The sequence below is a fragment of the Trachypithecus francoisi genome, unplaced genomic scaffold (genome assembly GCF_009764315.1).
Source record: "Trachypithecus francoisi isolate TF-2019V2 unplaced genomic scaffold, Tfra_2.0 Lachesis_group12, whole genome shotgun sequence".
NCBI lineage: Eukaryota > Metazoa > Chordata > Mammalia > Primates > Cercopithecidae > Trachypithecus > Trachypithecus francoisi.
In genome coordinates, this window is record NW_022681457.1 from 40,648,713 (window position 1) to 40,720,801 (window position 72,089).

Here is a 72,089-nt window from a genome sequence, read left to right on the forward strand (position 1 = left end):
TCTTTACAATAACCTTGTGTGTGTCCATGTTTAAGCCTTAGCTTGACCAGTGAAATTCAGGCTCAACAATATTGAGGGTTTTGTCTAATGTCACACTCCTAGTGGTAGAGATCAAGTAATTTCAAGTTTTTAGGTTAATTCCACCATATTTTGTTAATGACCTTTTCACATGCAAATTTTCAAATGAAAAGGTATGCTCCTTATTCATTGTATTTATCACAATGCTTAGCCTAAAACCTTATAAATAATTATGTATTCTATATATTTTACAACAAAGTAGTATATAAAAGCCATCTGCTTTACAGCAACAATATCCATTTGTTGACTAATCATGAAAATTCTAATTGGACACTACTGCTCTTAAAATAAAGTGAAGAAGTGACACTTACTGGATTGTCTGCCTTTATTCTTAATTTTTTCCTTCAGTTTGCAGTTATGTACAACTACAATCTTGCCATCCAAATGGACTAAACGGATAAAACAATGTCTACAGGAAAGATACACATGTGGCAATCATTAGGATCATGTGGAAATTATTTAAGATTTTGAGCTCAGGTAAGAGGCACATATGTTATTTATTGCACGTGATTTGTTTTACTCCTGCCTTTTAGACACAACTTGGTGTTGCTAGCAAATACGGTGACTAATCTAAAATGTGAAAATTCTGTGGTGGAATCTGGGTTTTAACCATGACACAATGATCTGGTACTTTAAATGCTTCACACACAACATAAAATCACGCAAACTACACTAACAAAATCCAACTTACAGAAGTATAACAGAAATCCCTTTCTAATGGCAGCCAGTGAAGGTTGGCATGATCTTTTTAATGTTTAAAATAAGTAATGGTTTACATTACTGAACTGTAAAACTATACTGCTGACTCTTAATGACTTTCTTGACTGTTAAAAGATTTTCCTCACATTCTCCAAATGCCTGAAATTATAGAAAAAGAAACGTCTAAAATACTAAGATTATATTATAAACTACACCTGGAGAAAATGTTTTCAGTAGTCCTAAAACCACTATGTTATGCAAATGAAACAATTTTATTTAAAAAAAAAATCTCAGGCCGGGCACAGTGGCTTGGGCCTGTAATCCCAGCACTTTGAGAGGCCAAGGTGGGCAGATCAGAAGGTCAAGAGATTGAGACAATCCTGGCCAACATGGTGAAATCCCATCTCTACTAAAAATGCAAAAATTAGCTAGGCATGGTGGTGCACACCTGTAGTCCCACTACTTGGGAAGCTGAGGCAGGAGAATTGCTTGAACCCAGGATGCAGAGGTTACAGTGAGCCAAGATCGCACCACTACATGCCAGCAACCTGGGGAAAAACAAACAAAAAAACAAACAAACAAAATCTTATGAAGAGAACTTATTTCATGAACCAAAGTATCTAAATGGAGATATAAAAATGCTGTAATTTTTTAAAGTTTCTCTATTAAATAAAAGATTTTTTTCCAAATTACTTTTCTTATACAGTTGTGAAATTATTATTTGTAGGTATTGCTTTTCAGTCCTATCGTGGATATTTCTTTTCCATGAAACAACAATGTAATAACATTACTCTTGCCTGAAGTATTAACAGCTCAAAAGTAATTTTTCTGCTTTAATTTTTTTCTGCTAGTTTTTGGGATGTCATTGCTCTTCCATTCTTGGTAAGTGTCATGTTTGATTGAACGCATTTTCATAAACTCTTTTAGCCTTTGTTAAGTGTGCATCTTTATTTTAGAGGATAAATTACACCAAAAAGGTTTAATACACATTTTAAATCCAGGGCACTCTTAAGAGAAATACTTTGATGCCAAGATAGTAACGTTCTGATTGAAAATTGATACTTATGTTATTTACTGAGTAAGTACTCAAGAACATTTTCTTTCATAAGATAATGTAAAAAGAAAAGGAAACCACATTAGCAAAAGTGCGGCTGAATTTTAAAGCCACCCTGTACAGTGTGAATCAAGTTACTAATTGCCTAATATGATGTACAGTCTGATATGAGAAATGCTGGAAATCTCAACCATAAAACTGATGTCATTAAACCATTATAAGCAGAACACTGTGCATCTTTGTCCTATTAACATACATAATTAGAGTCCCTTTGTTCATTTCATGGCAATTATAATAATTTTTCAATTGCACCAGCCAGATCACTTGCATTCCTTTACATTCTGTAGTATCAGTTCACTAGATGTGTTAATAAAGAATAGTTAAATATGAGGTGACAAGAGGATCAACAAATGCAACAAATGACTGTATTTTGCTATCGTTTGGGGAAAACTGTTCCAGGTATAAGAAAGAACTAGGCCAGATGGTGAAGTGTTTTATCAGAGTTTAAATTACATTGAGGTAGTTTGATATATAAAACATTTCTGCTAAAATGTTAGAAACAAAAATCACAACAAAATCACATCTAACCTCAGAAATATTTGCCTGTCCTAGGGTTGAATATTGTTCCAAATGTATCGCTTTCTGCTGTGATAATTTTGGGAAAGAGATAGGGGTTTACATGTAATCATTTCACTTTGAATTAGATTGATAGCTTGTTCCATCAGGATTGGCAGCAGCAGCAGAATTTGCCAGTATTATATTCTAAGATTTAAAAAATGACTCTAGAGAGATTATGAGGCAGATACAAAATTATACATCTTAGAGTGAATGACTCCTCTGCTGAATTTTTACTGGAAATATCTTTTTGACTGATATGCTCTTAGGTCCATCTGACTTTCATCTAATAACTCTATTAATTGTTTATGTGAATTTTTTTCATCTAATAAGCAGATAGAAATTCAATTTTGAGAAAATCTCACCCACCTCAAAATCCTTACCTCTTCCTCCAATTATATTTTACTGGATTGAACTTCAAAGAAGAGTCTTGGATGCATCATAGTGAATATGTATAATATCAAGAAAATGGATTTAATTTGGCAGAACAAGTAAAAAGTAAACATGGAGATTTTCAAATTGCTAAAATTTGCCTGGTATTGATTGATTTATTTTTTATGGTTAAACAGTACTCCATTGTGCACATAAATAACACATTTTCCATATTCATTCTTGTGTTGATGGACACTTGGATTGCCTCAAAATCTTAGCTATTATAAACAATGCTGCAACAAACATAGGAATGCAGATATCTTTTTGATATACTAATTTTCTTTCTTTTGGGTATATACCCACAGGGAGATTGCTGTATCATATGGTAGCTCAGTTTTTAGTTTTCTGAGCAACCTCCAAACTGTTCTCCTCAGTGGTTGTACTAAAAATTTACATTCCCACCAACAGTGTACAAGGGTTCCCTTTTCTCCACATCCTTGCCAACATTTGTTGTCTGTCTTTCGGATATAAACCATTTTAGCTGGGGTGAGATGTTATCTCATTTTAGCTTTCATTTGCATTGTTCTGATGATTAATGATGTTGAGCGCATTTTCATATGCCTGCTTGCCATTTATATGCTGTCTTTTCAGAAATATCTAGTCAAAGTTAGCTCTTGGATGAAATGTTTTGTAAATATTTATTAGCTCCATTTGTTCTATAGTACAGATGAAGTTGAACTTTTCTTTGTTGATTTTCTGTACAGAAGATCTGTCCAATGCTGAAAGTGGGCATGTTGAAGTCTCCAGTTACTATTGTATTGGGGCCTATCTCTCTCTTTAGCTCTAATAATATTTCCTTTATATATCTGGGTGCTCTAATATATATATCTGGGTGTATCTACATTTAAAATTGTTATATCCTCTTGCTGAATTGACCTCTTTATAATTATAAATATAGAATGACCTTCTTTGTCTCTTATAGTTTTTGTCTTAAAATCTATTTTGTCTGATATAAGTACAGCTTTTTTGTTTGTTTGTTTCCATTGGTATGGAATATCTTTTTCCATCCCTTTATTTTCAGTCTATGTGTGTCTTTATAGGTGCAGTGGGTTTCTTGTAGGCAAAAAATCCATGGGTCTTGTTTTTTCATCCACTCAGCCAGTCTATGTCTTTTCATTGGAGAGTTTCGTCCATGTACATTCACTGTTGTTATTGAGAGGAAAACACTCCTGTTATTTTGTTATTTGTTTCTGGTTGTCTTATAGTCTTTTCTTCATTCTTTGCTTTCTTTCTTTCATTTCTTTGCATTCTTTCATTCTCCCTTTCTTCCTATCACCTGAAGGTGATTTTCTCTGGTTTTATGATTTAGTTTCTTGCTTTTTGTTTTTTGTATATCCATTGCATGTTTTTTTGTTTTGATGGTATCGTGAGGCTTGCAAATACTATTTTATAACTCATCATTTTAATCTGATAGCAACTTAACACTATTTGCATAAACAAACAAATCAGCAAAAATAAAACTAATAAAAACTCTATGCTTTACCTTCATCCCCCTGCTTTTTAACTTTTTGTTGTTTCTACTTATGTGTTATTGTACTGACTATGTCTTGAATAGTTGTTGTAGTTATTATTTTGATTGGTTTATCATTTAGTCTTTCTACTTAAGAGTAGTTTACATATCAGAGTTACAGTGTTATAATATTCTGTGTTTCTCTGTGGACTTATGCTTACTAGTGAGTTTTATATCTTCAGGTGATTATTTATTGCTCATCAATGTCCTTTTCTTTCTTGTAGAACAGGTCTAGTGTTAATGAAATCTCTCAGCTTTTGTTTGCCTGGGAAAGTCTTTATTTCTCTTTCATGTTTGAAGGAAATTTTTGTCAGATATACTACTCTAGGGTAAAACCTTTTTCCTTCAGCACTTTAAATATGTCATGCCACTCTGTCCTGGCCTATAACAATTTCTGCTGGTTCTTTTTTTTTTTTTTTCCATGCTACAGTGAACACCCGGAGATACATTTTATTTTTGACTTACAATGCCATAGGTTAGTTTTATTTATGTTTGGGCTACATATAATTAGAATCATACATTATGTATTCTTTCAGGTATGGCTTTCTTCTTTATTTTTTTAAAAATTATTTCTTTATTTTATTTTTTATTTTCTGTTCCAGGATGTGCAGGTTTGCTACATAGGTAACCATGTGCCATGGTGGTTTGCTGTACCTACTGAGGTTCTTTTTTTAATTATTTAAATATCTTTGTTGAATTTATCTCATAGAATTCTTAATTTCTTCTCTGTGTTATTCTGAATTCATTTGAGTTTCCCCAACACATCTCTTTTGAATTCCTTGCTGAATGGTCACATATCTCTGTTTCTCCAGGACTGGTCCCTGATGCCTTATTTAGTTCATGTGGTGAGGTCTTATTTTCCTGGATGATGTTGATGCTAGTAGATATTCTTCAGTGGCTGGGGATTAAAGAGTTAGGTATTGAGAAAAGAGGCAAGATGTCCAATTAAAGGCAGTTATTTTGTGGCACTCATGGAGAGAAACAAAAGGGACGAGTGAATATAACACCTTTAACTGAAATATTCAGGTACTTGTGTTGGGAATAATGAGGAAAACAACTCGACTCGTAGAGAATGAAGAAACGCAGGGCAGGGTGATGGCACACCTGGGAGCAACACGAAGCCAAGAGAACCCCCACCCCTAGACAAGGGAAGCAGTGAGTGAATGTGCGATCCTGGGAAACCACACTACTCTCATGGATCTTTGCAACTCTTGGATTGGGAGATCCCCTCATAAGCCCACGCCACCAGGAACTTGGGTCCAACACACAGAGCTGTGTGAGACCCAGGAACTTTACATACTCTGGCCCCAAGATCCCTAACAGAGGTGACTAAAACTCAGGCAAGGTGGGAGGTCTATACATATCCTTGGGAAGGGGGCTGAATCCAAGGGGCTGAGAAGTGTCTGTCTGTAGGCCCCAATTCCATGGCATCTCACAAGATAAGACCTGCTGGCTTGGAATGCCAGCAGAGCCTACCTGAGATGGGATGGGGCCCCTGGGGTGAGGGGCAGCCTTGTCAGCTTGGCTGTTTGGTTGACTCAGCCATTCCAGCCTATGGGCTTTGGAGAGTCCAAACAGTCTAGATGAGGAAGGGTCCTCTAAGCACAGCACAGTTGCTTTGCCAGACTATAGCTAGACTGCTTCACTGAGCTGGATCTCAATTCACTCCTCCTCACTGGGTGGGACCTCCCAGCTGGGGCCTCCAGCTACCTCCACCCACATGTATTCTATGGACAGAACTCTGATCTCTCTCTGGGATGGACTGCCCAGGGAGAGGGGTGAGCTGCCATCTTGGCTGTTTGGATGACTCAGCCATTCCAGCTTGTGGTCCTTGGAGAGTCCAGGCTGACCAGGGCAGAGGTAGTTCACTAGCATGGCACAGCTATTTTGTCAAGGTGTGGCCAGACTGCTTCTATAAATGGGACCCAGATTCATTCCTCCTCACTGGGTGAATCCTTCAAGCTGGGGCCTCAGGCCACTACTGCCCATGTTCTATGGCCAACAGAGTTCTAATTTCTTCCTGGGATGAAGTCCCTGGGGAGGAGAGCAGGCCACCACCTTTACTGTTTGAGCATCTCAGCTGGTCCCACCTTTGGGCCTCGGAGAACCCAAGCCAATTGGGGGCTGAAGGGATCTCCAACACAACAGAGCCTTTCTACCAAAATGCAACCCGACTGCCTCTTTAAGCAAGTCCCTGATCCTGTTCCCCTTGATTGAGTGAGACCTCCCAACCGAGATCTCCAGCTACCTCCTACAGGCACATTCAGGTGGGCAAGAGGTCAGTACCCCCTGGGACAGAGCTCCCAGAGGAAGGGGTAGCCTGCCATCTTTGCTTTTTTGCAGCCTTCACTGATGATATCTCCAGATACTGGAGAAACCAAGGCAACTAGGTACTGGAGTGCACCCCCAGCAAAATACAGCAGCCCTACAGAAGAGTGGCTAGACTGTTAAAAGAAAAACAAACAAACAACAAAACACACACACACACACACACACCCCATCCAAAGATCAGCACCCTCAATGATTGAAGGTAGATAAACGCACAAATATGAGAAAGAATCACCGCAAAAATGCTGAAAACTAAAACAGCCAGAGTGCTCCCTTGCTCTAAGTAACTGCAACACATCTCCAGCAAGGGTTCAGAATTGGGCTCAGGCTGAGATGGCTGAAATGACAGAAGTAAGCTTCAGAATGTGGATAAAAATGAAATTTGCTGAGCTAAAAAAAGTACATTGTAACCCAATGCAAAGAAGCTAAAAATAATGATAAAACAATGTAGGAACTGACAGCCAAAATAGCCAGTATGGAGAGGAACATAACCAGTCTGATAGAGCTGAAAAACATACTACAAGAACTTCACAATGCAATCACAAGTATTAATAGCAGAATAGAGTAAGTGAAGGAAAGACTCTCAGAGCTTGAAGACTGTCTCTCTGAAAGAAGAGAGTCAGACAAGAATAGAAAAACAAAGAATAAAAAGGAAGAAACAAAGTCTCTGAGAAATATGGGATTACATAAAAAGACCAGCTCTACAACTGATTGGGGTACCTGAAAGAGATGGAGAGAATGAAACCTATATAGAAAATGTGTTTCAGGATGTCTTTCAGAATAACTTCCCCAATCTTGCTAGACAGGCCAAGATTCAAATTCAGGAAATGCAGAGAACCGCAGAAAGATACTCCATGAGAAGATCATCCTGAAGACAAATAATTATCAGATTCTCCAAGGTCAAAATGAAAGAAAAACAATGTTAAGGGCAGTCAGAGAGAAAGGCCAGGTCACCTATAAAATGAAGCCAATCAGACTAACAGTGGATCTCTCAGTAGAAACCCAACAAGCCAGAAGAGATTGGGAGCTAATATTCAACATTCTTAAATATAAGAATTTCCAACCCAGAATTTCATATTTGGCTAAACTAAGCCTCATAAGCGAAGGTGAACTAAGATCATTTTCAAACAAGTAAATGCTGAGGAAACTAGACTTGCTTTGCAAGAGCTCTTAAAGGACACACTAAATATGGAAAGAAAAAACTGTTACCAGCCACTATAAAAACACACTGAAGTAAACAGACCATTGACACTATGAAGCAACCACATAAAACAAGTCCGTAAAATAATCAGCTAGCATCATGACTACAGGATTAAATCCACACATAACATACTACCTTAAATGTAAATGGGCTAAATGCCCCAATTAAAAGACATAGAAGGGAAGCTGGATAAAGAACCAAGACCCATCAGTACGCTGTCTTCAAGATACCCATTTAGCATGCAAAGACACACATAGGCTGAAAATAAAGGGATGAAGAAAAGTTTACCAAGCAAATGGAAAACAGAAAAATGTGGAGATTGCAATCTTAGTTTCTGACAAAACAGACTTTAAATCAGCAAAGATTGAAAAAGACAAAGAAGGGCATTACGTAATGGTAAATAGTTCAATTCAAAAAGAAGAGCTAACTGTCCTAAATATCTGTGCACCCAACACAGTCACTCTCACGTTCAGAGAGCAAGTTCTCAGAGACCTTCAAAGAGACTTAGACTCACACACAATAATAATGGGAAACTTTAACACCCCACCGCTAATATTATACAGATCTCTGAGACAGAAAATTAACAGATATTCAGGAGCTGAACTCAGCTTTGGATCAAGTGGACTTGATAGATATCTACAGAGCCTTCCACCCCAAAACAACAGAATATAAGTTCTTCTCATTACCATCCAGCACTTGCTGTAAAATTGATCACATAATTGGAAGTAAAACATTTCTCAGCAAATGCAAATTTACTGAAATAATAAGAAACATTCCCTTGGACCACAGTGCAATCAATTTAGAACTCAAGATTAAGAAATTAACTCAAAACCATACAACTACATGGAAATTAAATAAGCTTCTCCTGAATTACTTTTGGGTAAACAAGGAAATTAAGGCAGAAATAAAGAGATTCTTCAAAACTAATGAGAACAAAAATACAATGTACTAGAATCCTAGGATACAGTTAACACAGTGGTAAGAGAGAAATTTATAGCACTAAATGCCCACATCAAAAAGTTAATAAAATTTCAAGTTAACAAAATAACATCCCAAATAATAGAACTAGAGAACCAAGAGCAAAGAAACCCCAAAGCTAGCAGAAGACAAGGAATAACCAAGATCACAGCTAAACTGAAGGAGATAGAGACACTAAAAACCCTTTAAAAAAGTCGAGAAATCAAGGACCTGGTTTTTTGAAGAAAACAATAAAATAGATCACTAGCCAGACTAATAAAAAAGGAAATAGAGAATACTCAAATCAACAGACTCAGAAATGATAGGGGGGATATTACCACTGACCCCATAGAAATACAAACAACCACCAGAGAATACTATAAACACCTCTATGTAAATAAGCTAGAAACTCTAAAAGAAATAGATAAATTCCTAGACACATATACCCTCCCAAAGACTGAATCAGGAAGAAATTGAATCCCTGAATAGACCAGTAATGAGTTCTGAAATTGAGGTAGTAATAAATAGGCAAAAAAAAAAAAAAAAAAAAGGCAAAAAAAAAAAAAATTGCAGAACCAGACAGATAAACATCTGAATTCTACCAGAGGTACAAAGAAGAGCTGGTATCATTTCTACTGAAACTATTCCAAACAATTGAAAAAGAGGGACTCATCTCTAACTCATTCTCAGCATCACCTTAATACCAAAACCTGGCAGAGATACAACAAAAAAAAGATAAAAGAAACTTTAGGCCAATATTCTTGATGAACATTGATGCAAAAATCCTCAACCAAATCCTGGGAAACCAAATCCAGCAGCCCATCAAAAAGCTTCTCCACCTACAAGTAGGCTTCACTCCTGGAATGCAAGACTGGTTCAACATACATATAGAAGTCAATAAATGTGATTCATCACATTAATAGAACTAAAGACAAAAACCACATAATTATCTCAATAGATGCAGAGAAAACCTTCAATAAAATTCAGCATCCCTTCATGTTAAAAATTCTCAATATACTGGGTGTTAAAGGAATATATCTTAAAATGATAAGAGCTATATATGACAAAGCCACATCCAATATCATACTGAATGGGCAAAAGCTAGAAGCATTCCCCTTGAAAACCGACAGAAGACAAAGTTGCCCTCTCACCAATCCTATTCAATATAGTATTGGAAGTTCTGCCACGGATAATCAGGCAAAAGAAATAAATAAACAGTTCTCAAATAACAAGAGAGGAGGTCAAACTATTCCTGTTTCCAGAAGACAAGATTCTGTATCTAGAAAATCCCATTGTCTGAGCCCAAAAAGTCCCAGGATACAAAATCAATGTGCAAAAATCACTAGCATTTCTATACATCAGCAACAGGCAAGCCAAGGGTCAAATCACACATGAACTCCCATTCACAACTGAAACAACAAGAATAAAATTCCTAGGGATACAGCTAACAAGGGAAGTGAAGGACCTCCTCAAGGAGAATGCAAACCACTGCTCAAAGAAATCAGAAATGATACAAAAAAATGGAAAAACATTCCATGCTCATGGATACGAAGAATCAATATCATGAAAATGGCCATACTGCCCCAAGCAATTTATAGATTCAATGATATTCCTATTAAACTACCACTGGCACTCTTCACAGATTTAGGAAAAAACTATTTTAAAATTCGTATAGAACCAAAAAAGAGGCCTAATACCCAAGACAATTATAAGCAAAAAGAACAAAGCTGGAGGCATTACACTAGCTGACTTCAAACTATACTTCAGGGCTACAGTAACTAAAACAGTGTGACACTGGTATAAGAATAGACACATAAACCAATGGAACAGATTAGAGAACCCAGAAATAAGACTGCACACCAACAACCATCTGATGTTTGACACACCTGACAGAAATAAGCAGTGGGGAAAAGATTTCCTATTTAATAAATGGTGCTGAGAGAACCGGCCAGCCATATGCAGAAAATTGAAACTGAACCCCTTTCTTATACCATATATTACACAAAAATCAACTCAAGATGGATTAAAGACTTAAATGTAAAACCCAAAAGCACAAAAATCCTAGAAAAAAACCTAGGGACATAGGTATGGGCAAAAGTTACATGACAAAGACACCAAAAGCAATTGCAACAAAAGCAAAAATTGATAAATGGGATCTAATTAAAGAGCTTCTGCACAGCAAAATAAACTATCAGAGTAAGTAGACAACCTACAGAATGGGAGAAAACATTTGCAATCTATCCATCTGACAAAGGTCTAATATCCAGCATCTATAAGGAAATTAAATTTCTAAGAAAAAAATAACATTAAAAATGTAAGAAAAGGACATGAACAGATCTGCTTCTCAAAAGGAGTGAAGACATCACTCCCGTGGCTGCCCCAGCTTGTGTCTCAGAATGTCATGTGACCCCTAAGTACACTGTCTCTGGGCCTAGTTCAGCATTAGGACTCACCTAAGTCTTGCAGTCCTCATGGCCTAGACTGCCTTTCAAGTTTACTTGGAGACAGAGCATTGTAGCCCTTTATGGTGAAGTTTGTGAGCACTCAAGTTCGGGCCTCTGGGATTCGTGATTCCCTTCTGGCTAGGGCTGATTTAAATGCTCCCTCTGTGGGCAGGTGTCAGTTGAGTTTGGTCTGGTTTTCCTTTCTGCTCTAACAGAACAGCACTGAAGTCAGTGCCTCACAATTGCTGTGTTCTCCCTACCCTAGCACCCAGTGAGGCTCTCTGCACTTTGCTGCCACTTCTGGGGGTTGGGGAGAGGTGGCATCAGTGATTCAGGACTGTTTTTTCTATCTCTTCTGTGCCTCTTTCAGTGATATGCAGTTAAAACTAAGTACTTTGAGTGTTCATCTGATGTTTATTTTTTATGAAAGTGTTTTTTGTTGTTGTTGTTGTTTTTCTATGTAGATAGTTGTTAACTTTGTGTCCTTGCAGGCGGATCAATTGGTGAAGCTTTCTATCCCACCATCTTGATCCCTGCCTGGTATTGACTTACATCAAAATGTTTTTCTTTACATTTGTTTCTACCTCAGACACCTCAATGTTTCTTAGAGTGCCCAGTAAGCATTCTCTCCTCCTCAACACCACCACTGGGGTTTAACATTATCAATGTTATTCCAGTATTTATTGGTACAGAAGCAAATTAATCTGATAATATATTTATACTGAGTTATAAAGGACTGGATATGTTATACTTGCCAAAATTGTAATTAAATAACAGATTTTCAAAAGACCTGGGGAGAAGACTAATTAAAAGGAGAAAAAGATTACTAACAGTGGAGGAATTCTGTGGACCTTGGGAGCCAAATAGCAGTCACTTAATTCCATTATGCAGTCAGCATTACTCTGCTTATGCATAAAACTTGTGTTGATATACCCTCTCTTTAAAAAAGTTTGATAAGTATATATAGTTATTGGTATTTTCAGTAATAACGCATAAACTTGAGTTTAAAGGTAATTATTGCATTGTCACATCATTATTTCTTCTGAATCTTTACAAATTAGTTTCCAGAATAATAAACTTTTTCTTTTCATGTATATTCTTTTCTCTCCTATAATCCAAATGCAAATTTCTTTCTTTCTATTTATAAGCTGTAGTTAATTTCCCTCACTCCTATCCTCCGTGTACTCCCATGGAATAAAGCCGGTTTTGAGTTATTTTATTTTAACATTCTTTTATTTCATGTACATTTCTGGGTCTTTGATTTCTCCTTTGAACTGGTTGTGACATCTTACCAGTTTAACTTATTCTACTAATGAGTTAAATACACTTTTGACATGTATGCATTTGGTATTTGTATAATGGACATGCAGCATGTTTGTTTTTTTTTTTTTTGTTTGTTGTTGTTTTTTGAGACACAGTGTTACTCTGAACCCAGGCTGGGGTGCAGTGGCATAACCTCATCTCACTGCAACCTCTGCTTCCCAGGCTCCAGTGATCCTCCCACCTTAGCCTCCAGAGTAGCTGGGATTACAGGTGTACCCAATGATGCCCAGCTAATTTTTGAGTATTTGTAGAGAGGGGGTCTTGCTATGTTTCCCAGGCTGGTGTCGAACTCCTGAGCTCAAGCCATCTGCCCGCCTCGACCTCCCTAAGTGCTGGGATTACAGGTGTGAGCAACTGTGCCTGGCCAGACATGCAGGTCTTTTAAGATTTGTCACTTAACATTGCAAAAGCACACAAAGCATCTTCTTGTGTAAGAAATAGTAACAGTCTCATATTGGTTGGGTCACATTACAAAAGCAGGTATAAATTGAAGTAAATTATAGTAAATTACATTACTTGTAATAGATCTCTCTTCATATTTCTTGTTTTGTACTTCATAAGGTGAGTATTCCCTGGTTTTAAGAATAAAAACTAAATACTAAACTAAGAAGGAGTTTTTTTTTAATTACCATGATATCTGATGATGTAATGTGTTCTCACTGTATCTTATATTTTTGTATGAAGAAATAAGATATTCAATTTAATTCAAATAAACTGAATTCAACTCAAATCAACATTCCTCTGCCGGTGTTCTATAGGTGTTGCAAAGATGCTTTAAATGAAAAAAAAATAAAATTATTCTTTTCATCCACATTAGGTATGTTTTGTGTAGTTTTTAGAGATTTTTATGAAAAATTATTTCATAATTGCAAGGTACTTTTCAGATTTGTATATAAGCAATAACCAGTAACCAATTATTAGCATTTCTCCTGCGCAGTGTCTTCTTATAAAAAAGAGAATAGTTTTTTTGCCTCTGGTCTTACTCAGACATAGGTATTTTTCAGCTATTTATGCCAGTCCCTTAGCCTTCATTAGCACCAAATTGTTATTCACAATGAAGAGAAAATATCTACCAATGGAAAACATATTGACATAGTAAAATGATCCATTCTAGCTATTAAATTCTGGAAGATAAGACTAAATATACAGGTATCTAATTTGAGGAGATATTTTCTTTTTTTTTTTTTGAGACGGAGTCTCGCTCTGCCACCCAGGCTGGAGTGCAGTGGCCGGATCTCAGCTCACTGCAAGCTCCGCCTCCCGGGTTTACGCCATTCTCCTGCCTCAGCCTCCCGAGTAGCTGGGACTACAGGCGCCCGCCTCGTCGCCCGGCTAGTTTTTTGTATTTTTAAGTAGAGATGGGGTTTCACCGTGTTAGCCAGGATGGTGAGGAGATATTTTCATGCTCAGTTGCAACTGTTTGAAAATCTTTTAAGGAAGTACTTATATTTGTAATTACCTTGAGTGAATATAAACAAACAAATACTTTCAAAAGACTTACGCCATTAGACAATTTCTGATGACTTTTTTTTTTTTTTTTTTTAATGAAAAGTGTACGGTTTTGCATATCTCATGCTCTGGCACCTTGAAATGGAAGGCATCAAATATTAGTCACCTCTAGCTGCTATAATGAAATACCACATGAATTTTTTGTAAATAATAGAAATTTATTTTCTTGTCGTTCCAGAGGCTGGTTACAGGAGTAAGTTCTTCAGTGGTGTTTTGTGAGATTTTGGTGCAACCATTACCCGAGCAGTATCCACTGCACCATATTTGTGGTCTTTTATCCCTAGCCCCCTCCCACCTTTCCCCCCAAGTCCCCAAAGTCCATTGTATCTTTTTTTTTTTGGAGGCAGAGTCTCACTCTGTCGCCAGGCTGGAGTGCAGTAGCGCGATCTCTGCTCATTGCAACCTCTATCTCCCAGGTTCAAGCGATTATCCTGCCTCAGCCTCCCGAGTAGCTGGGACTATAGGCGTGCGCCACCATGCCCAGATAATTTTTGTATTTTTAGTGGGGGCGGGGCATCACCATGTTGGCCAGGATGGTCTCGATCTCTAGACCTTGTGATCTGCCCGCCTCTGTCTCTCAAAGTGTTGGGATTACAGGCATGAGCCACCGCGCCCGGCCCATTGTATCTTTCTTATGCCTTTGTGTCCTCATAGCTTAGCTCCCATGTATCAGTGAGAATATACGATGTTTGGTTTTCCATTCCAGAGTTACTTCACTTAGAATAATAGTCTCCGATTTCATCCAGGTCACTGCAAATGCTGTTAATTCATTCCTTTTATGGCTGAGTAGTATTCCATCGTATATCTATACCATAGTTTCTTTATCCACTCGTTGATTGATAGGCATTTGGGTTGGAACACTTCTCCACTGCTGGTGGGAATGTAAATTAGTGCAGCCACTACGGAAAACAGTGTAGAGATTTGTTAAAGAACTAAAAGTAAAACTACCATTTGATCCTGCAATCCCACTACTGGGTATCTACCAAGAAGAAAAGAAGTCATTATTTGAAAAAGATACTTGCACACGCATATTTATAGCAGCGCAATTCACAACTGTAATTGTATTTCTTTAAGTGTGTCTTTTTCAATATCTCTCATGTTTCTGGTATAGATGCTGTACATGTTAATCTTGTTCCTGAGGTCTGATTTTATTTTTGTTATCAAAGTGGGAATCAAATAGTTTTGTAGTACATATAAATTAAAGAGAAAGTTCACATAAGTATATTTGCCAATCATCTCAAAATGCTATATTCTCCCTCGCGGTTTTGAAAATAATTCAGGGTTTTCTCTTCCTCATTACTTTCCCACCAATTGACAGTATTAACTTCTTAGTCATTTTCCTGATCTTTGAAATTACTCCTTTGAGGTCTTCTAAAAAGTTTTATGGGCTCTGCTGCTTTTTGGTGGCCTCATTGTATCATTTATTCTATTATTAGGACAACTTACAAAATAAAGCACATAAATTGACCCATATACATATCCTATCATTGGGGAGTTTCTATGCAAATGTTATTTATTGGGAGCTATTACTAAGAACTGTAAGAAAAATAGTTGGTATTGATGCAGCTAGTATGGTTCCTGTAATTATCATACTCAGCCACATAAATCATAGCTATATGTAGCCAAAGATCCATGAACAAAACTTTCAGTAACATCATTATAATTCAAAAGGCACATTTTTGAAGCCAGACAGACTTGAATTTAAATCCTAGCTTTACCACATATGAATTTAACTTTGTGGAAGGTTAACCTATCTACACTCCTGTTTCTTCATTGGTAGCTGATAAAACTAAGGATCATGTATATAATCACTCAGTAGAGTTGCCTAAGAAACTGTTAGAATTCCATAAATTGTTAGTATTAATGAGTTTTTGTTGCACATATGTTAGGCTAGGCTACTCCTTGACCTTCATAGAGGTAAGGATTGTGACACAAATTCTAAACTCTAGATAGGCATGACTTTGTAACAAGTATTAAAATAGTAAATATTTTACTTTTATAAGATAAATGTAAACCTTTTAAAAGTTTCATTACGTTTGTATTTATGAAATACCATCCTATATCAACGATAGAGAGAAGATTGCAAGATGGCAATGGTGGCAGCAGAGGCTCCAGTTAGGAGGCTACTAGTCCAAATACACTGTGATGAAAACTTGCAAAAGGTACTGATGGAATAATGTAGATAAATTTTAGAAGTATTTACAAAATAATTTTATTTATAATTTTTAATCTATTATTTTAATTTTAATCTATAATTTATAATCTATTATTTATAAAATTATTTTATAAATAATAGAGGTATTTATAAAATAATTAAATAACTAAATAATATTCAGTCATAGGTGATAGGGTAATAGAGTATAGATTCAAAGATAACTCTGAAGTTTTTCACTAAAGCAACATTTGGCTGTGCTATCATTTACTAAGAAAGAAAACAATAGAGTAAAATCAGGTTTGAGGATGAAGTGAATTTAGTCCTTTTTGATTGATACATAATTGATATATAATAAAACCTACAAGTGTTAAGAGTTCGGTTTGATGTGCTTGATTATTTTAGGTACTGGTGTTATCACAAGACAACAGATAGAACATTGTCAATAAATTTTTTCATGTCTCTTTCCAGTCAGTTTCAAGCCTTCTTTCCAGGCAATAATTTTCTCACTTTGCCATTCTAGTAGTGTGAAAATATAGCCCTTTTTTCTATTTGTTTTAATTTGTATTTCCCTGATCACAAATGATGTTGAGTATCTTTTCATATGCTATTTTCCATTTGAATATCTTATTTTGGGAATTGTCTATCGAAATAATTTATCTATTTAAACTTGAATTAATCATCTTATTGTTTGCTGTAAGAGTATTTATACATTCTAGATATAAATGTTTTGTCATATCTATTTCTTGTGATTATTTTTTCCAGTCTGTGGTTTATCTATTTTTAAAATGGAATCTTCGCATGAGCAGACATTCTTCAGTTAATCAATTGTGCTTATTTTAACATCTGTGGTTTTTATCTGTTCTGATAAAAGAAACTTGCCTGTTCTAAGGCTATGAAGACATTATAGTATGATTTTTTTGGAAGTTTTCTGATTCTGGGTTTTTAATTTAGGCCTATACTATGGTTTGAATGTGTTTCCCAAAGTTTGTGTGCTGAAAACTTAATCCGCAATGCAACGGTGTTCACATGTGGACCTTTAAGAAATGATTGGGTCATGAAGGCAGAGATGAATTAATGCTGTTATCATGGGAGTGAATTCCTGATAAAAGGATAAGTTTGGCTCCCTCCCCCAGCCTCTGCTTCTCTTGCATGCGTGCACATGCCAGTGCTCTCTTGCCCTTTCACCTTCTGCCATGAGATGATGCAACAATGGGAAGAAGGCTCTCACAAGATGTGAGCCCCTCGACCTTGGACTTCCCAGCCTCCAGAATGATAAGAAATATATTTATGTACTTTACAAATTGCTCAATGTCAGGTATTCCATAATAGCAGCACAAAAAGAACTGATAGCCTATAATTTACTTTTAACTTACTGTTTTGTATAGTGTGAAACAGGACTTTAGTTTTATATTTTTCTTATGAATATTTTTAGTTGTTTCATCAACATCAGTCAAAAAGAAAAAGAAAACACCATTTCTTACCCAATTTACTTAGCAATGGACTAGAAATGTGTATCTATTTCTGGAATCTCTTTTCTGCCCATTGATTGCTTTGTCCATCTTATGCCAGTATCACACTGTCACAATTATTGTAGCTGTATTGTAAGTTTTGAAATCAATTTGTCTAACTCTAACTCTGTTCAATTTTTTTAAAGATGATTTTCGATATTCTAGGTCTTTGCTTTTCCATATGAACTTTATAATCTTTTTACCAATTTCTACTAGAAACCTACTTGAATTTTGTGAAAGATCATATTGAATCCATAAGACAATTTTGAAATTAACACCTAAAAATATTGAGCTTTCCAACTTATAATCATGGCAAATCTGTATCTTTATTTAAGTCTTAAGTAATTTCTTTAGGCAATGTTATTTATTTTTTTAATATAAAGATTATATACATATTTTGTTGGGTTTAACTGTAATATTTAATTTTAATTTTTATTGTGACTTTCAGTTGTGTTGGTTATTAATGTAGATATAAGTACAATTTATTTTTATATGTTTATCTTGAATTCTGTGATCTTCATCAATTTACTTGTTAATTTTAGTTTTGTAGACTCTACATACTCTACATACACAATTTTATTATCTTCAAATAAATACATTTTTGCTTATTTTCTGCTATATATCTTTCTACTTATTTTTAAATACTTTGAACTTTTATTTCATTGGCTGGACATTCAGTACAATGCTGAATAGAAACAGTGAATGTAAATATTCTGGTCTTGTTTTCTATCTTAGAGGAAAGAGCTTACTATTTCATGATTAAGTGTAATGTTAACATTAGAATTTTCATAAATTCTCCTTAGCTGATTAGAAGAGTTTACTCCTATTCTTAGTTTGATGAATTCTTGCTGTTTGTTAATAATGAATGGGTGTTGAATTCTGCCAAGTGCCTTTTCTGCCTTTCTTGAGATAGTCGAATGTCTTTCTTTTTTATTGTGTCAATGTATTTTGGGGGATCTGAGTTTAAGTGAGGTCATGGAATGGGATCCTAATCTGATAGGACTGAAGTACTTATGAGAAAGGGATTTTAGAGCACTTTCTCTCTTCATGAGTACACGCAGAGAAAAGGCCATGTGAAAACACGGCAAACAGGTACCTTTCGCTGGTTGAGGAGAGAGGCCTCCCTTCTGGCACCTTGATCTTGGACTTCTAACCTCCACATCTACAACAAGATGAGTTAGTCTATGATATTTTATGGCAGCCTGAGCAGACTAATACAAGCAGCAATAGTGTGAAAGCTGCAATGGGGATCCTATTCTACCTCTCATTCCTAAAGTGCATAAAATCTGAGAAAATTATTTCATTCATTAATTCATCAGCAAATATATATTATAAATCTACTATACCAAGGGCTAGGCCAGGATATATGTTGGTGGAACAAATCATACATAGATCCTGTTCTCATGGCTATAGTGAGCTATATGGACATCAAACCAATGACATCAGCTATAAATTCATAATTACATATTATGTTGAATCCAACGAAGGGAAAGATCAGGATATTAGGAGGAAAATTACTGAGTGGCTCTGTGCGTAGAAGGGGCTGTGCAGTGGGAAGTGAAGAGTACACGGAGGGATGAGGAAAAGCCTCCAAGAGAAAGGAGCATTTCAAATAGGGCTTGAAAATGAGTGGTAATTTAAGAAAGGTTCAGGGGATGAGCATTTTAAGCCGAGGAAGGAGTCTGAGAATGGAGTGAACTTTGTTACATTGAAGAAACTGAGCAAGGACCCAAATGTGGGTAGTGCAGTGAATAAGAGTAGAAAGAGCTGTGAGATGATGCTGGAGAGAAAGTAGGACCCATAGTGGGCAAGGCTGGGTAGCCATACTTAGAGTATGATGTGCTCATACAGTGGGGAGACACTGAAGGATCTAAAGCAGGAAACTGCCTGTCTGATACAGGAATTAAGAAATTCTTTTACTCTGTGAAATAAAGAATAATGTGCAATTATGCAAAAGAAAGCATACAATTATAGGAATGAGAAGAGAGAGACAGAAAAAAATGACTAGAACAGCTCACAAGTTGGCAGAAATTAAGAATAAAAAATCCATGTCTTGTTCAACAAGAACGCTTACAACACTTGTCTTCCCCATCTCCCACCTAAAACATGGCTGGAGAGAAACACTACGTAGTGATTAATATTTATATTCATGATTATAACCTCAAATAAGCCTGTAGAGCTTCCTGAAAACCCTAATCCATTTCCCTAGACCATTAATTTTTTTTCATTCTCCTGGATCAGATATTAAACTATGGCCCATGAGCCAAATCTAGATCTCTGCTGTTTTTAAAAGTAAAATTGTACTGAAATGCAGCCATGTTCGTTTGTTTATTTATTATCTATAGCTGCTTTTATACTATAACACAGAAGTCGAGTAGCTATGACAGAGACTACATCATTGACAATGCCTAAAATATTTAATATCTGGTCTTTGCCATAAGCTTGTAGATATCTGTCTTAGATGGCTATTACATATATCCTCTGTGTGTGAAACTGCAAGTCTCACTAGTCTCCATATTCTCATCTGATGACCTTGCTTTTTATTTCAAATGAAAGTAGATGAGAACATAGAAAAAATTTCACCTTATCCTAACACTAAGTATATTACCTTCTTAGATGTCTGCTGATATATTCTTTACCTCCTCACTTACAGAAGCAAAGATATTGCTTCAGTAATCTGTCTCTCAAAATTTTATTTTATATTGTATCATTTCTAAATTCCTAAAATACGTTTCTCCTCTTTTATCCAAAATCTCCCTTCAGCCACTACCCAATTTCCCCCTTTTCTGCTGCTTTTTGAACTTTGTCATTCTTGATAAGAATTTCTCAAAAGAGTTATATTTTCTCACTGTCTCCCTTTCTGCTTCTTCCATTCTGTCATAAAACACTCTAGTAAGAGTATTCTTGTCAAGGCCAGTAAATATTTCCTTGCCACTCAGTTCACTGGTCAATTCTCACTTACCTTTTAAGAAGTATTTGACAATTCACCATTCCCTTTCCCTTAAAGCACTTTCTTTACTTAGCAACTCAGAACCTTCTTGATTCTCAGAACCTTCTCTTACTTCACAGTCTTCTGATTTTCTGTGTCCCTTGACATTTTTTCTTTTTACTTCTGGTCTTGTAACATTGTTGTCCCAAGACTTAGTCCTCTCACCTCTGCTCTCTTTATCCACAATCTCCTTATCTTATCCAGTCTCTTGACATGAAATAATATCTGTGTTGATGATTCTCATATTTACTTCCTTGAATTCCATATTCTTATTTCTCTATTAGACTGTCTAACGCTGCAAATTAAATTTTTCCCCAAACAAATTTTGGATATCCCCCTAAAATGTAACATTCCTCATTTTAGTGACTGGACCATCAATTATTATAATTTGCTTAGGTCAAAAGCTCTGAAGGTTTTCTTGTTTGCTTGTTTTATTTTTTGATTTGGGAATTTTTGTTTTTTTTTTATGTCTGAAACTCAATCCATCAGAAAATCCTGCCAAATTTCTCCAATATTTATCTTGTATCCAATCACTTCCTAATAAATCTGCTTCTATCATTTTATTTGAGCTAAATTATTTTTTATCTGGATTTTTATAATATCCTTCTTTGTGGTCTCTCTGCTACCAACCTTGTCTCTCTATCCTCTGTTCTCTATACAACTATCAAAGTTATGGCATTTAAATACTCAAAACTCTACAGTGGCTCCATGGGACACCCATGTAGAAACCAAACCCTTACCTTGTGTAATACATTCATAACAAGAAACAAATGGCACATTCAAATTAGCAATTTTTGGAAAGTTTAATCAAGAGTCTATTTAAAAAGATATGGGCAAGGAAAAAGGGAAATTTCAGGGGGTAGTGGGGATAATGCAGGACCATGGTATTAATGACAGCAGAAGCCAAAACCATCCCCAAACCCTAAGGGGTGAGAGGAGGAAACTATTATTGGAACCCAGAGAAAGAGAAGTCCACTTGTTAGGAGCTGTGATCTTTAGTGGGAGGCAAAGCCAGCCTGTGGGAAACATGCAGAGAGAGTGCTGGGAGGTTACACACCTCATCTTCACTCTCCTACCTCTCTCTAATCTCTTGTCTATTCTTATTGTTCAAACCCAATCAAACCCAGCCTGTCGATGTGTTCCATGAATGAGCACAGATCAAGGTCTAGAAGAGTGGGGCATATATCTGGAAAAACAAATGGAAGACATCCAGTTCACAGTGCACTATGTAGCCATACAGGATTTGCTGTACTCCTTCAGCTGTTATACCCACCCATCTCCTTGCTCACACCCACCTGCTTACTTTTCCCATTTAAAAAGCACACTTCTACTTTGGACTCTTTGCTTTTCCTCCTTCCTCTCTCTGGCACTCTTTTTCCTTCAATTATCTGTTTTAAGGTCATTTTGTTAGATAAATTTTCCTAACTTGTATAAAAACACAACTTATTCACTCTATTGCCCTACTGAGATTGTTTTATAGCAGTTTACTTCACAACATGGCATATACTTATTTGTTCTTTACCCTCCTCACCCCAACCCGCTGAAATGTAGTCATCTTGAAGAAATGACTACATCTGATTTGTTCATTGTTGAATCCCTGGAAGCAGAAAAGTACTTGATATAAGGTAAATAAAATCAATTGTTATTATTCATGATAGTTATTTTCTATAAAATTCCTTGAACAGTGAATTAGTGAATACTAAGCCACTGTTCCTATGAGAAATGCAGTACTATGTTCCCAACAGTCTGTGGTCACAATATTTTTGCCCATCAATCAACACATAGTCTTGTTTTATCTATGTTTCTGTTTAAAGACACTTTATGTGTTTCTGACAAATAATTAATTATAGGCAGTATTTTTTCAAAGTAATAAAACATCAAACAAGAAGAGTATAAAATTTTCCTGACACTGAGTAACATGACTATAAATTCCTTTGGCTTTCAGTCTTACAACAATGCTGTCCACTCTATCATTTTCAATAGTTGTCATCTTATGTCATCATCCACAATTTAGCAGATTTTTCGTCTTTTCCATAGGCTCATCATACACATTAGAACTTTCCAGAGCAACTTCATGTATGTATTGGCAAATTTCCTTGTCCTTTTCTGAGATGTGATATATTGTTGATTTGCTAACATAGAATTCATGGCCAACAGCTCTACAAGTCATGCGTGAATGACGCTTATATATCACATGTATTTCTGCTTTAAGGCACATCACAGCCCTCTAGTGCTTAGGAGCACTAAACAGCACTTCAACATTATGCTTGGGGACCATCTAAACAATAAAATTATCACCAAAAAGCACAAAATTGCAAAAAAAAAAAAAACCATGATAGTAAATAGGCTCAAAAAAAGACATCTATTTACACTATGAGAGCTGAAACAAGAAGGCAGAGTATTGTCTTGTTCAGTCAACTTCAGCTGGGAATGTGTACATCAAATCTTTTGTATATCCATTAGTGATCACAAAAATGCCCTAAGTATTGATTTTGAAGGTAAAAATACATTTTAGTGAGTAGGTAAATGCACTAACATAGGACATACAAATAACCAGGATTGACTGTACCAAAAATATTTATTAAATTAAAGAATATTTAGTAAGTGTATACTCTGCTCTTAAGATGTTCCCCTAAGTCTTTTAATGGGCAAATTCAAATAGAGTAGTTCTTGGCTTCTAATCAAGAAAACTGTAAATTCTAAGTGGAAAATTCTGAGTCATTTTCTGTATTCCTTAGCAAGTCTCAGTGAGATCAATCCCCAGTTAGATGAAGCAGGACTACTTTGGTTACATATCCTTATTTTGCCTTTTATTCTTCTTCATTTCACTCTCCTTCTCCCTCAGGGAAGGGAACTACAGGGAAACTGGAGCAAAAGATTAAAAATCAAAAGGAAAAATAGATAATAGATACATAACTATAGATTATCCAGATATTGGCATTATCAGACATAGATTTCAAAATAATGATAATTAATATGTTCAAGAAAAACAGAAAGATTAATAATTTCACCAGAAAACAAAAATCTATTAAAAATAGATGTCTTTGAAAAGAAAATACAATAATTGATTTTAACTCTTTAATAGATCAAATTAACCCTATGTTAGACTGAGGTAAAGTAATACCAATAGAAAATAAATAGATTGAAAAACGGAAAGAAAAAATAGAAAATTAAGAAATGAGAAGAGATAGATGGGACATTGGGAAAATACTTAATTTACATATAATTGGAATCCTAGAAGGATGGGCAGAGAAAACTTGAAGAAAATCAAACACAGATTCAATATGCTTTATGAGCTCTGAGCAAGATAAATTTTTTGAAAATCACATGTAAGCACATGATAGGTAAATTGTTTAATACCAGGGACCGATAGAAAATCTTAAAAAGTAGGCTAAGAAAGGGAGTGATAATAAGAGTTTAAGCTGGCACTTAAACAGAAACAATATAATCTAGAAGTCGATTAAATGGCATTTACAAAATTCAGAATGAAAATAAAAATAGATGTCCATTTAAACAATTCTAAATCTAGTGAAAATAGCCTTCCAAAATAAGATGTATTAGAAAGTAAATGATAATTTATTATTCCTGCCCAATCACACATACATACATTTATGTATGCAAGCACCAACATATACACACACGAGAGAGATATATCATCATGCAAGTGGAAAATTATCCTAGAAGATGTAAGCACAAAGATTCAAGAAATTAAAAGCACTAGAAACACTTTGGGAGGCCTAGGCAGGCGGATCATGAGGTCAGGAGATCAATACCATCCTGCCCAACAGGGTGAAACCCAGCCTCTACTAAAATACAAAAAATTAGCCAGGCACGATGGCACGCGCCTGTAGTCCCAGCTATTCAGGAGTCTGAGGCAGGAGAATCGCTTGAATCTGGGAGGCGGAAGTTGCAGTGAGTCGAGATTGCGTCACTGCACTCCAGCCCGGGCGACAGAGTGAGACTCCGTCTCAAAAGAAAAAAAAAAAAAAAGACACTACAAAAGTAATTTGTCTTTAAATTTAAACAAATATTGACTATTTAAAACAACAATAATAAAATCTGCTGTAGATTAATATAATCAGAATATAAATTCATGATAATAACACAGAAGGTAGGAGGAAGCAAATGGGTTAAAAAATCTGTAAGGTCCTCTATTGTCTCGGAAGTGAAAAAGGTACTAATTTATGGTGAACTAAAAAAGTTTTATGATGTATGTTTTAATTACAACATTAAGCACTAAACATTAATTTATTATTAAAAGTAACTTTGTAAAGATAAAAATAGAATAAACATATTAAGTAACTTCCAATAAGGCAAAAATGAAGAAACAAGGGGGAAAATAAAAGAGAATGCAGATTCCATATGAAGACAACTTTTTAAAATACATTTTAAAATGTGTTCCTTTTATCCAGCAACTTTATTAACAAAAATAGACTCATTATGTATGCAAATATGTCTTTTGATCCACAGACTTACACACAACCACAAATACACATATAAAAACACAAAAGCATACACTCTCAAAGCTATGTTATCCTTACTTTGCTAGCTAAGAAAACAAAATAAAAAACAGGAGGAAACCTAAATGTTAATCAGCAGGAAATCTGACTTTGAGTTCATGTTCAGAGTTAGTGCTTTGTGATGGGGAAAACAATAAAAACAATAGTACTTGCTATGTAGAGCTGTCATGGAGGATGAATGAATAAAGGTAGGTAAAGCATTTAGTACAATGCTTGACACAAAGAAAGGACTTTTTTTTTTTTTTTTTTTTGAGAAAGAGTCTCACTCTGTTGCCCAGGCTGGAGTTCAGTGGCGGGATCTCAGCTCACTGTAACCTCCGCCTCCTGGGTTCAAGCGATTCTCCTGCCTCAGCCTCCCGAGTAGCTGGGACTATAGGCATGCTCCACCACACCCAGCTAATTTTTGTATTTTTGATAGAGATGGGGTTTACCATGTTGGCCAGGAAGGTCTCGATTTCTTGACCTTGTGATCCACCCACCTCAGCCTCCCAAAGTGCTAGGATTACAGGCATGAGCCACTGCCCCCAGTAGAAAGAACATTTTAATAATAATAATAATCAAAGGAATGGAACACAGTACAACTATGAATGCTGAGATGAAATCTCTCTAAGAAATGTTAGTAGGTATATGAAAAAGCAAGGAACAGAACAATGCATAAGTGTGAGCCACTTCATAGAATTTGTTAAAGAATATAACTGCATATATATGTGAATACATGGATAGAAAGATGTATGTATATATGCAATAAGAGGTAAAACTTCTTTCACTTTTCATTTTGCGTCTTTAAGAATTTTTAATTCACTGTATTAGAGATTTATTTTACTTTCTAGAAGCCATAAATTCCAATTGTATCTTAAATATAAGTGAATATGAATTTAATATTAATTTAATTTTTAAAAGCCTAATTATATAAGTGATACTGTGTAAATTAACATAGGTGTAGAGAGTTCTGAAATGACACATGTAAACATCTTAAAATATTTTTTAAAAACTTAATGTGACAGAAATTTCTAGACTATGGAATTATAAGCAGCAGAATAAATTATCATATACATTTGTGAGAAAATTGGTGGATACTCTAAGTAGCTGACGGTGGAATTTCAGCAGAAAGATTGATGGGAAAATAATCTAATTTACGTGTATTGTGGCTACGACTAATATTTACATTCAGAATACTGAAAAATAACATCTATTCAGCATTATCTCATCTCAATCTATCACTTAACCACAATTCATGCTGCTGTCATGAAGTAGTAGATTTAGTAACTAATATTTTTAAGGGGAATATTGTCAGGAAAAAGATACTTTTAGAAAATGATTTTAAAAATTAGAGGTTTTGATAATGGTACAATGGTATTGACATGATTTTCGTTGAGAATCCCAGGTGAATATCCACCATATTGTTGCAAATCTGAACCTTTTTGGCCCCAATAAGTGAAAAGACTTGAAATGGTCTTTGAGGTTCTAATTGACTAGTTTGATTAGGAGTTCACTGAACAATTTATTATGGTGATGCAAGAGAATAAGAAAGAAAAACAATCTAAACAAAGAACATTAACCTCAGAGGGAGTTTCTAAAGACTTTATCCTGGTCTGAGCCACGACCTACTTCATCAGCCATATGGCTGATATAGACATATTGAACCACTCAACTCCGGACATTTTCCTTCAAATATTTTTTGAAGGAGCTATCCTTGTAGATATATATCTATATAAAAATATAGGTTCAGATATAGATATAAAATATATTCTTTCAAAAAGCACTGTGACTCTGCAATCTTCCATATTTCCAAAAGTTAAGTAATTCTGCTTTTACAATGAAGAGATTGAAGGGGCTCTGTTCATATACTTGTCCACAGTACAGAATTTAGAGTGAAGACATAGTCTTATAAATGATGGGAAATGCCAATGTTAGCATGCAATAAGGTTGTGTTTTTATTTTTATTTTTGCTGAATATATAGGTAGTATAAACCCTTGAAATGCATAAACAGAAAACTACATGAATTATGTTAAATATCAAGCAACACTGAACTCTTTGCTCTTGTATTTGTTTCTGCTTATGAAATAAGTTGATTAAATAATCTAAAGCTGTATGGCTTTGGTACAATTGAATTGATCTCGGGATAAACTGCTGTGCATTCAAAATTATGCTCTATTGTCTCCCTGAGCACAAAGCAGAAGAAATCCCTCAAGCCCAAGGTTGGCTTGAGCTGAGAATTGTCTGGCTACAGTGTGAAATGGAATTTAGGCTTCTGCATTAAAAAAAAAAAAAAAGTCTTAATTACATTCTGCATAAGTGAGTAAAACATGATGTTACTTAGTTATTGGTCCAAAGTTTGAAAACGTTATCAAAGAAGGTAATTCCAGCTTTCAAATTGGATATATTTTCTTACCCTAATAAAACTGGGTTTCAGATCTGTGCCAATGATTTCTACTTTACTTTTCGTTTACATCCCAGCTCTTCCAAGTAGTGTTGTGGAAATACACTAGAAATGTACTTTCATATTTAGAATCATAAATCACCCTTTCTGGAGTTAGATTCTGAAAAATAAAATACAACTCCAGAATTACAAGCATGTTCAGTTCTACTTAATGAAATGTGATAAATATTAATAGCCTAAAATAATGGATGTGCTTTTGTTTCCCTGAAGAACGCATGCAAATGTGAAAGCCATGCTTACACTGAACTGCCTACATACTTTACCTTCTGTGTTAAATTAAATCATGAAAACATTATATATCATACATACTAATATAATAAGATCCAATAATTTATTGAGATAGAAATAGTACCTACTCTAATAAAATCATAGAGTCCATGAACATCCTGGAAAGTAGAAAATATTGCAATTAAATGAGATTAAAAAGAATCATTTATTTTCTCCACTGTATTATAGTATTATTCATTTTTTGTATTACATCTATTTTGTCAATTTTGACTGATATTCTTCATTTTAAAAAGCACATCAAAATAGTTTTTTATTTCATTATTATTAATACACTGAAGAATTTCCTAAAGATCTATTAGATTTTCATATGAGATGCTGAAACTTTTATGTTTATAAATATTCCAAAAACCAATAGTCTGTCTAATGTGTTATCCATCATGCACTCTTCAGAAAACTGTTCAAAACAAATTTAGTGTTACTCACAAACTCAAGGGGCAAAAAGAGAAGAGCTAAAATATAACACCTTATTTTAATACAATGCTTATTGTGAATAATCTAAGTTCATTTTAGAAATAAATATTTAGCCAAATCTTTTGGAACTAAACTGTAATAAATATACATGTATTTAGAGTCAATATAGATCCATAATTAGAGGGAGGGCAGATACTGCTTTGCTTTCATCAAAGTATTTGCTCCATTTTTCTGAATATTAAATTTATCTATAATATTTGCATTTTTAAACAAATTTCTAGTCACGGTCATATGATATTATAATTATTAGTATATTTAGAGAGCTCAAAAATAAGAAAATCATATTCTTATTTCAGTAGTCATTTTTATGCAAATATAGATTGTTTAGTAATCTAACAAATGATTACAAAATCTAGATGTCATTGAATTAACAACAAAATTTGTTTATGTGATTTTTCAGCCTACAAACACATTTGATTCTCAGAGAACACTGAGGGTGAATTAGGTAATAAACACAACAGCACATGTTAACTATGTGCTCTCAGCCAGGTGGTGTGGCCAGAAATCATACGCTTTTTCTCATTCATTACTCTCAAGAACACAGTGACACAGACATTACTATTATCCTCAATATACAGGTGTAGAAACTGAGGCACATAAACAATTAAGAAACAAGATTAAGTTTACACAGTTAGTAATGATGAAGCAATAAAAATGGAAGGTATGATTACTGTCTCCACTTGAAAGATAAAACTAAAGTGCAAAAGGCAAGTTGCTTGGGGAAATTCTCCCTACTGCAAGTAGGCAGTAGGTCAGAAACAAGAATCTAGGTATCTTATTCCAAGTCTTACACTTTTTCTATCACTCTACACAGTTTGGGCTTAAACTAAATGCTATGTTCTGAATTATTTTGTAAATTACATTTAAATTGCATAGGAAATTGCAACTCATATTGACATAAATTAAGATATGAATCTCTGTTATTCATTCTCTATTATTTACATGAAAATTTATAGTGGCCATAAATCAGACTTTTTATCCTCCAGTGAATCAAAACTACCATTTATGGAGTATTTAACTTCTAAAGGCTTTGCTTATATTATCTCATTCAATGATGATTAAAAACTCTATGAAGAAGATACAATTACCTCATTTTACATTAAAAAATGTAATCACAAATTTTAAAAAAGTAAAGGTCAAATGACCAATAAGTTTTAGAGGCATAATTGAAATACACAATTTTTCTAATTGAAAAGCAACTTAACTACCTAACAACTATTCTATGAAGGCTCTAAAGTATACCAAAAAACCACAGGATGTAAAATAACTTTAAATCAAAAGTAACAACTTTTAATTTTTAAAAATCTTAGGTCCAGGGTTATATGTACAGGTTTGTTACATAGGTATATTGTATAATCCTAGGGTTTGGGCTCCTATGGAACCCACCACCCAAATAGTGAACACAGTACCCAAGGTAGTTTTACAGCCCTTGTCCCTCTCTCTCCTTCACTTCTCTTGGAGTCCCAGGTGTCTGTCATTTTCATCTTTATGTGTTCATGTGTATCTGTTGTTGAGTTGAAACCAAAATCCAGCAAGGGCACACCAAAAAAAAAAAAAAAAAAAGAAAACCTATGAACCAATATACCTGATGAACACAGATGTGAAAATCCTCAACAAAATACTAGCAAACTAAATCCAGCACCACATCCAAAAGATAATTCAATAGTATCAAGTGGGCTGTATTCCTCACATGCAAGGGTGGTTCAACATATGCAAATCGGTAAATTTAATTGACTACATAAACAGAATTTGAAACTAAGACCATATAATTATCTCAATAGATACAGAAAAAGCATTAGATAAAATCCAGCATCGCTTCATGATGAAAATCTTCAATAAACTAGGCGTAGAAGAAACATACCTCAAAATAATGAGAGCTATCTATGACAAAAGCATAGTCAACATCACAATGAATGGGCAAAAATTGGAAGCATTCCCCGTAAGAACTGCAAAGAAACAGAGATGTCCACTCTCACCACTCCTATTCAATATAGTACTGGAAGTCCTAGCCAAAGCAATCAGGTAAGAGAAGAAATAAAAGGCATCTAAATAGGAAAAGAGGAGGTCAAATTATGTTTACTGGCCATATGATTCTATACCTAGAAAACTCTAATGATTCCTCCAAATGACTCGTAGATCTGATAAACAGCTTCAGTAAAGTTTCATGATACAAAATCAATGTACAAAAATCAGTACCATTTCTATACACCAATAATGTTAACTGAACAAATCAAGAATGCAATCCAACTTACAACAGCCAAATACACAAAATAAAGTACCTAGGAATACATTTAACCAAAAAGGTGAAAGATATCTACAAGAAAAATTACAAAATGCTAGTGAAAGAAATAACAGAAGACATAAATAAGTGGAAAAACAATCACTGTTTGTGGATTGGAAGGATCAATATTGTTAAAATGACCATAGTCCTCAAAGCAATCTACATATCAATGGTATTCCTGCAAAATCACCATAATCTTTAACAGAATTAGGAAAGAGAATTCTAAAATTCATATAGAACCAAAAAGGGCCTGAATAATGAAGCAATCCTAAGCAGAAAGAACAAAGCCAGAGGCACCGCATTATCTAACTTGAAACTATTCTACAAAGATACAGCAACCAAAACTTCATGATATTGGTGCAAAAGCAGATACATAGATCAATGGAACTGAATAGAGAACTCAGAAATAAACTGACACACCTGCCGCTAACTGACCTTCCAAAAAGCTGACAAAAATAAGCACTAGCGAAAAGATATCCTATTTGATAAATGGTGCTAGGAAAGCTGGCTAGCCATATGTAGGGAATGACATTGGACTCTTACTTCTCACCATATGCAAAATTAACTCAAGACGGATTAAAGACTTAAATGTAAGACCTTAAACTATTAAAACCCTAGAAGAAAACTTAGGAAAAATTCTTCTGGACATTGCCCTCCCAAGTATGGGAGAAAATATTTGCAATCTATGCCTCCAACAAAGGACTAAGATCCAGAATCTGTAGAGAACTTAAAGAAATAAACAAGAAAAACAACCCATTAAAAAGTGGGCAAAGGGCATGAACAGACACTTTCAAAAGAAAACATACAAGAGGCCTACAAACACATGAAAAAGTGCTCGACATCACTGATCACAGAGAAATGCAAATTAAAATCCCAATGAGATACCATCTCAGACCAGTCAGAGTGGCTATTAGTAAAAAGTCAAAAAATAGCAGATGTTGGTAGGATGTGGAGAAAATGGAACACATATACTGTTGGTTGGAATGTAAATTAGTTAAGCTCCTATGGAAAATAGTATGGAGATTTCTCAAGGAACTAAATATAGAACTACTATTCAATCTAGCAGTCCTACTACTGGGTGTCTACCAAAAGGAAAAGAAATCATTTTATCAAAAAGACACCTGAACTCATACTTATCATAGCACTGTACATGATAGAAAAGTCATGAAATCAACCTAAGTGCTCATTAACAGTAGATTGGGTAAAGGAATTGTTCTACATACACCCGATGGAATATTGTACAGCTATGAAAAGGAATAAAAGCATGTCCTTTGCACCAACGTGGATGTAGCAGGAGGCTGTTATCCTCTTAGTTTTTAAAATTATTTGCTTTTAAAATGTGTAATAGCCAATAACATCTAAGAAATGTTGGCAATTTTAATTTTGAAACTAGTGTAGGTTGTGTTTTGTTCATTTTTATGAAAGACAAATGAATTTTCAAACACAAACTTGCCCTAAGAAGTCTTAGCTCATTTACGTTCCATTTGTCTTCGTCACTCAATTCAAGCTCCCATATTCCAGTTGTCAAAGGATTGACACATGGGCCATTGAGTTTCCCACACTTATGATTGACCATTTTGGAGGTCCTTGATTAGAAAGAAATGAGAAATGCATTTTTAGTTTAGGTTCATATTTCTATATGCTTTTTTTTTGTATTTATAAAACTACATTTAAAATAAATGAGGTAAAGTTTTTAATATAATAAAAATGTTACTAAGAAAATCAGAAGAAAAAATTGTTATCCTTCTAGCCAATGATATCACTGGACTCCCAAGATCTTCCCACAGGAAGAAGAGATTGTGTAAACCAGATGTGTTATTTTCAAGGATGATAGCAGCGTAAGCAACCTTATTGAATGAGTGAAAGTATTAACATTATCTTCCAGTCCCAGTGCTAAATATTAATCTTATCATAAGCTTATGTAAGAGGTACTCTGTAAAGCTTTATTTTACAGAAGTTAATGAAGCCATGAATGTTCACTAACTTGCCTAAAATCACATAGCCAGTAAGAAGCAGAGTATGAGAAGTAACAGAAAATGTGTATAAGCGTTACCTTATCCATAAGATTGTGTTTAAAAACACTACAGTGTAAATATTCACAGGTGGCTATAAGAGTGAAGATTTACACAGATTTTACTCTAAGCTTCAGACAAGAGAGCATGCTAAACTCTCAGTTAGTATGTCGAATAACTTTTTAATGCAATTTTTTTTCAACAGGTACTGAGAGTTACCTACCAGCATTATTCTCATTAAGCCCTTATTTTCCATTTCTTTAAGTTTGAAACTCCATTTTTTCCACTAAATAATTGATATATTACACAAACATACAAAGTATGAATTAAGCTAAATTAACCTTGTTTATTGCCTCCTATCTTCCTGAGACCTAGTAAGGAAGAAACTGGAGGATTCTCAGATAAAAAAGGGAGTTAAATGTTATAGCTGCTCATCACTCCAGGCAGGGTTTAGTGAAGAGTGGGTAAGGTCACTGCAACAACTGAGGAGTCCTTAAAAAAAAAAACTGGACCCAGCATTTTCTAATCAGAAGATCAGAACCTCCATCAGTTCATCTCATCAGCTGCCACGGCGACAGCCAGGGCACATTTGAAGGACTCAGGGACACACGCGCTCATCCTGCTGTCTTCTGCAGTCCTGGAGATGGTTCTTGGGTCTCTCATTTTATAGGCCAGCTATGTGTACACCAAAAAGTGACTGAGGCAGGTCTCAATCAAGATTTACTTAGTAAATCAAGGTTTATTAAATTGAACAAGTCTAGGTTTATTTATCCAAGGTTGAGGACATGCCCTGGAAATAAAGATAAAAGTCACAGCAACATCTATGACCTGTGTTTTTTCCAAAGGTGGTTTCGGGAACTTCAGTGTTAAAAGGATAAGAGAATGCAGGGGAGAAAAAAAAGGAAGGGAGAGAGGGAGACAGTGAGGCAGATGACTACATTCTGGTGAGGCTCTGATTAACTTCAGAAAATCTACATTTTACATACAATAAAGTAAGTGTGTGAAAAGTGGGAATAGAGAAAATGAGACTACAACACAGGGTTGTGAAATTACAACTATATATTTGGGAACAAAAAGAACAGATTTTGTGTGACTCAGTTCCCAAGGTTAACTGTCCTTTTGTCATAGTGAGTTTGGTTCCTGAGTTCAATTTTCTTTGACACTGAAGGCATGTGGCCAGGTGACAGCACTTGTACTGCTTAATTCTTGAAGAATGACCAAGTGGAAGTAAACCATCATCATTTGAAAATATCTCACCTGAAAGCCAATTGCACTTTTATTTTATTTATTTATGTATTTATTTTTCAGACAGAGTCTTGCTTGTCGCACACGCTGGAGTGCAGTGACCAATCTTGGCTCACTGCTACCTCCGCTTCACAATTGTCATGCCTCAGCCTCCCTAGTGCTGGGGCCACAGGTGTGTGCCTGGCTAATTTTTGTATTTTTAATAGAGATGGGTTTTGCCATGTTGGCCGGGCTGGTCTCAAACTCCTGGCCTCAAGTGATTTGCCTGCTTTGGCCTCCCAAAGTTTTGGGATTACAGGCATGAGCCACCGTGCCTGGCCTGCCCTTTTATCTCAAACATAGCAGTGGTACCTAAATGGAAATTCTTGTGAGACAGTAATTTTATATAATCCAGCTTAATAGCTAGGGTCTATTGTTGGAGACCATTTTGTGATCAAAAAGAGAAAGTATCATATCAAAGTGATGCTTTGTTGATTCTATACTCAACACATTTTTTATTTGCCACCTCAGATTTTCTTGGATTCACCAGTCTAGTGTTCCATCTTGCTGTAAAAAGTTCAACTTGGCAAAGCCTCACTTCAGTTTTTGCTGAGTGCCTCTCACCTGTCCTGTGGCTTTCCTGTTGACACCAAGGCATGAGGCGCTACAAAACTTTACTGGGTTTCCACATATGAGCAATTTTATGAGAATGTAATGATCTTGATTCTTCCTAGAGAAAAGTGGGTACAAGTTTCACAAGTCACAGAGTTCTCTTCAATGTAGAAGTTAACCACACTCTGAAAAAACTTAAGGCAAAAGGGTTACTAAAACGTACTAAAACGTAAAAGGGTTACTAAACGTACAAGCCCCACTGTTGCCACTGACCTTGAGGCTGTAATTATAGTCTCAATCTCTCCTCTCCCTTTCATTCTAGATTTTCCACTCTTTCAGCCAAGCAAGTCTTGCACACCTGCGTAATAGGATAATACAGACACCTTTTACCCAGAGGTAAAAGGAAAAGTCTCTTATTTACATTGCCCTTGTTGGACCATGGTTTCTGCAGTTGCCCATTAGTCATTATTATTGGGGATAAAAGCACAAAGAATTCCATGGTTTCCAGATATGCACACCCTACTCATTGTATAGCAGCAGCCCAAACTTTTGATTACTTGAACTAGTATTTATTTTTCTGCCCACTTGACTATGTACATGAAGAGCTCAAAGTGGCCAAATTCTGATACGTGTGCAATTATATCTCACTATTGTTTTAATTTGCATTTTCTTAATGAGTAATAATATTGAATATTATTATTATTGTTATTATTTTTGAGACAGAGTCTTACTCTTGTACCCCAGGCTGGAGTACATCTCGGCTCACTGCAACCTCTGCCTCCTGGACTCAAGCGATTCTCCTGCCTCAGCCTCCCAAGTAGCTGGGATTACAGGCACCCACCACCATACCTGGCTAATTTTTTTGAATTTTTTTATAGAGATGGGGTTTCACCATGTTGGCCAGGCTGGTCACAAACTCCTGACCTCAGGTGATCCACCCGCCTCGGCCTCCCAAAGTGCTGGGATTACAAGAGTGAGCCAGGGTACCCGACCAATATTGAATATTATTTAATGCTTAATATCATGTGTTTATTTGCTATCTATATGTCCTATTTGATTAAATGCTTGTTATGCTTTTTGTACATTTTCTAATTAAATTGTTCTTCTTTTCCTTTCAGTATGACCCAAGTATTAGTGAATGTCTTGTGATCTTTCCTGTAATATAGCAAGAGGGGCAGTCTCAAAAAGAACTGGCATAACACTGTTTTTCTTCCACTTCCCTAACATGTGGGAGGCTCTCTGTTTAGTAGGAGGCTTCCACAAAGAAATTTCTAATTCACTTCCTTGATTGTATATAGGATTTCCCACCTCACCCCTACCCCCACAACTTATGGTACAGGTGAAGGATATAGAACCATGACTTACTGCATCCCAGAGATGGTTTCTCCACAGCAGAGCAATGCCTTAATTGTGCTATCACCTGGCCCCTCAAGTTCTTTGTCATCCTACAGGATTAGGGTCATAGGGAGCTGAAACCATGCTGATCTTGCTTTTGCTTTACTTTGTGTAAGTAGTAAACTGTCTAAATTCATTAGATTCATTGTCTTTTACTAACTGAATCTATAGAAACATGGCAAGCCAATCCAGGAGCTACCACCATGCTGCTACTCACAAATGCTTGATCACTTGACAGTATTCATTAACCTTTTACTCAAATACCATTTCACTTACCTATACTCACATTTGCTTATGTCCTTGCCAATAACTTTGCTTCTGCAAATCTCTGTTCTACACTGAAACTAGAATGACTTTTCTAAAATGAAAATCTGATATTGCCTCCACACTTAACATCTTTCAGATGAAGATAGTAAACATTTTCATTTTACCACAGTTTGCACTGACTTCCACGATTTGACTTTTGACCACCTCTGACACCTCTGTTTGTTTTTGATTTTTTTAGATGGAGCCTTGCTCTGTTGCCCAGGCTGGAGTGCAATGGCATGATTTCAGCTCACTGCAACCTCCACCTTCCAGGTTCAAGTGATTCTCCTGCCTCAGCCTGGGCAGCTGGGATTACAGCTGAGTAGCTGGGATTACAGGCATGCGTCACCACACTTGGCTAATTTTTGTGTTTTTACTTGACACAGGATTTCGCCATGTTGACCAGGCTGATCTTGAACTCCTAACCTTAGGTGATCTGCCTGCCTCAGTCTCCCAAAGTGCTAGGATTACAGGTGTGAGGCACTGCGCCCTGCCAGCACCTCATTTCTTGACACTCTCCATCTTATACTGTAAGTTCTAGTGGAATTAAATATACTCTTCGTTTTTGAGGCAAGATGCAAATGCCAAGTTTTAGATATTGAAAATGTTTAATCCTTAACAATCCTGAGTACAAAATATGGCAGCAAGATATGAGGCTGTGTAAGAAAGCAAAGCAATGTTGGATTCATTTAGAATACTGTGGTTTTGCCTTAATGCTCTTTGATTTAAGGAGCTGAGTGTGTATCTCTAAAATATACCCCGCAACCCATGATTTGCATGCACAAATACCACATTTACCTATAGAATGAGTGACAGAAGACTCTAAGTCCAGAGCCACATCCTAGTCCCTTTTTCTTATGTTTCCAGGAAAACAGTGACTTGTTAATTTCTTCATATATATACTTTATATATATATTTATGTACATAAGAAAATATAATTTCATGTATATATAAAACCTCAGGGGTAAGTAAAACCTGGAGCTGGTTCTGAAACATTTTCAACTGAGCAGTATATGTGGACATGGCTGTAGGATTAATTAGGGTCTGTTTCATCTAACCATTTGCTGCAGTGTTTGAAAAGCCAGCAAATGACTCATGTTGGCATGTGTCAGCATAACACACTAGACTGCAAAATTGGTATCTTTTTCATCTTTGACATTATATACTCTGCCCTTCTTACTTTCTTCAAATTCTGAGAAACTAAGCGAGCCTTTGTAAACATTTTCCAAATATTTGTTTTCAATATAAGATGTCTAAAGACAAAAACAAAAATGGGATTTTCAATGAATTTTCCCCTCAAATAAAATGTTCCTTGTTGGAAACATTATAGAATAATGTTCCATAAAAGTACAAACCATCTTGAAGAGACATGTTTCAAGGTTAAGATGTTATTTTAACATTTGTGAGTGAAAATATGATACTCCTCCTTAGTGATAAGGAAAGCTGACACTTGTGAATCACCCATTTTAATACATTAATGTGCATCTGACGCTTGGCAACATTGGCAGAAAAAATACGAATGAACAGAGCATAAATGTGTAAGAATGAAAGCGGGATGCTTTGAATTGGAAAATCCCCTAGATATTAAATGAAAATGCATTTTAATTGTCACTTTAGAAATACTGCTTTCACACGGATGTTATTTCTCGCAAACATATTCTCTTCAGGTAACAGAGTCGCGTTAATGGCTGTTGAAATTCAGCAGATATTCCTGGTACTTCTCTGACTCCATTCATGATACTGAATTATGGCTTAGTGATACCACTTTCATGTGTTGTTTAGGAACAAAGATGGGATTAGGGAAATTGCTCCCAAGCCACCACAGTAAATTTTCACCAAAATGATCAAGCAGGCAACTATGGTAAATGACATTACCTTTTACTTTGACATCTGAATACAATATCATTAGAATGAAAATGACTTCATGTCATATTCCCAAATATATGTTCCATTTTAGAATCCTTTGTTGCTAGCTGTATTTCCTAATATTCATGTATTCTGTGTCTCTGTACTATTATTTAGAAAGAATCAACACTTTTTAAAAAGTATAGATTCAGGTGGTACATGTGCAGGTTTGTTACACGAGTGTATTGCATAATAAAAATCAGCACTTTTAACATGGTCTCTTTTTCTTTTAATATTTGGTGACATTAGTACACAGTCAGAAACATTTTCCTGAAGTGGCTAGTATTTAGATTGTCACAGTATAGGGATAAAGGTGACATACAATTTTAATGTCTACAACTAATTCTGTGTATTCTCTGCAGATTCCATATATTTTTCCAAATCCTCCAAAACCCTCCTCAACATAAATTGCAGCTAAATTTTTAAGTGAGGGCTTACACTTTAAAGAAATAATTACGTGACCATGATGCAGCCCAGTCCAATTTAGTATAAATTGTAGCACTGATTACATGCATGTATTTTACTCACTTATCATTTGAGAAAATATTTTTGGAAAAGTGTGTTGGTAACCATCATGTCAGAACCCAAACTGTAACAGTAATCATCTGGCTTGGGGTTTGTGTTTTAACATAAATGCCTTGTCTACAGTGAATGTTTCTGATTGCAATCTGCCATGAGGTTCATCAGCTATTCTCTTGGCTGCTTCTCTCGGAGTATCCTGGTAAACCATTACACTTCAGTTTCATAGTAAAGGTAATTTTGTCTTGTGGGGAAGTTTTTAATGTCAAAAGGCCAAAATATAGCCTAGAATAAAATTAATCATATTCATATTCTACAGAATTTTCTCTTGTAACATAACAATATTGTGCAATTCCTTTGCTATTATGAAAATATGAGACTATAGGAGTCTTTCTCTCCCAGGCATTTTGCATTAAGATTTTGACATGAGAAAGTAGGAGATTGGGATGCTAGCTCTGACTTTGTCATCTTGTAATGATGTTATCTTGTTTAAATCATATTAATGCTTACAGACTTTAGTTTTTCCATATATAATATGAAAGTAGTTGGACAAGATCACCAATAAGATTTATTTAGTCCTCAAACATTCTAATATAGAGAAGTTGCTTATGTAGAAGATTTTTTAAAAGTTAAACCACAAAATTTGGTATTGCTTATCTTGTGATTTGAAAGTAAGGTCATTAAAATTTTTGTTGGTCTGTTGAAATCAGGGCTACTTCCTTAAAATTTAATTACAGTAATCTATACACTGTGTTTCAATCAAACAAATGATAAAACATTACTTCTATGGAAGTACATTTTGAAGAGAAATACTTTTTTTTCTGATAGATTTAATATAGCGCAAAATTTACCTTTTTGGATGGTATCTGTATATTATTTTTCTACCTAGAATTGACATTTTGTAGAACACAATAACACTGGGGAATGGTGACAATGCCTAAGTCAGCAGTTGAATATGTCAATAGATTTCACATGTATAGAATGTGATGCCTATTTTTTAAATCTCCATGTCACTGTGACACATGATCAGGATGATACTGGGTCAGAAGAGAGATAAGCATTTTAACACCCAAAGGACTCTTGGTCCTACATCAATTCTCTTTTGATTTAGCAACACAAATAGGGACTTGATTTTACTCTAGAAAATGTAAAACTACCTAAAATTTTAAAGTAAAATGACTTTAGAGAGATATTATTAAATCTGATAATTACAAAATAACAATCACTGATTAATTTATATACTTTGAAGTATTCTTTGGCTCATGTAACATAGAGTTTATCTAGTTATTGTTTGATTTTGTTTACTTTTTATTTCAAGTATTATCCAGTGGAGTAATGATTCAATGACACCAACTCTCTATATGTCAGAGTAATCAGCTTCTGTCTTTATCCATGTTGAGTTAGTCAGGCAGAATTTCTCTTTGGATCTATAGGAGATTATGTCCACTTATGTCTGATCTTACAAAAGGAGCATTCTTGGCCAGGTGCGGCGACTCACGCCTGTAATCCCAGCACTTTGGGAGGTCAAGGTGGGTGGATCACAAGGTCATGAGATCGAGACCATCCTGGTTAACATGGTGAAACCCCGTCTCCACCAAAAATACAAAAAATTAGCAAGGCGTGGTGGTGGACACCTGTAGTCCCAGCTACTTGGGAGGCTGAGGGAGGAGAATGGCGTGAACCCCAGAGGCGGAGCTTGCAGTGAGCTGAGATTGCACCACTGCACTCCAGCCTGGGTGACAGAGCAAGACTCCATCTCAAAAAAAAAAAAAAAAAAGAAAGAAAGAAAAAAGGAGCATTCTTAACCACAAAAGAAACTTATGTAATCCTCTAACACAGAGTTCTGCTCATTTATTGACAGATTTTCTACACATTAGCTTATCTCAATAATGAGTCTAGAAGTTTTTCAGAGAAAGATAGTAAAGAAGGAGAATATTAATTTGTTATCCATGATTATTTATTATTGGTGATTTAGTAGAAAGAATTTCCAACTTACCACAACTTAAATCAAGATAACTAGTTTACTTGCCATAGCAAGTAAACTATATAGCTGAAATTATATATATGTATATATGTGTGTATACATATATGCAATAACTAGTAAATAATATTTATAGTGAATATTAATCATTTAAAGATAGGAAATAATTTTCTAGTTACTGAACCTCAGAAGAAATAATGTTTAAAAAGATCCAAACTTATGTCTTTTGAAATAAGATTATACTAGGATAACACCTTATCAAATCACATGCATCTTAATTCTAAATGAGCATATGGGATTGAAGGTAGAATCGAGAAAAAAAGCAGGGGTTGCAATCCTAGTCTCTGATAAAACAGACTTTTGACTGGGCGTGGTGGCTCATGCCTGTAATCCCAGCACTTTGGGTGGCCTAGGCGGGCAGATCACAAGGTCAGAAGATGGAGACCATCCTGGCTAATATGGTGAAACTCCGTCTCTACTAAAAATACAACAAATTAGCTGGGCATGGTGGCGGGCGCCTGTAGTCCCAGCTACTCGAGAGGTTGAGGCAGCAGAATGGCATGAACCCCGGAGGCAGAGCTTATAGTGAGCAGATATGGCACTACTGCACTCCAGCCAGGGCGACAGAGCGAGACTCTGTCTCAAAACAAACAAACAAACAAACAAACAAACAAAATATCAGACTTTTAACTAACAAAGATAAAAAAGACAAAGAAGGGCATTACATAATGGTAAAGGGATCAATGCAACAAGAAGAGCTAACTATCTTAAATATATATGCACCCAATACAGGAGTACCCAGATTCATAAAGCAAGTTCTTAGAGAAGTACAAAAGGACTTAGACTCCCCACAATAATAGTGGGAGACTTTAACACCCCACTGTCAATATTAGACAGATCAATGAGACAGAAAATTAACAAGGATATCCAGGACTTGAACTCAGCTCTAGACCAAGAAGACCTAATAGATATTGACAGAACTCTCCACCCCAGATCAACAGAATATACATTCTTCTCAGCACCACATCACACTTATTCTAAAATTGACCACATAATTGGAAGTAAAATACTCCTCAGCAAATGCAAAAGAACAGAAATCATAACAGTCTCTCAAACCAAAGTGCAATCAAATTAGAACTCAGGTTTAAGAAACTCACTCAAAACCACACAACTACATGGAAATTGAACAACCTGCTCCTGAATGACTACTGGGTAAATAACGAAATTAAGGCAGGAATAAATAAGTTCTTTGAAACCAATGAGAACAAAGACACAACCTACCAGAATCTCTGGGACACAGCTAAAGCAGCATTTAGAGGGAAATTTATAGCACTAAATGCCCACAGGAGAAAGTGGGAAAGATCTAAAATCAACACCATAATATCACAATTACAAGAACTAGAGAAGGAATAGCAAACAAATTCAAAAGCTAGACGAAGACAAGAAATAACTAAGATCAGAGCAGAACTGAAGGAGATAGAGACAAGAAAAACCCTTCAAAAAATCAATGAATCCAGGAGCTGCTTTTTTGAAAAGATTAACAAAATAGATAGACTGCTATCCAGACTAATAAACAAGGAAAGAGAGAAGAATCAAATAGACACAATAAAAAAATCATAAAGGGGATATCACCACTGATCCCACAGAAATAAAAACTACAATCAGAGAATAATATAAACACCTCTATGCAAATAAACTAGAAAATCTAGAAGAAATGGAAAAATCCCTGGACACATACACCTTCCCAAGACTAAACCAGGAAGAAGTCAAATCCCTGAAAAGATCAATAACAAGTTCTGAAATTGAGGTAGTAATTAATAGCCTACCAACCAAAAAAAACCCAGGACCAGATGGATTCACAGCCAAATTCTACCAGAGGTACAAAGAGGAGGTGGTACCATTTCTTCCAAAATTATTTCAAACAATAGAAAAAGAGGGACTCCTCCCTAACTCATTTTATGAGGCCAGCATCACCCTGATACCAAAACCTGGCAGAGACACAACAAAAAAGGAAAATTTCAGGCCAATATCCTTGATGAACATCGATGTGAAAATCTCCAATAAAATACTGGCAAATTGAATCCAGCAGCACATCAAAAAGTTTGTCCACCATAATTAAGTCGACATCATCCCTGGGATGCAAGGCTGGTTCAACACACGCAAATCAATAAATGTAATCCACCACATAAACAGAACCAATGACAAACACCACATGATTATCTCAATAGATACAGAAAAGGCCTTCAATAAAATTCAACACTGCTTCATGCTAAAGACTTTCAATAAGCCAGGTATTGATGGAATGTATCTTAAAATAATAACAGCTATTTATGACAAACCCACAGCCAATATCATACTGAATGGGCAAAAGCTGGAAGCACTCCCTTTGAAAACCGCCACAAGACAAGGATGCCCTCTCTAACCACTCCTATTCTACCACTCCTATTCCACTCCTATTCTACTCCAAGTTCTGGCCAGGGCAATCAGGGAAGAGAAAGAATTAAAGGGTATTCAAATAGGAAGAGAGGAAGTCAAATTGTCTCTTTTGGCAGATGATATGATTGTATATTTATAAAACTCTATTGTTTCAGCCCCAAATCTCCTTAAGCTGATAAGCAACTTCTGCAAAGTCTCAGGATACAAAATCAATGTAGAAAGATCATAAGTATTCCTATACACCAATAATAGACAAACAGAGAGCCAAATCATGAGTGAACTCCCATTCACAATTGCTACAAAGAGAATAAAATACCTTGGAATAAAACTTACAAGGGATGTGAAGGGCCTCTTCTAGGAGAACTGCAAATCACTGCTCAAGTAAGTAAGAGAGGACACAAACAAATGGAAAAACATTCTATGCTCATGGATAGGAAGAACCAATATTGTGAAAATGGCCATACTGCCCAAAGTAATTTATAAATTCAATGCTATCCCCATCAAGCTACCATTGACTTTCTTCACAGAATTAGAAAAAAAACTACCTTAAATTTCATATGGAACCAAAAAAGAGCTTGTATAGCCAACACAATTCTAACCAAAATGAACAAAGCTGGAGGCATCACATTACCTGATTTCAAACTATACTACAAGGCTACAGTAACCAAAACAGCATGGTACTGCTACCAAAACAGATATATAGACCAATGGAACAGAATAGAGGCCTCAGAAATAATGCTGCACATCTACAACCATCTGATCTTTGACAAATCTGACAAAACCAAGCAATGGAGAAAGGATTACCTATTTAATAAATGATGTTGGGATAACTGGCTAGCCAGATGCAGAAAACTGAAACTGGACCCATTCCTTATGTCTTATACAAAAATTAACTCAAGATGGATTAAAGATTTAAACATAAGACCTAAAACCATAAAAACTCTGGAAGAAAACCTAAGCAATACCATTCAGGACATAGGCAAGGGCAAAGGCTTCATGACTAAAACACCAAAAGCAATGGCAACAAAAGCAAAAATTGACAAACGGTATCTAATTAAACTAAAGAACTTCTGCACAGCAAAAGAAAACTATCATCAGAGTGAACAAGCAACCTATAGAATGTGAGAAAATTTTTTCAATCTATCCATCTGACAAAGGGCTAATATCCAGAATCTACAAAGAACTTGAACAAATTTACAAGAAAAAAAGAACAACCTCATCAAAAATGGTGAAGAATATAAACAGACACTTCTCAGAAGAAGACGTTTATGTGGCCAACAAACATTTAAAAAGCTCATCATCACTGCTCGTTAGAGAAATGCAAATCAAAACCACAATGAGATACCATCTCATGCCAGTTAGAATGGCGATCACTAAAAAGTCAGGAAACAACAGATGCTGGAGAAGATGTGGAGAAATAGGAACGCTTTTACACTGTTGGTGGGAGTGTAAATTAGTTCAACCATTGTGGAGGACAGTGTGGTGATTCTTCAAGGATCTAGAACCAGAGATACCATTTGACCCAGCCAATCCATTACTGGGTGTATACCCAAAGGATTATAAATCATTGTACTATAATGATACATGCACACAAATGTTTATTGCAGCACTATTCACAATAGCAAAGACTTGGAACCAACCCAAAGACCCATCAGTGGTAGAATGGATAAAGAAAATGTGGCACATATACACCATGAAAGCTGTAAAAAAGAATGAGTTCATGTCCTTTGCAGGGACATGGATCAAGCTGGAAACCATCATTCTCAGCAAACACAGGAACAGAAAACCACACACCGCATGTTCTCAATCATAAGGGGGAGTTGAACAATGAGAACACATGGACACATGGAGGGGGAACATCACATACCAGGGCCTGTTGAGGGGTGGGGGTCTAGGGGAGGGATAGCATTAGGAGAAATACATAATGTAGATGATGGGTTGATGGGTGCAGCAAACCACCATGTGATGTGTATACCTATGTAACAAACCTGCACATTCTGCACATGTATCCCAGAACTTAAAATATAGCATTTTTTAAAAAAGAAAACATCATTACACAAAAAGCAAGTGTGATTTAACATCACACATTTTATGTAATTTTCTCTTTAAAAAATTAAGATAAAAATTTTATCATCTGCTTTATAGTTTAAAACATTTCATAAAATTCACCTTAGATGATAAAAAAAATTAACAAATTAGAACCAGAATGGAACTTCTTCTATCTCATTGTGAATGACAGATATCATTGTTAGTACTAAAATACTAGAAACATTCCTTTAGACCCAGGTAAAAGTCAGAGATGCCCAACATCACTTCTAGCAAATCATAGTGAAGGTTCTAGACAGCACAGAAAGACAATAAAAGGCACAGGATTGGAAAGAAAGAAGCAAAGGTTTGATTACTTATACATGGTTACCTACATAGAATGATGGAACAAAATATTTAAATTGACCAACAATTGAAATAAGATTTTGTGATGTTTCCATAGATAGAATGTAAATATACAACAACCACTAGTATGGCTTTTGCAATGATAAATATAACAAAAATATGTAACGCTTTTACAGAAAAATTCAGAACATTAAATTTGTCCCGATATGAAAACATTGTTTATCTCTAAGTTGATCAAGATAATCAATGCAGTTCCAATCCAAATCCAAGCAGGGTTTTTTCATGAAATTTGATAAGCTGATTTATAATTTTATATAGATAAGCAAGAAGAAAATAGTCTTAATGCTGTTAAGGAAAAGAACCAGGTGAGAAGTTTGTTTTTCCAGGTATCAAGACTAATTATAATATTATGATAATTATGATAGTATATGGTTAGCAAAGGGATAAGTGGAAGAAAATACAAAATGTAGAGTCAAACCCACACATGTACTGAACCTTGCTATATAAGAGAACTGACTCTGCAGGGAGATATCTTATGGATGGACTATTTAATAATTGGTAGAAAGAAAACTGGTAATCCATATAGGAAAAAATATAATAAAATTGGATCTATACCATATATCATAGACACAAAGCAAGTTCAGGTGGATTAAAAGTTAATGTAAATGGCAAAACATAGTAGTCTTATAAGATAATTTAGGAGAATATGTTTACACTCTCAAAGTATTAAAGGTTTGTTTTTTTTTTTTTTTTGAGACGGAGTCTCACTCTGTCACCCAGGCTGCAGTGCAGTGGCCGGATCTCAGCTCACTGCAAGCGCCACCTCCTGGGTTCACTCCATTCTCCTGGCTCAGCCTCCCGAGTAGCTGGGACTACAGGCGCCCGCCACCTTGCCTGGCTAGTTTTTTTTTGTATTTTTTAGTAGAGACGGGGTTTCACCGTGTTAGCCAGGATGGTCTGGATCTCCTGACCTCGTGATCCACCTGTCTCGGCCTCCCAAAGTGCTGGGATTACAGGCTTGAGCCACCGCGCCCAGCCAAGGTTTTCTTAAGCTATACAAAGCAAACTCAAAATAAAAATAATTAATATATTTTATGACAATAAAATTAAGAAATTATACTCCTCCAAAGACACATTAAAATAAAGTAAAAAGATACAAGCAGCAGAAACTCTGTGTAATACATAGAACCAAAGAAAGATATTTTGACTACATAAAAACTATAAATCAAAAATAAGACAATTGACAGTAAATAGAAGATAGATACAGCAATTTCAGAAAAAGCAGGAGTCATTAGTAAACCTATTTAAAGAAACTCAGAATCATTTATAATGAAATAATTGCAAATTACATCGTATAGATAGCCTTTTATATACAAATGACTAGCAAACATTAAAATATCTATGGCAACAAGCATTGGGGAAAACATATGTTTCTGACAAGAGTTACAAATTTCTTTGTAAATTAATCTGGCATTTTCTTGTAATGTTGAGATCTACACTTGTTTAATTTGTATGCTCAAGACAAATGCTTGATTACATTTACCAGGAGATATAGAGAAGAGTATTTATACTATCATTTTTTGTGAAGAAAAAATCTGCAAACAACCCGGATGTCCATTTATAGAATGATGGATATTCTATCAGTATAGAACAAAGGATATTCATATGATGAATATAGAACACTAGGATATTCATATAATGAATATAGAATTTTAGGATACTCATATAATAGATTACACTACAACAGTGAGAAATGAGAGCTTTAGCTACAATATTAACAAAAAATGAATAAAGAAAACTTCAATATTGAGTGGAAAATAAGTTATCAAATTATATTTTAAACTATTTTAATTTGAAAAATATACAAGTATAAAATTTTAACATATGTTTATTGAGAAATATATTCATACTTAGAAACGAAAGAAAAGTAAAAAACACAAAATTCTGAATTGTACTGACAATTGGGGGACTATGGGATGAAAAAATTGGTGTGTCTTAGGTTGGGTGGTAGGTATATGTCCTTGATTTTTGTTATTTTTATAATTATATATGTGTATGCACACATGTATGTTTATGCATATATGTATGTATGTATAAATATATATGTCAAAATACATAGATAATGGAAAGTAAATAGTATTGTTTCAACATATTTTCATGTGGCAAGACGTAAATTTGATTAGATAAATTTAAATCAGCAGTACAGTGATGATCCTATTGAGACAGTTTTGCTGAAGAGATAAAGATAGAAGCAAAAGTTAATTAATTATAAAAATAAAATTAACAAATACACTCACAATTATTGTTTTAAAGCAATAAAATAAAATAAAATGTGTCACCTAATCAAAAAAGCAGAAATACGAGAAAATGTCTAATTTAGAAAAAAGAAGACATTAAGCTCTATTGTTTTAAACAATAGAAACCTACTGGAGTTCCTTCACAAATTTCTGGCAATAAATGGTCAGGAAATGAAGCCTTAGTGCAACCAGATCACTGAAGCACTTACACTGAAGGGATGTCCTGGGATAAAAGTGTTACAAACAATTATGTCGGAAGCGTTCCATGTTGATTTAAAAAAACAAACAAACAACTTTTTACCACATCTATTCTCAATCATAGAGGTTCAAGAAGCTAACACTGAAAATCAGGTCATTAATATGTGTTAAATACAAACAGAGTTTACACTCTGCCAAAAAAAAATTTGGTTTGCTTTTATGTGGTCCTGCTAGCTTTATGTTTTACTAGATTTCAAAACACTCTTTAGTATAAGATTACCTATAGTTCTTTTATATTTGTGGTAAAAAATATATATATAAAATTGGTCCGCTGCTTTTAGGAACAATTCCGTAGACTTCTGTTAGAGATATATACTTGGAAACAATTAAATGCTTAGTCTTGGCAATTATCATTGATATACAATGTACCACTGAACTCAATTGTCCTGGATGCTCTTTTCAATCATGAATAGAAAAGACAGATAATTCTTGAGAACTGATAAGATAAAAATAGAAACTTTTTGCTTCTATCTTTATTTCATCAATTATCAATAATTAACTATCTTTTCTATTCATGATTGAAATGTTATTATGATAAGTTAAAATTTCCAGTATAAAACAGATGGTGATAACTTATCTTCATGTAAATTATTGACTATAGAACCTGAATGATATCTGGGTCCACCAAACAAAGATACTATGAAGTGAACAATCTAAAAAAAAAAAAAAAAGGTAATGGAAGAATGGTACAGTAGTCTGGGAAGACAATGAGGTTTTCAATGAAGAAATGCTTAAGTAAGTTTGTTTGCTTCATCTATAGTAGTAGAATCACGTAGGAAGAAAGAAAGAAGATAACAGTCATGTGCATACTTTCACTAACATAGGTTGAGATGTCACGATAATTTTTATATGATGGGGTATACAGAATAATATTTTAACCAAGAAAATTTAATTACTTTAAATTCAAAATGAATACACCTCAAATACAGAATTCATCACCTTATGGTTTAGGACCACAATAAATGTTACTCTTCAACATAGTATAGAAATGCTTTCAACATTATCAGACAGAACACCACATTTTATACAAGTATCTTGGAAATCAAGACAATATAATCTACCTATAAAAAATTTGAATACAATCAATATGATACCTTGCATTCCTAAATGAAGAAGGCCGGAATAATAGTGAAAAAACAATTTCTGTAATTCAGGTAAAATGTAATGAGAATCAATCAAAGGCAGTGTCACTGGGGTAGATTCTGTGATGAGATAAATAAGGAGATCTGGTGGAATAATGATAAACTCATGTCAGCTTGGAACTGTGAAAGTGTGTTGATAATTGAGATAGCTACTTCAATGAAGAAAGATATGCTGAAGAAAATTGATCAGAGAATATTTTGGACTAATTGAAGCATATATTGGCATTTTGGTAGAGATGCACAGAAAACAGGATAGAGATGCAGAATCAAGTGACATCCTGATACAACTCATGGTGAATCATATTACTTAATGAAAGAGGAAGACAAAAAGTGGACCAAGATGAAAACCCAGGGAAAGCCCATATTTAAGAATTAAAATAAATAAGAAGGACAAATGATAAATATTCAAAGAAAGGAGTCAGAGAAAGGAAGATAATAAGAAAAATACAGTATCTCATATGCCTTGGAAGGGAGTATTTCAAAAGGAAGGGTGCAATAAATAATATCAAATGTTTCATAAAGAATGGGTGAAAAGAAAACTAAGAATCTGAATATTTTGTCACATAATTTTCGAAGAATAGTGTGGGTAAAAGATAAATTACGGTATTTTTGGCTTGAAATGTACAAAGAAATCACAGGAACCATAGCAGTTTTTAAAATGCAGGATCCAGAATAATGAGATACAACAAAATGAACATGAATTTAAGGAATTACAAAAAGTATCCTATGCAAAATGGTAGTCCAAAAGATATTTTATTCTCATATCTCAAAGAGGTTTTAGCCAGAATAATTTAGTCTTTGGGATCGTGACCCTCATTTTTTCCTGTTATTACCTACAGTGAGAAGACCAAAGGGACCAATTTTTTAACCAAAAATACAGAGTCACCCATTAAAGCTGGATTGAAGGTAATGACTTGGACTTTCCCTCTGTTTTCACTAGCTCAACCTGACGCAGAATAGCAAGATAACTTCAGCTCTCTGTTGCAGGGCAGAAAACCATGCTCCAGTGAACTTTTCCATATGGAAAAAGAAACCTTAAGGAAAAAGAACTCGATCATCAGGCAAGTAAGGCTAAAGTGGGAGAAAGTAAGGTACTGTACTCCAACTCACCAAATAAAGAATTCACATTTGTGAGTGAATAGGGATGGGAAGAGAAAGATGTTTATGGCTCTTAAATTCTCTTCCACCATTCAGATTTATGCTTAAATAGCAAATCATGGGTGATCAGTTCTCTGCAGAGGTGTTTTTCGTGATTTATCAGGGGAATCCTTTACTAACCTTCATGAACTATAGTTCAATTGCCAAAATCTGCTTTTTGGTGCATACCCTTAGGGCCAGAAATTATCAATTAAGCTTCTCCATAGGCAAGTTCTGAAATAGGGTTAGAATAAAATATTGATTAATTTCAGAACACACTGTCCCTTTGGCCAAAATGTGACACTTTTCTTTCAAATCAGATTATCCCAGTTATATTGTCTAATAAAACACCAGAGATTAGGAAAGAAACCCAAATAACAGCATCAAAATGCTCTAAACAGTACACTGTTCTATTAAAATGTGCTAAATTTGAGCAATATAAATCATTTGTGCTCAATTTCCAGGAAGAAATTAGATTCACTAAAGTGAATCTCCTCTTTTGTAAATACTGCCCAGGCTTACATCTGAGGAAACTAACAATATTTGATATCTTACAGATATCTTACAGAGGTCAGAGTTTGGTTACAGGAGAGAAAGCTTCAGTGGTAGTCACACTAGGAGTTCTGACCTCTCAACCTGGTATATGGGCCTTGAAAGACCAATCTGGGGTTTAATATATAGACTTGGGGCCCATTTATTCAAGTTAAACTAACCACTTGCCTTTTCGTCTCTAAGGATTTTTCAACAATTAAGAACCAACACAAAAAGTAAAGTGGGTAACAGTTTAATTAGTCACAGTATAGGGTCCCACCAAAAATCTTTCTTGGAGAACAAGGCTTTGCCTGAGATCATAATGTGATGAGGTAAGCAGGATCTTAAGGTGGCCCCTCAAGATTTCCATCTCTTGCTGTACAGGCCCTATGTAATGTCTTTCCCTTGAATGTGGGTAGAGCCCATAAATATGATGATGCATCTCTTCCATGACTGTGTAACATTATATGGCATAAGGGAGATTATCCTGGGTAGGCCTGACCTAACCAGCAGAACACTTAAAAAGGAGAGACTTTCTTTTGCTGTCCTTCGAGGAAGAAGTCAGAGAAATTTCCTGCTGGCCAGGAAGGAAACAAGCAGCTATTCTGTGAAGTGCTGATGGAGAGAGGCAGCCTCTGGTAGCTGAAGGTGGTTCCTGGTCAGCAGCTACCAAGAAAATAGAAACATGGGTCCTATAATCATAAGGAATTGAGGCCTCCCAACAACTACTGAGCTTGGAAGAGGACCTAGGAACCCAGGAAGAATCACAGAGTGAGTGACATGATTTCAGCCTTACCAGATCCTGAGCCCAGGACCAAGTAAACTTGTATCTGGACTCCTGGGCTGTGAGATGGATGAGATAATACATTTATGTTGTTTCAAGCTACGAAGTTTGTTTTGTGATAATTTTCTACAGAGCAATAGAAAACTAATACATGGGATTCCTTCTCTTTCCCCATAAGTTAAATTTAACTTTGAAAAACAGCAAGGAAGTGGGAGCAAGGTGGGTTCCAGTCATATCATTGAAGTTTCAAAAGAAAGGGAGAAACAAAGACTCCAGGTCCTGTGTGAGCAGCGATCTCTACAGAATTCACCAGCAAGACCTTTCATTTCTACTGTCATTAAAAAAAAAATCAGCAAGGTTGGCAAAGCAGAAGACCACAAGCCAGTTATTTATCTTATTTCAGTAGAAGTTTACTCAGGTTCAGTGATTCCAGGGCTGAGATGCTGCAAACCAGATTTCCAGACTCTGGATTCCTTTTAAGTTCTGACAAGAAGAGGCACTCGGGTGAGACTGGAAGCTAGGCAGAAAAAAAACAGATGTTTCTTGATATTTCCCTGTTCTTGTCAGTGTTACTCCAGCAACAGTTGGTGGCCCCAGCTTCCAGTTTCTGTCTGTGTTCCCTATGCCAGCCGTCTGATATCCCCTTACAGACACCATCAGAACAAAACATTACTACCCCCTCAGAAAACTAAACACCAGCTCACAGGCACTTCTATTACAAAATTCTAAGACCTTGTAACCCAGTGTCTTCCTTTTGGTTCTTTCAGCCCTCATTGTGGGAACTTCTGCAGTTATTATCACTGAATGCTATAGTGCTCGTTTGTATTTTTTCAGTCTTCCAATACCTAAGTAATGAACCTTTGGTATTAAATAGTGTCTGTTTAAAATGCCTATTCGAATTTCTGTTTGCCCAACTGAATCGTTGCCAATAGTGGACCAATATTATTTTCTCCTGGTGAGTGGAGTCTAAAGAACTTTCTACCTGAGAAATGGAGTAGCAAGTATCTAGCCCTACCCACTCTTTAATGAACACCAACATCCAAATTTATTATTATTTTACTCCAATAGGTATCTCTAGTTCAGATGTCACTGTTAAGTCCTTGACCAAATTTGAGCCATGTATGTGTCTTGCTTTGTAAGTGCGTTAGTCTGTTTTTTTTATCTAGAAAGAAACAGCTGAGGTTGGGTAATTTATAAAGAGAAGAGATTTAATTGACTCACAGTTCTGCAGGCTGTACAGGAATAGTGCTGGCCTTTGCTTGTAGTGAGGGTCTCAGGAAGCTTCCAAGGCAGAGGAGAAGCAGGGATATCACATAGCGAGAGCAGAATGAGAGACAGAGAAGTGGGAGGACACAGACTCTTTTAAACAACTAGATCTTGTGTGAACTGAACCAGAACTCATGAAAGGGATGGTGCTAAATCATTTAGGAGGCATCATCCCCGTGATCTAATCACCTCCCACCAGACCCCACCTCCAATACTAGGAATCACATTTCAACATGAGATTTGGAGGAGACAAATATCCAAACCATATTGGCAAGCATTGTTGGTTTAAAAAATATTCGAAGTAGAATGTTGTCATATGGGCTACATGATCTTCAATTCATATAATTGATAACTGTCCTTATTGTCTTAGTATTGTGCCTGTTTCATTATTTCAATTTGCTTCCACATTGCATCTAAGCCCAGTCCAATGCTTGTTTTAAATGAAATTGTCCCTATAGAAACATTTGCATATATATTTATTTCCTCAGTTGTTTATTTGTATTACTGTATATTGATTAGATATAGTGATTGTGGGTGGGTATTTCTACCTTTATAGAGAATATAGGTGGGTATTTCTATCCTCATTCTGAAGATGAAGGCCCCAAATTCAGTGTCATTAAATATCTCACTGAAGCACGTAGGAAATTTCTTCTTGCAATACAACAGAGGGGCTATTTTTAAATCATCGGCAGTGCATTTTATGCTTTCAAAATGTTTTTTGAAAACAGGGTATTTAAACCTCAGAAGATCTCTATGAACTTCTTTTTACAGAAATGTAAAAAATGTAAGAGTCCTGATGAATATGCCATTACTATCATATTTGGTACTAAAACTGGGAAAATAATTCTAATAATTGAACCAATGATTTTCTAATTACATCATATGACCCATAAGTGACTTTAAGTGAGATTTAAATTGCTAATGAAAACTTAAAACCATTCATAGACATGGCTTGACTAAAAGATTACTCTCCAAGACCAAGATTATCATCTAAGACACTGAAAATTAATTATGGTCTAAGACACGACTGTTTTTCTTAAACCTAGGACACTGGCATCACTTCTGAAATCTCTCCGTAAGATACCAAACTCGATGGAAAAAGAAATGCTGATGATATTGAAAAAAGGTTTAGGTAGAAGAAGAAAGAAATTACAGAGGATGTAGAAAAGGTATTACCATGGAAACATCACTAGCAATAATAAAATCTACCTTGGGGGGTATTAGTTTGAAGAAAAACACTAATAATCATTGTTTAAAATAGAGCAATCAGATGACATAAAAGCCAGGAAGACAGTAACAAATACACTGATTCAGGAAAATTAAAAAAACATCATTCAGGTAAAGATGGCTTGCTTGAAGTATCATCATTTGAGTATTATCAGTGTCTTTGTGGTGTTTTTTGTTTTTTATTTATCTTTTTGACGAAAAATTAAATTGTGTATGCCTACAAAATAATAGTGCCTTGACTATGTTTTTTCAGTTTACCATTTATTTTATAGTTCTAATCTTTTTACCATTGTTGTACCAATTTGTTACATCGCTGGCAACTGATAATTCTTCCCACCTACCCCCACTCTACACATATATGCTGTACTGTTAAGAAAAAATGATTTTGTATTTGTCATCAATAACTTGTTTAATTATGACACAAGTTTTGCCTCTTTGTTGAAGATTTGCCAGAAAGTGCAGTGAGACTAGTTAAATAGCTATCAGATACTTATCTTCTCTCTCAAGATATTCTGTCGATATTTCACTTCGTTGATTTATGTTCAGCTTATGAACATCTCCTTATTTCCCACTCTTTCATTAAGAATGTAATTCTATCATTCTGTTTCTTTTGCCAAAACGTTCCCCAAATTTATGTCACTAATCAGGACTTCTGCAAGTACCTCCAATACATCTCCAAAATTTGACACTGTGTTGCCTCCACTGCTATGGCTCTGATTTAAGCCACCATCATCTTTCCCCTGGATTATTGCCACAGTCTCTTAATTGGTCTCTGTGCTCTACCTCTGGACCCTGAGAGTCTGAAATCAGATGGCTCACTTGCTCATCTCTTTCAGGTTTCCGAACAAATGTCACCTTCTCAAATGAAGTCTGCCATGAAAACCCTACTTAAAACTGAATTTCTTTACCATCCATTCTGCTCCATTTTCATTTCCTCCCCTCTCATCTTTATCACTTATTGATTCTAACATATTTCTTATAATTATATTGTCTGTTTGTGATCACTGCTTTTATGACCCCAGTACCCGGACCAATGCCTGGCCTATAGAGGATACACATAATTATTTGCTGCATGTGTGAATGCACGTGTGAGTGTGTAGGAGAACAATGGTGTATACGGCATAATATGCTCACTTAGCAACACAAATCAATTGTATGAAGACTGGAGATAGCCTAAGGACAAAGAATAAAAATGGAAATATTGCAGGTAAACTCAACCCACCCTTCCTCTCAATGAACATCTGCCCCAGAATTAACATGACACAGTATATGAATCTGCTATTTTTTTTATGTTATGTCAGTGGCCTCACAGTGTGAGAATGATACATGTTGGGTGGGATTATTTTACTATTTAAAAATGGGTATACATATGGACCTAAAATGCAAGACAGCAACCTCATCTGAAGCTCAACCAAAACATTATGATCTGTTCTAAAGCTAAAGGGAAAAACAGCTGTGCTGAATTTATGTATCAAGAGAAGGCACATTGGCCAGCTGTGGGGGGCACATGACGATAGTTCCAGCCCCTCAGGAGGCTGAGGCAGAAGGATCACTTGGGCCCAGGAGTTTAAGTTTAACCTGGGCAACATAGTGAGACTCCATTTCTGAAATGTGTCTAACACGGTATTTCATAAGGGGTCTTTACCGGCCATCATTTTCACCTTACAAGTTCACTTTAGAACTTAACCACCAGATAGCAGGGACTTTAATGTAATCAATGGGGTTATTATTTTTTTTAATAATTGAGATGACAAATGGTATCAGGAGCAAACATAAAGTGTGTTATAAGAGCACACCTTCCCCAAACCATACGTATTTCCTATACAGCATTCTTACTGAATATATTTTGTACTCATGGGGTCCCTGCTTGCCATCCTTTCCTGCTGCCAGGAATGCCCTTCTTCTTCCCCACTTGGCAAAATTCTACTTTCCTTTTGGGATTCATCCCAAGCATGTTTCTGGAAGATGACCCTTTGCTGAACTTCCCATCTCCTTTAGCTGTTTTTCAGTTCTGCACTGTATCATAACCTTCAGCCATCTCTTTTGAGTATGCACTAGGTGTTGATTTTACGTATTTACCTGTTTGTCCCTACTGGTCTTTCGCAAATTTTTTATGCTTGCAATTTGTGTATTATCTGTGCATTGATTTGTTTAGCAATATCCTCTGGTCCAGCATAGTGACTGCTATGTATTCGGTGCTCAATTAATATTTGATAAATAATGAGGACTAAGAAACCTAGACATATGCCTAGCTCTGACTTAACTCTGACCTAACTTCCAAATGGCTTACCAAGGTGACTCTTTAGAACAGAGAACACATTTACCCTGTTTACTTGTAAGGATTACTGTATGCACTGGAAAATGAGACAAAGCAGAGAAATTTACTGAAAGAGAATAATTTAAATGCAAGATATTATTATCATAACTTCTAAGGCATGTGCGAAAGAGAGACTGGTGAGTGCTTTCTTGATGATCCTTCTCTTTTCTGCTCCCCTTCCCTCTCCCTCTTCTCCATCTCTCCTTCCTCCCTTCATTTCTTCCTTCCCTCCAACCTCCCTTTCATTCCTCCCGTTTTCTCCCTCTTTTTCTTCCTTATGAGTGAGTTCCTAAATATAAACTCCTCTAGGAAATTAATCACCTATCTAATGCAAATTTTTGAGGAACTTTCCAACCCCATCTTACTCCATTGGCCCCAACTTATTCCTTTTACCTTCTAGTTAACTTTATGTCTTGAGATCTAGTTTGGATTTGTTTTTCTCTGATTAACTGATTAACAGTTAAGTCAGAAACTATGACTTTTTCTCAGAGCACTGAGAGCGGGCACTAGGATACAAGAGTGTATGTATAATATATCATTGTTATTCTTAAAAAAACTTTAACTTGAAATAAATTGTTTAAAAGCATATACATTCTTTATGCATATTAGAATTTCCTAAAATAGTGCTCAACAGGAGAACAAGAAGTTTGGATTTTATCATTCTCCTGGGATTTAATCTGTTAGCAAAAATTTACACTAGCTATGCTAAATCTGGATTTTAAAAAGTCAATAAAATCTAGGAGAAACTCAGACATCACAATGGTAAATTGTGATTTTATAATGAAGTCCTTAACACCATATACATTTTACTCTTTGTAATATAAGCAGGCATATAATAAAATATTATTTTATATTCCATATTTTACCTATGTTGTATTCCTCTATTATACAACTTGGCTGGTCATTGTATAAAGACAACTTGGGCTGGTCATTGTATAAATACCTCTCTCTGTCACCTGACTTTCTCTCCGTTTTCAAAACAAGACATTCTAGAGGTACTTGGCATGCAAATAATCAAATAGGTGCCATATTGCAGCCCTGAGCAGGCACACAGAATGGAGCCTATAAGAGGTATATATTTTCTTAAGATAGAATTATGCACCCTTTTAGTCTGTCTTTCTTAACAGAGGTAGATTTTTAAAATCTAGTTCTTAGAAGTTATTGAGTACAGATTATACCACCATCAATGTATAAATTATTACTATTGTTTAGGGAATTGTCTTCTTCCTTAAATAGTGCTTACTTCCTAAAAAGTGTTGAATTTTTAATGGTTATACCCTCAATGGGAATATCTGAAAGAATCTCTGAAAAAAATTACATACAGGTTTAAGAGTAGTTATTTGAGAAAAGTAAATTGATGGTGGTAGATTAAGAATGAGCAAAAAAAAAAAAAAAAAAAAAAAAATCAGCCTTTTTTTGTGCAGCTGAAAGATATTGTCTGGCATTTTACCCCAGAGTTCACAGGTATCTCTTGGAGACTTTTGAGAGACCACCATTATGATTAACTGTCACATATGTGGAAAAAAGAAGCAGTAAGTCCAATGAAAAATGTGTATTGTATCTTTTTATTATTATTTACTAATAGTGCTGACTTTTTGCATTAGTTAGATTATTTCAGGTAAAACTTGTAATTTCTCTAAGTGATGAGTGGCCAGGTAGGTCAGGAAGCATAGAAAACTCTTTGCAGTCTTGTCAAGAACTTAAAAATTGCTCAGAAAGTGCATTTAAAAGTGTGAAATTCCTATTCAACTACGCCATCTCAGCTTATCCTGTCCTTTACTCTCCTATATAGAGTCTACTTCTTTATACTTGTACCACTTAGAAGCCTTTATCCTTTCTGCATATCTATCTACCATCCGTATCCTTCCTTGCTCATGTGTCTCATTTCATTAATTTACTTAATAACTTTTAAATCACTTATTGAAAAATGATGAATGCCAGGCACTTAGATAGTTCTAGTATTGAATTCAAATGACTCAAAATATGATCTTCATGAATCAATTAATTTACTATTAAAATTTTAGGCTTTTTTTTTTCTGCCCTCTTTACAGGCCTAGAGATCAATTTGTGGTTGGCTGTTTTTAGCTCATTTATCAAATCCTTGACCATCAGTTACAACCAATCTGGTACTATCAAATGAAACAGGGCTTCTTCATGATGGTGGTTCTGTGTCATGGTGGAATCTGGGGAAAATCCTGTAGTAGTTAAGTTATCACTATGCTTCCATTTTAACACCACATGATGGTTTCCATTCTTCCCAAGTGCTTAAAATCTGTAACACATAAAAAAAAAAAAGAGTTCTTCAATAATCAAAACAAAACTGAAAGCAACCTTAATGATTGAGGCAGCTACTTTAGCAATTTATTCCTCTTTTCTTAAAGGAGCTTTATTAAGAGCCTTTTAAAAGCTGTTCTGAAGGAGTGTTTATTTCTTGTTCAGACTGTTTTTTTGAATTTGTAACTTCATAGGCACCCTGTTATAACTTATCTACAACTAAAAATCTTGGAACAAGTGAGATAAATCTCCAGTTGCCTTTTCAAAGTAATTCTTTCAGCTCTATAATTTTTTTTTTCAAACATCCATGCCCTCTTAGACTGGGAAATGTCTGGTAGAAGACAGGCATTTCCTTTTGCTGCATGTAGATTTTTATGCCATCAGGCATTTTCTCCTATTGGTCTCAGGTAAAAGAAAAAAAGGTATTTGGGGTCTTGAACAAAGTAGAAGGCAAAGAGCAGTGCCAGCTGTATTATTATGGTTTTATCCTCTATTTTCATATTCCCCTACAATCTTAAATGTGATTTTAGTGTGGGATGAAATTGCATTTATGGTTGTACCTATTTGGTTTTTAATTGTCATTAATATGGGTGACACAGTTTGGATCTGTGTCCCTAACCAAATCTCATGTCAAATTATAATCCTCATTGTTGGAGGTGGGGCCTGGTGGGAGATGACTGGATCATGAGGAGAAATTTCCCCCTTTGATGCTGTTCCTGTGATAGAGTTCTCACGACATCTGGTTGTTTAAAAGTGTGTAGCACCTCTCCCCGCTCTCTTCCTCCTGCTCTGGCCATATGGGACGTCTCACTCCGGCTTTGCTTTCCACCATGATTGCATGTGCCTGATGCCTCCCGAGAAGCTTAGCAGATGCCAGCGTCATGCTTCCTGTGCAGCCTGTGGAACCATGAGCTAATTAAACCACTTCTCTTTATAAATTACCCAGTCTCAGGTATTTCTTTATAGTAGTGAGAGAATCAACTAATACGGTGGATTTAATTAAAAATAACATGATATGCATGCAAAACAGGTTGTCCTTTTCAGGGAATTAAATAATTAAATTGCTTTTATTTCTTACCATACACTAGGTTGCTCTGCTTTGAAGGAGTTGTGGACATAGGAGACATGCAAAAAGTCACAGGTTCCTCTTCAGAACATTTCTATATGTGGTTGACAGTTTAAACAGAATTTTCATGTGCAACTTTGATCCTCTTATTAATGAAATTAATAGTTAGAACCTACATTTTCTCTGTTTTGTAAAATAAGACATTGAAAAATTGATGTGGGCAAAGCCATACAGCCTTTGTTTGACTTGAATGACAGCAATTTGTGGGCAAAAACTTATTTATCTTGGTCACCCCCATGCCTAACAAGGTCCCGACACATAGTTGATGGTAATTAATGATTGATGAATACATAAATGAATAAAGATATAAATGAAATTAGAACCTAGGCTTCTAGTCTTCTGCTCATTCCATTTTATTAAAGGACTTTTAAGTTGAAAAATATTTTGAGATCCCATACCCCTACCATTGGAAATTACTACAATTACACTAGAAAGACACCCCGGGGGGTGTATAATACAGGAACACAATGACATCAAGCTTGAAATTGCCTGATTGCTAAATATTCGGCATAGATTACATGTTCTAATTTTATTATTTTTCTTCATGAAAAAACATGGGCCTCCTTCATAAACGTTTCTATCTCTGTGGCTTAAATTAAATCTATTTTTAACCTCAATACTTTCTCTTACTGAATACTCACTTGCTAGCTCATTTGTACTTATGTCTAGATATCACACAGATTCAACATGGACATCTTGTCCTAATTAGACAGATAAAACAAGACACATTTATTAGTAGGTCAGTGTAATTATTTTTCATTTTATTTTATGTTTTACTTTTAAATTTTGTCTAGAGACAGGGTCTCACTATGTCACTCAGGCTGGTCTTGAACTCCTGGCCTCAGTGTTTCTCTTGCTCCAGCCTCCAAAGTTTGGGATTACAGGTGTGAACCACCATACCCAGCCCTATTTTTTATTTTAAAATATCAACAAAAATATATAAAGTGCTAAGGAAATGTGATATATGTGCTATATACATTTCCATGGAAACACAGTAAGCTAAGATCTACAAATTTGAGACCAATTTTATTTTAGGTCATGTATAACTGAACAACTATCTCTACTGCCAATCAAAATGACAACTGCAAATTTATGAGCTTGATCTGGGGAAAAGATAAATCCCAAAAGGTGATTTAAGTAAAGATAGAGTAGAGGAGAAAATGAAATTTGCAGAAACTAGGTGTTACTGTCCATTATGGTTGCTAAAATTACTACTGGGTCCTCAGAGAAGTGACTGAAATAGTGCCCATGCACTGGCTAATAATTTGAAAGGATGTAAGTTGAGATTAAAAAGGGAAAATTTAAAGTCCCTATGACAAATATGTGTGAGCTGGGTGGTACATTTTCTCATCTAGAAACAAACAAACAAACAAACAAAATAGAAACTTTAATAGAAAACCTTAAACTTTTGGAAAATTGATCTGTCTGTCAAACTTCGTAATATGATTTAGGTGGGAGATTTTCTTGCCTCAGGGAGTGAGAGGGCTATTGGGCTTAACTAATGAGATTTCATATAAATAGATGAATTCAAAAGAGAAAAATTTCTCTAATATTTTTACTCATTTTAATGGTTAGAGATCAAGGAAATTACCTATCTATGTATCCCTGTTCCTCAGTGTGGTATTTTTTTTTAAACATTTAGACACTAGTAAAAGACTACAAATCCAAAGAAATGTATATACTTCTGCAACACAGTGTCTGGCGGCACCCCATAGTTAATGTATGTTGGCGTGCAGGAGGAGGTAAAAAAAGATGGAGGTATCAGAGGGTAAGCAAAAGTGAGGAGAGAAAGGAGAAAGAAAAGAAGGCTGTGCTTTTTTTTTTTTTTTTTTTTGAGAGGGAGTCTTGCTCTGATGCCCAGGCTGGGGTGCAACAGCACAATCTCGGCTCACTGCAACCGCCGCCTCCCAGATTCAAAAGATTCTTTCACCTCAGCCTCCAGAGTAGCTGGGATTACAGGCACCTGCCATTATGCCCGGGTACTTTTTGTATTTTTTTAGAGATGGAGTTTCACCGTGTTGGCCAGGCTGGTCTTGAACTCCTGACGTCAGGTGATCCACCCACCTCAGCCTCCCAAAGTGCTGGGATTACAGGGGTGAGCCACCGTGCCTGGCCTCTACTTTTTTATAGTGGTAGCTATGACTTTGCCAGTTAATGTATTACTGGTTTTTAGGTTTAACACTTATTAAATAACATTTAGGACATAAAAAATGATGTAAGGAATACTATATTAAGTATCCACATACTTGTCACTCAGTTCAGGAAGATACCTTGTCAACGCAGTTAAATCTCCTTTCCAAACCTTTCCTGCATACGACCTGGATCTCTTCTATAAGTAACATTATCTTAAAATTATTATTTAGCACTCGCATGAATTTTGTTATAGATATACACATATATATTTCCCTAAGTATTAAACAGTATTGTTTTGAATATGTAAATCTTTTTACAGTTGGTTTTAGCATTTCATTTCATTTTTTCGTATTACATTGTTTGTAAGATTTGTATATATTCATTTATGTTCCTTATGGTATGAATATACCAATATGTATTTCTTTATTCTCCTGCTAATAGATATTTAAATAGTTTTCTTTTTTTATAAAACAAACAATACTATTTCATACGTTCTCCCAAGTGGTTGTCTCAATTCCCAGATCCACCAGCAGCAGTGCATAAACTTTCGTGATGCTTCCTTTCTTTGCCAACAATTGATATTAAACAACTTTAAAAATGTTTGCCAACTCAATTATTATAAAATGATATTTCATTGTGATTTTAATTTATATTTATTATTTTCCTAATTGCTAGTAAAGCGGAGCATCATTTCATATGTTTATTGGCCTCTCTTGTGAATTTCCTGTGCATCGTGTTTGTTACTTATTGTTTTTAGTTTGAAAAATATATTGTAGCTGTGTGAACAATACATTGTATTTAAACAAAAAAAAAATATATATATATGTTTCAATCTGCAAGATCTCTTTCCACTTTTGTGTTTTAATGAAAATACTTTCACATTTTAATGCAGTCAACATATAAACACATTCATTGCTCAGATTCTCATTACTATGAGATGCCATACATCCTACTGCGACCTGCAATCTGCTGAATCTGTAATCTTTTTACTTTCTCTCTTACTTATTCATCACTCCCCTGCATATAACCTTGATTGTCTTGCCCTTTATTGTATAAGTCTGAAAAATGTGAACCCTGAATGAATCCAACTGTCTTTGTACTCAGCATCTACACCTGTACTGCTGTTCACAGTAGAGAAAAACACACAGTCATGATCACCGACCCACTGGAATTCATAATCCTTTCACTCTGCTGTTTTCCTGGGTAACTATTTCCTTCTCCCTTCTTAAACTTAAAGCTCCCTCTCATCCATCTTCACTTTCAGCTTATGGCCTTGCTTATTTTGCTGAGGAAATAGGAACAATTGAAATAAAAACAACACATACTTTCTCTACCACATTTACCCAGTTAATTTCAGCTATGCCAATAAATCCCACATCACTCATAAAGTTATGCTGTGGTCCTATCAAATGCGAAACCCTCCATTGCGTAGTTCATTCTCCCCCATTTATTTAATCTGCTCAATTATCGGTCTAGCAATTCTCCTCTTTCGCTTTTCTACACCATCAATTTTCCCTCTTTACTGGATCATTTTGAATACCGTAAAAATAGGATAAAATTTTCGTATCTCTTTACAATATCTCTCTCAACTCTACTCCCTCTCCAGTAAGCACCCCTCTAGCATCTCATTTCTGGGCTTTTTTTTTTTTTCTAACAAAACTACTTGGAATAGTTGTATATAATTGCTATCTTTAATTCTCTCCTTTTATTCTCCCATTTTAGGACTTTTTGTTTAAAAACTTCAAACATACACAAAAGTAGAAAGAATAGTATGATTAAATCTTGCTTTCCTATCACTCAGATGTAATAATTATTGTCATTTGCCATACCGCCTACATTTACCTTCTTTTTTCTTTCTTTCTTAGCTGAAGCATATAAAAGCAAATTTTGGACATAATCTTATTTTACTCCTCGACTCAAGCTTTTGCCTTCACCACTTCAGCATAACTACTCTTGTCAATGTCAACCATGACCTTACATTGTGAAGTCCAATGGATAATTCTTACTTCTCTTCATACTAGACTGTGATGGTGAATTTTATGTGTCAGTTTGACTTGGCTAAGGGATGCTCAGACATCTGGTCAAATGTTATCTCTGGATGTGTCTTTGAGAGTGTAAGGGATGCTCAGACATCTGGTCAAATGTTATCTCTGGATGTGTCTTCGAGAGTGCTTTGGTACTGTTGGTGCTGTTTCTCTAGAGGATCTTGACTAATACCTCTGCTCATCGGCAGCATTTTACAAAGTTGATTGCTTGCCTTGTTGAAACATTTTCTGCACTTGACCCAGATGCATCCTATGTCTCTGGTTTTCCTCCTATTACACTAGACTCTCTTTTTCAGTTTCATTTGCCAACCTATCTTTAAATGATGGAAGCTTCGAGATTGTTTCTTTACCTCCTCTGTTTTTTGCCTAGGCATATTGCTGGGTAGTCAAATCCAATCTTCTGGGTTTAAATGCTGTTTAAATATCTCATGATTTTCATAGTTATACCTCCAGTCAAGTCTTCTAAACCCGACTCATATGTTCTACTACAGTCTTGCAAGTATGACAAAGATGTCTAATAGGCATCTCATTTTAATGTTTCAAACTGAACTTGGGAGTTTCTTACCTGCTGCAAGCAAATCTATCCTCTAAAACGCTCCTTAATTTTTTAAAATAGTATATCCATTTGTGTGGTTTCTCAGGCCCTAAAACCTTCTAGTTGGTCAGGCCCAAGCTCCTCTTTCTCCCACATGCAATGTCCAATCAGTCACAATGCTTTTGATTCTTCTTTTGAACTAGCATTTAACATCCCAAATCTGAATCTTTGCTTTTGGTTCTACCTTTGAACTAGATCCTAAATCTGTCTTCTCTGCTACCCCCCTATTCCAAAACATTATCATCTCTCACCTGTATTATTGCAATGTGCATCTAAATAGTCTCTTTGTATACTATCCTTGCTCACCCCAGAGCAGATAGAGTGATCCTCAAATATGTACATAGGAATATGTTATGTTCTCTCTATAATCTATAAACTGTACCATGTCACTCCTTGACTCTAATGGCTTTTTATTTTTGTCAAAAATAAAACCCAATGTCTTACAACGCTTGTAAGTAAAGTGAGAATACATTTATCCCCCAGACCAGGATACTTTGGGGATTGAAGGAGGATAATCATACTAATTAAATTGATATGATTCTGAAATATGCATTTATGAATATGTAAATTAGATTAATTATATTAGATGTGAAATAATTATATTCAAGAAATATTTGAAAATAAAATTTTCTTCAAAAACAATCAATGTTTGTGAAAGTAACATTAGAAACCAAACATCTTATTTAAAAATTAACATAATCTCAATAATTATTCTCGGTCCACTTTCCCCCACTTTAGTCATGGCTTAGCTATAAATATCTCTAATATTATGTCACTGATTTTTTTTCTAAAAAGTTTATGTTTTAAGCATGACTTTATCATTTTTTTAAAAAAAATTACCTTCAAATATTATTCAAATTTGCATTGTTTGGTTAATTTGAAGGTGATTATACTTTCAATGTATTCCTGTTGGCAAGCTGGATTTTCAATAATTTTGATTTTCCAAGATCTTCAGATCTGAAATTTTGGCAACAGCTCCATTTGTTGAGTAACTTCCTTAAATATTTCTGGTTTAAAGTAGATGATAGAGAATCTCAGTATATTTTTCTTCTAGTTTTCATGTGGTCAATGATATCATTACTATACCCATGGTGGATGGCAAGTGTTTACAAATAACCACAGAGCAATGTTGCTTTACAAATATTATAAATGTTTAAAAATGTGGAAGCTTAGGACACAGCAAAAAGCTATGAATGAGCGCCCAAAGAATACCATGTTCTTCTATAATACCATAATTATAAGAAAAAACACTACTTGAAAACTTCTCTCGAGGAAATCTAGAAAGAGTCCGTTGTAAATGAGCCCATTTCTCTTTATCTTCCCTCTGGATTTGCTCTTGAGAAGGATTATGCTGGTTTCCAATCTCTTCTCTCCAAACAAGAAATAAACTTCCATATTTTCTGTGTCTTGAAGACGGCATTGTAGGATTTAGGGGCTGTATATGAGCTTGAAGAAGACACTTTTAGAATTAATTTAAAATGGGATTACTCTGGCACATGTGAATCTAGAATACTCTAACTCTTAAGCAATTATAGTGTCAAAGAAGCTGATTGAGCTTTAGGAAACAGCAATATTTAGGTTTGTTGATGAGTTTTTCTCTTCCTAATGAATATTAAAAAAACTATAAGTATTATTCATAGAGAATCATTCTGAAAGTATTACTATTAATACTTTTCATTATTGGGTTGAAATATACATATATATTGCTGTGAAAGATAGTTTGCACATAATTTATTTATTTTATTAATTCCAAGATATAATAACAACAAAATAAAAGAAACCGACTTTGGAACAATTTGGAACTTTAAAAGATTTTGAGAATATCAAGGAAATTTAGGAGCTTAGGGAAAAAGGTCTGTAGTTCACAATTAATTATAGATTTTAACATAATTAATTATAGCTTTTAACATAATTAATTATAGATTTTAACATAATACTTTAGCATAATACTTCAAAATATCTGTGTGTAAGTGAATATTTTGAATTTTGGAACATGGCAAGGAAAGACAAAAGTCACAACGGCAGACCAAACAAATCTCACAGCAAAATATAGTAAGTTGTTCTGGATGGGCAAGGCCAAGGCTATAGTTTTGTTACTAGATGCTGTTAGGCAATATCATTTTTTGAAAAACTTGCCTATTGGAGCTGGGAAGCACTTCCACAGTTTGAAGCTGTGGATTTACACGAAAGGTCAAATAACTCTTTAGAAGGTGGCAGAAAAAACACTACTTGAGACTTTAAGCATGACTTTATAATTAAAAAAAAAAAAAATTACCTTCAAATATTATTCAAATTTGCATTGTTTGGTTAATTTGAAGGTGATGGTATGGTACAGTTTATGATAATGTTTTGGAACAGGGGGAATTATGAGAACTGTGATCTCTTTTGCCCAACTGAAATTTTATATATATATGAAGATATATATATACACACACACACACACACACTCATATAATCTAATAGGATGAGTCCAGACAATGCCAGAATATTGGAAAGGGAAAAAGAAGGCCCTAAGAAGAGCTGTGTCTGGAAAGAGTGTGGACTGCCAAAAGGGGCTGCAGCAGTGCCTGGCCCATCAGAGGGAACAGGGATTGGCTGATTTGATGGATTAGTCAGGTCTAGTGTGTTCTTTAAGGAGAAGGACAGGTGTGTGAATTGAAAGTGCTGCTCCACTAAAGAGTATAATATTTTGGATCCAGGTAGCTTTGTTGTGGTTAGCCTCTGACTGAATGTATGTGAGGAGAGTACATCCTTCTCTTTGACCTATGAAACCAAGGAAACAGCATGTTTTATAACTCAAAGGACTGCTGGCACTTTTAGATGGGCTATCAAAGACCTTGGATATTTGGCTCCACTGTTAGCTGTGAAAGTCCACTGGGGGTAATAGCAGCAGGCTATAAGGCTGGAGGCAAATGGAATGGCCTGGGGGAGTGTGGGACACCTCAATTGTAGAGTTCAGCCTTGAGTGATGCCATTGGCAATAGGGGATCGCTGACAAGGACTGATTTATGAACAGAGTGCAAGCAGCTCTGGGGATTTGTGTAAATATTTATATGGAACAGAATTCCGGAAGGAATGGAAATTACCTCAGGTAAAGGGACAGTGGATTTAAGATATTATAATAATGTAAACATAAATATAAATGACTCCTCACTTCTGCTATTGGGTTAGCGAAGCATGAGGAAGTTTTCACTGACGACAACCTGTATTAAGCCAGTGTCAAGGTGGATAATAGCTCAGAAGTTGGAGTCAGGCTTGCGGTTTAAGGCCTGGTGCTACTGTTTCGTAGCTTTGTGATTTTTGGAAAAGTCAATTAATATTTCATGCCTCATTTTTCATATCTGCAGAATGGGAGCACAATAGTGCCTACCTCATGGGGTTGTTGTGTGATTTTTAGATTATTTGTGAAGCATTTAAAACAATGCCTGACCCATGTACATGCTATATACTATTTAGATAAAAACCAAGGAAATAGAAGAGAATGAGAAGAGTTAGAGTGCTGTTTCTAAAAAACAAAAATAATAATGAGAGAGGCTGAATTCATTCGCATTTCAGGGGCATTATTTATTCACTGCACGAACATTAAGTGAATATCACCTGTGTGTCAGACACAATTCCCTAATAAGCTCCAGCAATAGGTGAGCCAATCAGAGAGGAGCACTTGTTTCTGTTGTTTTCCATTATTCAGAAGAACTGCCACTGCATCTCTGTCTGGATTAATGGCCAGCTTGAATATTTCTTCACCAGGACAAAACATGTAGTTCTCTGGCCTAAAAAATGACTCTAAGGGCTCTGTCCAAGATTTTCCTCTGAGGATGCTGAGGGCATTGCTAGACATTGAAAGGCAGTAGTAGAATGATATTAGAAATTGGCTATGGCACCAGACAGAAGGGGTGCCTGTTTTATAGGGTTGCTGTGAGTTTTAAATAAAGAAATATGTGTACAAAGTCTAATAATAGGAACATTGTTGGCCACTGATATTAGGAAGTCACATTTCTTCAATAATAATTCTCTGCTGTTTCTCTAAGATATTCAGCATCAATCAAATACACAGCACCACTGACAAGTGCTTTGGGGATGCAGCAAATCATAATGGCGAAGCTGTCAGGCTCTGGAGACCTATTTTTTGTATTTAAATCCCAGCTCTGCCACTTCCTAACTGTGTGACCGTGGGCAGAGTCTACGCTTCAGTTCCATCATCTGTTAAGTGGGAATAATAACTGTTCCTGCTCCACAGGATGGTTATGAAGATTCAATGAGTTAATACATGTGAAAACCCCAGAACATTGCCTGCTGCCTAGTAAGTAGCAGTAATAGATGTTAACTGCTATTATCGATATAATAAGAGCATGATAAAACACTAGAAAAAGAAATACTATCAGGAAAAATTTCACAGAACTTCTAACAAGGGTGACAAAGTCAGTTGCATTTTCTGCAAATGTTCTGATAGAAGAGTGTTATCACTACCCATGGTTCCAGTGGGATCATAGGCAAGAGAATGGTAGAGGAAGAATTTTGATGGCAACAGTAATGAAAGTTAAAGCAGGAAGCTCACAAAGGATTTCCTAAATATATGAGATACTGAATCAAGGGCAGCAAGCTTATTGAAAACCCTGCCAGCTCTTGAGTCTGAAACCCTGTCTCCTTTCCATGACTTTCAAGGTCCTGCTTGGTCAGCTTTCCTGTCTAACCCTCTAACCTCTTTTTCCAGTCTCACAGCCACCACTCCACACTATGATCTAGCATTTATTTCCTCCTTAAGTATGCCAGTTCTAAATTCATTCCAGTCCCAGATTTTTGCACTTGAAATTGCCTCTGTTAAATGCTCAGCCTCTGGGCTTTTCATGCTTGGCTCCTGCTCACCACTCAGGTCTTGTCTCATGTTACATCTCAATTTCCCTGACTACCTATTTGAAAGTCTCCAGTTACTTTCAATCTCACCACCTTGCTCTCTTTTATTCTTTGTACTTATCACTGTATAAAATTAACTTATTTGCCTACTTGTATCATGAAAGCAAGGACTTTTTATCTCAACCATGATTATTCCTGTGTTCTAGAACAGCGCTTGGCACATAGTAGGAGATCAGTAACTGCTTGTTAAATGGATGAAAGGTGTGCTGGCTGCTGAGAGGAAGGGAGCTGGAATTTGTAAGCAGAATCTTCAGAGCCTGCAGTTGAATAGGCTGACAAATGTAGGGATAGACATTTTCAGGTCTTCTCACTTCCACAGTGAAGTTTACTGGCCATGTATGAGGTTTTTTGGCTTATCTAAAAATGTGAGTGCAAATCTGTTATTCTCCTGGTATAGTTTGGACTGAATTTGACACGTTTATATCCATCTTTTCTCCTCTTTCCATTCATATATTAAAATATAGAACTAAAACAAAACCAAATCGACGAATAAAAAAACAAAGAGTTTAGGACCTGTCTTGGTTTTATATGTATTTTTAGCATTTTGTTAATGTAGTATTTCAAATCCATGGATAACAGATTGGCTATTCAACAAATGATGCTGAGAAAACTAGTTAGCCTTTAGGAGGGAAATATAATGAAAATCCATACCTTGCTGAAATCAATTTCAGATAGAGCAATGAATTTCATATTAAAAAGTGAAAGTCTGACAACAGTTGAAGAAAATAGAAGTGAATATTTAGAATCTTTGATAGAGGACAAATTTCTATGCATGACCTAAAGCCAGAAACTATAAAGGAAATGGTTGATAGAGTTCCCTACATAAACATTAAAAGTTTATGTAAGGAATAATAGGTTCTACAAAAACATAACAAACTAGAAAACACACTTACAAAATAACCTTAATATATTTAGACATTTATTTACAAACCCTCTTCCCCCCTATATACAGACACTACCATTCAGTAAGAGAGTGTCTAGCCTTCTTAGGGCAGATAGGACTGATGACCCACCTCTTAGTCATCTCCTTTCCCGCTCATTCCCTCTTTGCCCATGCAGCCAAAATTTCCCACTATAAAGGCTGAGTTGTCCCCAGAAATATGCTTTGGGGCATTCCTGTGGCTAGGTCAAAAGCATGTGACTCAATCATAGTTAGTGGGATCTGAGTTGAGGTCTTCTGGGCCTCCTAGGAAGTACTTTTTCCTCTAATTAAAAGAGGCTCATAGTAGGAAATACCCCTTTTGTATTTAATATTTAACTGTACATTGTCATGTCTACCTGGGAGCCGATTTTGCTACCTTTTGGTACATTTGCCAAATATTTCAAGCCTAAAGACCAAGATTACTTGCCAAGAAATTCAACTCCATATTTAAGTTGAGAAGTAATTAATCATGCCAAAAGCTGAACATGATTTCATGCTTCATCATTGTTTAGATATTAAATCAGCTTTTTTTTTTTTTCCCTACTCTAGAAGCATAGGCAGGCTACAACTATCAACAACAGTCTTGGAAGTTTTTTTTTTTTTTTTAAACACGTCCAATATTTGATTTAATATTCAGAAGTCTCAGCAAATTAGTCTATTGTTTGTGGATCTGCTGCCAACCAGCCCATACAGTGTGTGTAGTTGACAGTTTCTGCGTTTCCAACAACCAAGTCACATAATAGGCAGTGTTCAGGGCATCTGGCCTGGCAATCAGGTCTAATGATAAAATAAATATCTACTGTCCTCAGCAAGACTGTTGTATCTAACTTCTCACACTAATTCCCGTTTGATTAAATTAAAGATCCAATTGTCTCCTTCTCTAGCCATCTATGCTCTATTGTTCCATGTTCTCTACAACATTCTGCACTACTTTGCCCCTGGGCTGCATTCCTGCACCTACTAAGCCATTGACTGTATGCTCTGAACTTGCTCCTCTGTAATCAGCAGTCTCCATTGTGTCTTTGACTTTTTATCTCAGTGTTCACACCGTCTTCTTGTTTTAACTATAAACGGCTTCCTTCCTAAGGACAGCACTTGTACCTTTTTCTTTTAACCTTTTTTCGTCTTACATAACTCATGACCAGGGATTAGGCTATGGTGTCCTCACTGATCTCCATTATCACCTCCAGCCCATTCCTTTTCCACTCTTGTATAAAACACTAATTCTTGGCCGGGCGCGGTGGCTCATGCCTGTAATCCCAGCACTTTGGGAGGCCGAGGTGGATCATCTGAGGTCGGGAGTTCCAGACCAACCTGACCAACACAGAGAAACCCCGTCTCTACTAAAAATACAAAATTAGGCGGGCGTGGTGGCGCATGCCTATGATCCCAGCTACTCCAGAGTATGGCTGAGGCAGGACCCGGGAGGAGGAGGTTGCAGTGAGCCCAGATCGCGCCATTGCACTGTAGCCTGGGCAACAAGAGCAAAACTCTGCATCAAACAAACAAAACAAAACAAAACAAAACAAAACAAAACAAA